We start from the raw sequence: 60,948 nt of genomic DNA, 5'->3' as shown, positions 1-60,948 counted from the left end.
TCCTCATTTGTCTGGCTCATAAGAGTGTTGTGATGATGCTCATGTATGTGTGTGTGAGGGGGAAGCAAAAGAAAAACCTTTATAATTCAGATCGTTTCAGAAACGCTTGCTTAAGGGAAGTGAGAAATCACCTGTCAAAACCCTGCAAGCATTTCCGCGGTGAGAGGAAGTTTGGCACTCTGAGGCTCCCATAGCTCGCTTTCCAAGTCAATGTGGTGCCTCCTATTGAGCTTTCCCCGGCCGTTTCCGGTTGTGCTTGGAAGCACGAGTTCAGGCCGCCGCTGCGATTGACTGGCTGCTGGCGGCTGCTTGAGCCTTCTTAGAACGGCGGCGGGGGAAGCCAGTCTACAGCAAACATGTCCAGCAGAAATAACAACAAGCTGCCCAACAATCTGCCGCAGTTACAGAATCTGATCAAGCGGGACCCGCCAGCCTACATCGAGGAGGTGAGAGTGGGGCAGGGTTAAACACGTTCCCACCCTGTCGGTTCCGCCAGACCGGCCTCCCGGAATGCAGGCGCGGCGGACACTAGAGGCCTGGGCACGCTCGGTGGACAGACCAGCGCGGGGGGCGTGGAGGAGCCGGGGTCCCGGCTCCGCGGGTGTCTTTAGGATCAGGGGTCCCTGCGGAGGAGAGAAGGGTTTGGGGAAGGAACTTGCATAGAGCTCGTTTTCCACCTGTTGGGCTCTTTGGATCTTCTACCTGATTTGTAGACCTCGCTACCACGAAAACATTCTTTAAAACTTCATCTTGTCTCCATTTATCTGGCTACCTCACTGAGGTGCAGAGACAAAGGACCTGCCCCTATCCTCCACTTTTCATCAGGTTTCTCAGCTGCTGCTTTTCAGAAACTCTTAACACGAATTAGCGGGTAACCCTTGGTAAATCGTATATTGAAATGCTTTCGAGGGACATCAGCTCTGCGCCCTGAGCTGTGCCTGGAAGAAGGCGAGGTGTTCTCGAATGCTAGGGACAGAATCAGGAGCTTAGTATACCTTGGTAAGCCAGGATTCAAACCCATTGGAAGCAAGTGTGACCTGGATGAATTGTGAATATTAAAGGTGTTTGAACTGAGGAATGACAAAATGGAAGTGGTGATTATAATGTAATATTAACCAACATAATTAATACATAAGCTCTAGATTATGATTTGCAACCTATTAATGCATCTGTCGATTTCATTGCAATATTTGCAGAATTGAAAGCTTAGGACTTAATGGGGGAAAACACTGTACAACAATTGACAAGAGTATTAAGCTGAAAGCCCATATATTTCTGTATTTAAAAGCCTTGATTTTGGTTCTATTGTTGATCAATTGTGTAACCAGGGAAGGTTAATCAGTGAACCTATGTGTATATTTTAATGTGTGAGAAGGCTCTTTTAGTCACTTAAATGCACATACAAATCCACACATGTTGCCCCTGGTGTGTATCAATGTAATTCTAAACCTTAGGGATACAGTGATAAACAAGGCAGATGAGAGCTTTCTTCTCCTGGTCTTATATTCTAGTGAAGGTAGATTTATAATGGTAAGGACTGTGAAGAAAATAAGATTGCATAGGAATATGTTAGAGGCTGTTAATTTTGATTCTGTAAACAGAGAAGGCTTTTCTGCAATAGTGATATTGAGCCAGACAGGTCAAAAGCATAACAGAAAAATTAGGAAGGGCAGAAGCTCTTGGTGAAAAAGAAGTGGAAAGGAAGAAAGTATGGCTAAAATGTAGTGAACACAGAAGAGAGCAGTGGAAAATGATGTGGGAAATACAGGGCTGTTGTGGATTTTACACTTTGTGCTTTGGGTAGCCATTGAAGAGTTTTAAACAGGGAAGTGACATGATCTGATTTATATTTTTATTTTTATTTTATTTTGGTGCCAGGGATTGAACTCAGGGACACTCAACCACTAAGCCACATCCCCAGCCCTATTTTGTATTTTACTTAGAGACAGGGTCTCATCGAGTTGCTTAGGGTTTCACCATTGCTGAGACTAACTTTCAACTCACGATCCTCCTTTATATTTTTAAAAATGTACTCTGAAGTTATGTGTGGAAGGAATTGTAGAGGAGTAAGACTGGAACTAGGTAACTTATAATGGCTATTGGAATAGTGCCAATGAAATTATCAATAGAATTAGAACAGATTTGAACTAGTCATGGAGGTAGAGCAAGTAGGACTTCCTTGCTCCCTTGTGGAGGGGATGTAGGAAGAGGGGAAAAGAAAGAACAACAAATGATTTTTGTTTTGTTTTATTTTTTGCACACGGGTAGGTGATAGTGCTGCTTACTGAAGTTCATTCATTTGACAAATATTATTAATTGCCTGTGGTGTGCTAGGCAAGGTGCTGGACCCTGGGACTGTAGTAGTGAACTATACAGAAAAAAATCCCATCCTCATTAGATTGCATTATTATAGGAGGAAACAAAATGGCAAGGAATGTATGGTTTGGTAAATAATGGTAAGTACTGTAAAAAAAGTAAAATAGAAAAGTCCTCAAGTAACTGCTTAAAGTGGATGAGGCAGAGCTGTGTATATATTTAAAGGAGAAGCATTCTAGGCAGAAGGAACAGCAAATATAAAGACCCTGGGATAGGAATGTACTTGGTAGGTTTGAAGAACCTAAAGTAGGCTATTATAGCTCAAATGGGTAATGAGGAAAGGGAGAGTAATCAGAGGTGAGATGGAGCTTAATCTTATAGAGCCTGGCTGTTTTTAAGAACTTTAGATTTTGCTTTGAGTGAGATGGAAGCCTTTTGGGCAGAGGAATTCATGAATAATCTTATGAGATCCGGATCAATGTGGCTAGTTTTGAGGATAGATTGTATTGCAGGAAGGCAAAGGTGGAAGCAGACATAGTTAAGAACCCATTGAAATTATCTACAGAAAAAAAATGGTGCCAACTTTGACCAGGATGGTAATAGTAGAGTAAGTGAGAAATGATCTGATAAGTGGACAATGCCCCAGGGATTCCCAACATTTAGAGGCTAATAAGTTGCTGAGTAACTATCAAAAAGGACTGAAAAAATTTGCCCATGAAGTAGGAAAGCCAGGTAGTATGCTAGAAGCCAAGTACCAAAGGTGTTCCCACGATGAGGGGGAGACCAAGAATGTGAGGTGCTGATGAATCAAATAAGATAAAGACTTTCAATAAATCTAGCAATATTAATGTCATTAGCTACCCTGATATGAGCAGTTTGGGTGGAATAATGAGTGCAGAAATCTGATTACAGTAGGCTTAAAGGCAAATGAAGTATGATCCCATCTATATGAAATGTCCAGAATAAGTGAATCCATACAGACAAAAGTAGATCAGTGGTTGCCAGGGTCTGAGGGTAAGGGGAATAGGAAATAACTTCTGACACATAGGACTTTTATGGTGAAACGTTTTCTAGAATTAGATAGTGGTAATTAGATAGTTGTTTGACCTTTTGAATATATTAAAAACCACTGAATGGTGTACTCCTAAAGGCTAAATCTTATGTATATGAATTATATCACTTTTTTTTTTTAAAAAAAGGAAAGCAATTAGATTAACTATGCACAATTCAGTTTATTTTGAGACAGAGTCTTGCTGATTTGCTTAGGGCCTCACTAAGTTGCTGGGGCTGGTTTTGAACTTGTGATCCTCCCACCTTAGTCTCCCAAGCCCCTGGGATTACAGGTGTGTGCCACCATGCCCAGCCTGGGCAATTTAGGAGTTTTTCTGAAAAGAAGAGCATAACCAGATATGTGGTGGCATTTACCTGTAATCCCAGCTACTGGGGAGGATGAGGCGGGAGGATTTCAAGTTTAAGACCAGCTTGGGCAACTTAGCAAGACTTTGTCTTGAAATAAAAATAAAAAGGGTTGGGAGTGTAACTCAGTACTGGGTTCAATTCCCAGTACTGCAGGAGGGAAAAAAAGAGAGAGGGTGGAGAGAGAAATGGAGTGAAAGCTAGAGAGTGAAGTGGAACCCAAAAAGTTTCTCATTAGATGATAGAAATAAAAGCATGTCTATATTCTACTGATGGGGTGAAACTTGATTGAAAGCTGGGAGTGGGGACAGTGAAGAAAAAAATAATCAATCTGGATGGATGCCAGTGCTCTTGAAGTAGGGTTGAGGAGCAAAGAGGACACATACTGACTCAGCTATGTTGGAAGAAAATAATGTGCTCTCCACGAAGTATCAGGATAACTTGTCTCTTTAAAAGATATAAATGCCCGATGCCACCCCAAGAGTTTTGGGATACTACTAATATGAACATGCCCTGTTTTGAGTAGTGGGTTGAGGGATGGCCTGGGAGACCTGTGTTTTTGTAGGACATATTAAAGACTGCCTTTTGACTCCCACACTTGGTAAAAGCTGATAAGTGGACACCTAGGATTTTTTTTTTTTTTTTTTTTTAGGGAAACAAAAGTTATGTTGTTTCCCTAAAAAAACTTAAGTTTAAGACATCTTTTAGACATCTAAACAGATGTCAGATAGGCAAATGAATATGAGAATTTGGAATTCACCGGACCATTTAGGGCTGAGCTGATGATAAATAAATATGCATTTTCTGTATATATGTGTCTGTTTCTCACACATATACACAATTTAAAAATACCAACTATGGGAAGCTGGGAGTGTAGTTCAGTGGTAGAACACTTGGCTAACATGTGTGAGCCCCTTAGTTCAAACTGTTACTCCACAGAGAAACAAAACAAAATTAAAAAACAAAAGAGAAAGAAATTGGACTATGGAAGGAGAGTAGCTATAGGACATGGAATTGAGGCCTGGCTCACCAGTTTTAACATTAGACTATTGGGTTGTTAGGACTAATTGCAATGAAATAAATGATGTACATAATGAAGTTGGCACGTAGTAAGTGCTGAAAAAGTGAAGCTATGTAATTTTTATGTGTCTCTTGCCCTTGACTCTTAACATATCCTATTTAGAACTTAGTGTATATTTAAAAGAGGGTAATTTTTGATAGGAGAATTTCAAGTATTTGAAACACACTATGTTTTCTGTCGTGGTATTTTTCTGCTGGTTTGAGTGCTCTCCAAACAGACAATTTATAGGGGTCATCTAGCTAGTAAATGACAGCACAGGGCCAGAATCTGAGTCTTTGACTCTTGCGTATTGTTCTTTATACTACACTACCTAACTTTCTAATGATAATTCTAAGGAAAGAGTTTTTAGATTATCTTTGATGGCTTTAGGTTTTTCAAAACTCATTTAGAAGAATGCAGATAAGGAAAAAGAAGTATTTTTTAATAAGAGATGCATGTTTTTCTCCATGCCACTGTCAAAGACTTTACTAAATAGTTTTTCATTCTGTACTGAGATACTCTTATAATTGAACATGACAAACTTAAATTTTATTTTTCTACAGTTTCTTCAGCAGTATAATCACTACAAATCCAATGTGGAGATTTTCAAGTTACAACCAAATAAACCCAGCAAAGAATTGGCAGAGCTGGTGATGTTTATGGCACAGGTAAGAAGATAATTTCTGAATAAAACAAAGATCAATGTTACTCACTTTTACAGAATATTATTTTAATAAAAATAATACTCAACCTCATTCCATTCTGGAGTGGAAGTTTAAGTTTTTCTAAAACTTGCCCTTTCTCACAGATTTTATTTTCTTCTACGATGAGTGGAGGATTTGTTAGGTCTTTTCATAGAAACAATCAGAACCAAACTGTCAAACTATTTTTTTCAAATTCATTGAGCAGGTTCTCAATGATATCATTGATATTTTACAAAGACTATAGGAACTATGAGAATAGCAGGAGAAATAGCACATAGGAAAAAAGTAATTTGGGACCATCTGCCTTTGTGAAATACTTTCCTTTTGCAGAACATCTTAAATCTGTGCATCTCAATTTTAGAAAGAGGAACTTCAGAAAAGCCTTTGCTTTGTTATAGATTGGTCACTGCTACCCAGAACATCTAAGTAACTTTCCTCAAGAACTGAAAGATCTTCTTTCCTACAATCATAGTGTATTGGATCCAGATCTTCGAATGGTAGGACAAGTTTTTTGATCAATAAACTATACTGTGTTTAGGTGTGCATATGATAATGTATTTAAATGACAAAAGGCTGTCAGCTAAACATCTTTTTAAAATGTCAATCAGAAGGGTCACCTTTTCCTTAAAATTTCTGTGGGTTCTCATTTATATCTATAATATAATTCACACTTATCATTGTGGCCTGTTAAATTCCTACCTGTGCTCTGCTTCCTGCCTGTGTTTGTTCCCTCATCTCCTTTTCTGCTACTCTCCTCTCTGATTGTTCTGTTCTTCCACCATGCCCTGTTTTGAGTAGGTGATTACTTCAAATCTCATATGCATGAAGAACCTTAATTATTATAATATGTAGTTTTTATATAATACTTAATTCAGTAAAGTTATCCATTAAATGGCCAGTTTGAGCATTTAAACATTGTCACTCTAGTGGTTGATCTTGGGTCCTGGTTAAGATCCCTTATACCAACTGTTGTACCCATTTCCCCTATCTGCTGAGAATGTCAACTGCTGATCCCCTCCAACCCCCCAACTTCCGCCACCACCTTACTCTGAAGCATAGTCCCCAGCTAAATGAAAGTCCTAGATCTGGGAGGTTACACTCCCAGCTGATTATCATGAACTGCAAAACCCAACTCATGTTGGGTCTAACTGTATTGTAAATTGTACTCCAGGGCTTCCCTGTGATTGCACAAAAGCTAGTCTCCAGCCAAGTAAGTGTCTTTGCTTGGTTTTTCTTTTCTCTGTACTTATTCTGCATTCTTCACTTCTCTTTTGAGAGCATGTATTCACAAGTGACTTACAATGAATCAGACTCTGCTTTTAGGGAACCCAACATAGGCATATCTACCTTTCAAATATCTTTACAGCAGGTACTTACAAAAAATAATTATGATCACAAAGCATACTAATATCCTATGCCAAAACTTGTAAAAATATTTAACTAAGTTTATAGATTTAACATACTACTTATTCTTTTTACTTTTTATTTGTTCTTTTAAAATATGTATGACAATTGAGTATATTCTGACATAGTATACATACATGGAGTATAACTTATTCTAATTAGATCCCATTCTTGTGGTTGTACATGATGTGGACTTTTAACTTTGTTCTTAAAGTTTTCCCAGACTTTGTGTAATTCTACCATTTTTACACTGTTTTGGGGTTTTCTTTTTTGTTTGTATGTTCCCTCCTTGCTATGTTGCTCAGGCCTTGAATTACTAGGCGCAAGTAATCCTTCTGCCTCAGCTTCCTGAGAAGCTGGGACTATAGGCAAGCACCACCACACCCAGCAGTATGTTTCTTTATGTTTTATAAAGATTAGTAAGATTCTTTTGTTTTTGTTTTTTAAATAGAGGTTTCCTTTGCTAGAACATGAAGGATTGAGTCTGAATAGTTAGCATTGCTCTTTAGAGGAATAATTTAGTATATACAGAAGAACTTTTTGTGTTCTAATGTGTGTGTGTGTGTGTGTGTGTGTGTGTTGGCACGTGTGGATGCATGTGCTATGGGGAGTGAACCCAGGACCTTGCACATGCGAGGCAAATGCTCTTGCACTGAGCTGTATCTGTAGCCCGGCTTAAAAAAACTGGCAACACAGGTATTTGATACTATGCCCCGCCTATTTTATTGGTTATTGTGATAACCACCAATTCTGATTAACCACTGGACTTTCCATCTAGTTTATTTTGCTGTTATTTTTGTACTTTGGAATCCCCAAGTATTTGTTTACTCTTTCCTGCTTACATAGATGGAAACAGATTGTATTTCTTTGTAGAAGAAACTAAATATCCACAACTTACCTATTTAACGAAAAGCAAGAAAAATTAAACAGATTTTTTTCTTTGACATTATAACTACCTTTTAAAATACTTTTATTAAGTTCTTTTGGGGCCTTATTATTTTGTGTTCACATTGTCACCACTTGGCCAAGGGGGAGCTTCTTAGTTGTTTTAGAAGTATCCCTGATTTTTTTTTTTTTTTAAGACCTTTCTTCTATATATTTTTATGTGGTGCTGAGGATTGAACCCAGTGCCTTATATATTCTAGGCTAGTGCTCTACCGCTGAGCCCAGTCCCGCCCCTGATATTTTTAAAAGCATCCTTATTATATTCTAGAAGAAATAGTCCCAAGCCCATTCTTATTGTTTTCCCTGTACAAAACAGTAAGCAACCAACTATTCTCCAAATATTTCTTATTAGATCTAATGGAAAGTAGTATTAGAGGTCATAATTCGGATAAGACTGCATATGAAAATTGGTGGTAAGCAAGAATGCTACAAGTCTTGTAAGGTAACAGACTTATATTGATTATTCCAATTTCGTGTATCATTTCATTGTTGCCTGACCTATGTTATCCTCATGGAGTCATTGATCACTAGGATTTCTCAAATGAAGACAGTCTTCCAGAGAGGCCTTCCTTGACCTCTCTTTGTAAAATTGCCTTCTTCAGTCAGAAAGAGACTGTCTGTTCCGATGCCTAGAATAGTGCCTTGTTAGGAAAAGACCTAAACCTCTTTGGGATATATATAAATGCTCCATTTTCTTATTTGATTTTTTCCCTTTGTCCATAAGACATATACTATAACTATGTTTTCTTTTCCTTTCAAAGACATTTTGCAAAGCTCTGATCTTGCTGAGAAATAAGAATCTCATCAATCCATCAAATTTACTAGAGCTCTTCTTCGAACTTCTGCGTTGCCATGATAAGCTTCTGCGAAAGGTAAAGACCAAAAAAGTTTTTCCCTACATCTCATTCTTCCTTCAAGTTATATAAAATGTGGAGAGTTTGGAATCCCTTGAATTCTTTATGCTTTATGTCCTTGAATATGGCAAAGAATAATATTTTTATATTATTTTAGTTGTTGATGGGCCTTTATTTTATTTATATGCAGTGCTGAGAATTGAATCCAGTGCCTCACACATGCTAGGCAAGTGCTCTACCACTGAACTGCAATCCCAGCCCAAGAATAATTTTAACAGGAAAAAAAATAAACCTTTGTGTACATGCAGTATGGTATTAATAGCTAACATTTAATAGCTAACATTTACTTTGTGCATACTTTGTGCCAGGCACATTCTGTGAGCTTTTGTGTATTTGTTTACTCACAAAGCTCAATGAGATAGGAATTTTCATTATAATTTTTATTAGCACTTTACAGATAAAAAGACTGTGGCACAGAGAAAAAGAGTAACTTGCCTAGGATCACACAGTTTCTGAGTGGTGAGACTGGAATATAAAACCAGGTAATCTGGCTCCAAAATCCAATTCCTTTACCACTGCTCTGTTCTGACTAACTGAATCAGGGCATGGACATTCATAACTGTAACCATCCTAAAAAAACTAACTTTTATTATTGTTGTTGATATTTTCATGTGACCTTGTCTTTGCTATATAAAACTAGAAGCTGAAGGTTTATGAAACAAATTTAAGAAAGAAAAATTAAAAGTTTATATTCATTAACCTAAACATTTTTTTTTTTCAGAGTATTGAAAGACTACTACATTTGATTTTGAATAATCAGCCCCCATCTTTTCCTGCCCTAGACAAGTTACTAGTCTACTTTTTGTTCTCTATAGATTAGCCTATTCTGGATATTTCACATAAGTGCAGGCATATAATATACGTCTTTTCTGGCTGTCTTCTTTTATTGAGCATAATGTTTTCAAGATTTATCCATGGACACTGCATTCTTTTTGTTTCCAAATAATATTCTGTTATATGGCTATACTCCATTGTGTTTATCCATTCATCAGTCAATGGACATTTGGGTTGTTTCTGCTTTTTGGTTATTATGAATAATGCTGCTATGAATATTTGTGTGAACACTGATATGGAAATGGGTTTTTCATTTCTTTTGGATATATACCAAGGAGTGGAATTGTTGGGTCCTGCAGTAACTTGATGTTTAGCTTTTTAGGATAACTTTACTTTGGTTTTTAGCTGCTTTTTAAATTATTATTATAGGTTTGCTTGCTTTTATTTTTTGTATCTTTATGATATAATGAAAATAGGTAAAATTAAGTTATTCTTATTTGTATTTTTATCCAAATTTAATAGGTTAGAAATGTTGGTTAGGTTTAATGTATATGTTTTTGTTTCTTTTCCTCAGACTTTATACACACATATTGTAACTGATATCAAGAATATAAATGCAAAACACAAGAACAATAAAGTGAATGTAGTAAGTACCTTTTTATTGTCCGTGTTTGTAGCATTGTACCATCAATGTATTAAGACTTCTTTCTCTTTCTCTTCAGGTTTTGCAGAATTTTATGTATACCATGTTAAGAGATAGCAATGCAACTGCAGCCAAGATATCTTTGGATGTGATGATAGAACTCTACAGAAGGAACATCTGGTAATAGATATATGACTTTGTCTTTTAAGAAGTAGATTCTTTTTTTCATTCATAATTAGTACAGAGCACATAGACAAATACTTTTGATCATGTGCTCTTCAATATACATCTATCATAAGTTAAATTAGAAGTAAGAATATGGAGGCAATCCAAATGACTAGATAACATTGACTACTGTTTCTTGATTACCTCATTTACCCTTAAGAACATCCTAAGAACAAAGGCAGCCTGTATGGAACTAGCTCCATTTTATAGGTAATGAAATGGAAGGTAATAGAGTAAGAGTTTAGGTATTAAGAGGAAGAGTTGAAATTGAAACCCAGGTCTTCTGACCTCAAAATCTGCCCTACTTCCTTTGCCATTCTAAAGATTTCCAAGTCAGTTACTACTGCACATGTGAAATACTGTATTTCATATACTTTGTTTTGTTGATATAGTGCCCCAACTCATGTCTTCTGCTTTTGTTATTGATGAACTTTATTTATTTATTTTTCTTCCTTTTTTGGAACATTTGGAGAAACTAGAAAAGTTTTGTTTTTTTTTTTTTTTTTTTTTTTTTAAGTTGTAGTTGGACACAGCACCTTTATTTCACTTGTTTATTTTTGTATATGGTGCTGAGGATTGAACCCAGGGTCTTGCACGTGTGAGGCGAGCGCTCTACTGCTGAGCCACAACCCCAGCCCTGTTGTTGTTTTTTAATTTCATAAAATCCCACCACCCAAACATGATTAACTGTTAATATTTTATATTTCTTTTGGGTATTTATGTAACATGCATATTTAACTATGGTTGGATTTTTGCTGTATTACAGGTTTTTTCTTCTGGGTTGTTGGGGTTTTTTCCCCACTTACTTTAAGTAGATTCTGTGTCATTAAAGTACTTCAAATACTTCACCTTACTTGTTGCAAATTTTCTGTCTTAAGAGTGGGCAAAATTAAATGTTTTACTTGTGGTTGACTAATTTAGGAATCCATGACATTTTTTGGCACTGGGGATTGAAGCCAGGGCCTTGCACATGCTCAGTAAATTCTCTACCACTGAACTATACCCTCAGCCTATTTAAAAATTTTGTTTTGAGACATGGTGTCCTTTGAGTTGCCCAGGCTATCCTTGAACTTTTTTTTTTTTTTTAATATATTTAGTTGAAGATGGATACAGTACCTTTATTTATTTATTTAAGTGGTGCTGAGAATGGAACCCAGTGCCTCACACATGTTAGGCAAGTACTCTACCACTGAGCCACAATCCCAGCCCCTATCCATGAACTTTTGATCCTCTTGCCTCATTCTCCCAAGTACCTGGGATTTATGGGTGTGCACTACCACCTGGATACAAAAACCATGATTTAAAAATTTTAGAGTTGAAAATTCGAATGTCAGAAGTATTTTTTATGTTGTTTCTTTTGTGCCATTGTCTGTACTGTGAAATACAATACAATGAAAATCTACTTCAAAACATTCATTGTCTCCCCCCAGGAATGATGCCAAAACTGTTAATGTTATCACAACTGCATGTTTCTCTAAGGTTACCAAGGTGAGCATTTGTAGGGCTATGTGGAAACACTGTCTTTGTGGTCTGTTTCTATGGATAGAAGGTAAAGGAGCTGGATATGTAAAGAAGTGGTGGATGGAACGTGGGATTTATGTTTAATGAGGCTTTCTTTGTACTTAGACTACTTCCTTAGGTTGTCTGTGCTGTAGAAGAGTCAAGCAATTATGAGATTATAAAGCATTGTAATGAGTGATAGCTGTTTACATTGTTTTCCCCTCTAATTCTTCTCTTCTGTTAGGCTCTGGTACAATTGAAAGAATTTCAAGAACTGTATTTGACTTTCTGTTAGAAGGGCCATGACATTACTTTTCTTGTGTGGAATGTAGAAATTCTTGGTAGTCTACCTGAAAGACAAAGATAACAGAGCCTGGCAGTTTTTATCCTAAGTTTATTTAATTTTTATGATGCTAGAGATTGAACCCAGGAACTCATGCATGCTAAACATGTGTTCTACCACTGTACTACACTCCCACCTGTAGGTAAGGATTTTTAAAATTACATATTTATGGGACAGATGACATGTTGAAAACATTTTTAAATTAAACAAAAGGAGCAAAAATCCCACTACACTTTGCATATTTTTCTTTAGATCCTAGTTCATATGTATATGTAAAATGTAAAAAAAAAAAAAAAATGTTTTTTTGTTGTTGTTGTCATTGTAAGCTGGGTTAGATAACTGACTTTTTTTCTGATTGGTCTTTAGATACTAGTTGCTGCTTTGACATTCTTCCTTGGGAAAGATGAAGATGAGAAACAGGACAGTGACTCAGAATCTGAGGTTAGTTTAATGATAGATGCTTCTGAATTTTATAATTTCTCAGATTTCATTTTTTTTCTCTGAGAACAACTTGTAAAATTTTGGACTACTAGAGTTAGAAAAACTGTTGTATTTCACCTTTGTCCTTCATTGAGATTTTATTCCACTTTGAATTTATCACTTGTATTCAGTAAGATTGATGAAGTAAAAGGCAGATTTATTCCACCTTATTTATTCTTAACTCTAAAGCTATATCTTTATCTTACTATACAAATTTAGAATAAAAATTGCTGCCAGTATATTTTGAGATAATGTCAACATCATAGAAATTTACAGTGGGAGGAGGGGAGAAGATTATGGCATCTTTAAAAGGAAAAATAATCAAGATTTATGACATAATAAAATTTTCTTAGAAGTATTAAAAAGAAATTCTAAAAAGTCTCCCTTTTCCATTTAAAGCATTTTGATAGCTAGATCTGAAATATGTGATAGCCATCTTTTAAACAATGTGTGATTGATACATTTTTGCTGTAAAACTTTTTAGATACTATGGATAAAATTTGTTTTACTTTAATGTTATTTCTACATTGCTGTTCCTTCTTCAGAGGTAACCATCTCATTTTTCATCCATTTAAATATGGATATGCCTGCATAAAGTCTTATGTGTATAGTAGGTTTTTAAGAACTGTATGAATAACATGTATTCTGCAACTTGCTTTCTTTATATCAATACATATAGATCTACCAGTACAATTAAATCTTAAAAAATAACCTCCACATATTCAGAGTATATTATATATATATGACTTTATTTTAAGCGTTCCCCTTTTGATCAAAATTTGTTTCTAGTTTCTTTCAAATAAATACAAAGTTGTACTCTGTATATCAGTCTTTAGTAAAAAGCAAAATCAAAATATAAACACAGTAATTTTTGTGTGTGTCTTTTTTTTTACAGATGGGTGCATATTTTTTTTAAGAGAGAGAAGAAAGAGAGAATTTTTTAATATTTATTTTTTAGTTTTCAGTGGACACAACATCTTTATTTTATTTTTATGTGGTGCTGAGGATCGAACCCAGCGCCCCGTGCATGCCAGGCGAGCGTGTTACCGCTTGAGCCACATCCCCAGCCCAGGGTGCATATTTTTTAATTTAATTTTAAAAATTTATTCATTTTTAATAGGTGTATGCAGAGCAGATAAGAACCGAAAAGTTGTTGAAAGGATTATATATTGCTTCTATGCAGATCTATGCCTTGTTTCCAATTTTTTTTAACTTTTATTTTTTAGTTGTGGATGGACACAGTGCCTTTATTTTATTTTTATGTGGTGCTGAGGATTGAACCCAGTGCTTCATGCATGCTAGGCAAGCACTCTACCTCTGAGCCACAACCCTAGCTCCCCTTGTTTCCAATTTTACAAAGTAGTATCTCTTTCAGGATGACGGCCCCACAGCAAGAGACCTGCTAGTGCAGTATGCCACAGGGAAGAAGAGCTCCAAAAACAAGAAAAAGTTGGAAAAGGCAATGAAAGTACTCAAGGTGAGATTGATACCTGGGAAATGAGGTAGGAATCTTAAAATACTGAATATATGGTTTTTAGCTAGAGCTTTATAAGATTTAAAAATCAAGAAATAGCATTTTTTCAAAATTTAGAAATGTGTGATGAATTTTTCAATACTAATTTTTAATAAGATATTCAGCTCTAGCAAAATCTGTGACTTAAATAAATTAATTTGATTAAATTCACTTTCAATTGTTCTGATAGAATGTGCCTGTATTAGGATATCTTTGCTAGACATGTCTGTTTAGAAAAGTATAGAAATTAATTGCATTTACTATTTTATAATGATTATTCTGAGAATCATTAGTTTGGTCCCTCTGAGTGTTTTTTTTTTTTGTGTGTGTGTGTGTGTGTGTGTGTGTGTGTATGTGTATGTATGTCTTGGGTAGTACTGGAGTTTGAACATAGGACCTTGTAAATGCTAGACAAGCCAGCTACCCCTGAGCTATATCTCAGCACCTCCTCACCTCTTTTTTTTTAATATTTATTTTTTAGTTGTAGTTGGACAGAATACCTTTAGTTTATTTTTATGTGGTGCTGAGGATCGAACCCAGGGCCTCACATTTGCTAGGTGAGTGCTCTACCACTGAGCCACAACTCCAGCCCCCTCTTCACCGCCCCCCCCCCTTTTTTTTTTTGCTTTCTATCAAGGTAGAGTCTTGCTAAGTTGCTGAGGCTAGCCTTAAACGTTTGGTTTCCCTGCCTTACTCTCCCATGTAGCTGGGATTATAGCGTGTACCACTATGCCCAGCTCTTCTATTTTTAATTGTTTGTATTTCCAGATTCCTTTAAGTTTCACAGATTCTAATGCCTAGAAGATTCCTAGGGTTTAATCTTAAATGGCAAAAACCATCTTTAGTTCTTTCAGTCGAAAGAAAGGTTTTTAGATCAAGGGTTTTTTTTTTTTTTCTTTTTACATAGTCTACTAGACATGTTAACAGCCTTTAGCACCATAGCACATTGAATTCCAAGGGCAATATCATTATAATTCAGATTGAAAAGGTGTTTCGCTCTGTCTCTTTTAGAAACAAAAGAAGAAAAAAAAGCCAGAGGTGTTTAACTTTTCAGCCATTCACTTGATTCATGATCCCCAAGGTACTGTAGTTATAATTTCCTAAGTTCCTTATTGGCTTTTTCTCTGCCTGTTTTGTTTCCTGCTTTCAGGATTGTCAGGAAATATATGATCCCTGGCACTTAATAGACATAAGTGCTTAATTTTTTCTATTTGGTTATAGCCTAGAGAATTGTATTGTTAAGGAATGATTTCCAGTCTGGCAAGATAACAAAACTGGATGAACAAGTTTTTCAGAGATTCATATTTTTAACAACACAAAAGTAGTAGAATATTGTACTTAAACGAAAACTGATTGTCTGTTTCCTTTTTTTCTAAACTGATCTTCAGAAACCAAAAGTCTGGGAAACTGTATTCTAAAACACTAGTTCTCAAATTAGGTCGCACATTATAATCACCTGGAGAATTTATTATAGATGTATTCTGATGCCCGGAGATTGTGACTTAGTTTGTATGGAGTGTGGCTCTCTGTACTCTACTGTATAGCAATATTTGCTAACCCCTGTTCTAGGTCAGTACTTTTCAAATTTTATGATTTATACAAATCACCTGGAGAACTGGTTGAAGTGCAGATTCTGGTTCAGCAAGGCACAAGTAGGACCTGAGATTCTACATTTCTAAGAAGGTTCCAGGACTGACTGCTGCTGGTCTGTAGACTATATTTTGAGAAACAAAGCTCTAAAGAACTATTAAGTGAAGCCCCATATTAAACAGTTACTCTAGATATGGATGCTTAAAACTTTGAGGCTCTTAAAGATGTGACTTTGGGCACCATAAAGTGTATTCATCTGTGTTTGATCTTTTCACTGATCTAATTATGTACAAACCATAGACCCACACTGTACTTCTTTGATCCTCTCCTTTCCAGATTTTGCAGAAAAATTACTAAAGCAGCTGGAGAGCTCTAAGGAAAGGTTTGAAGTGAAGATGATGCTCATGAATCTCATCTCCAGATTGGTGGGAATTCACGAGGTTTGAAATACCTTATGTTTCTCTTCTAAAATCTTAGAACTAGAAATATTCTCAGTAAAAGGAAAGCCATTAGGTAAAGCAGTGTCTTAATTTTTTTTAAATTTTTTTATGTGTTCTTTTTAGTTATACATGACAGTAGAATACATTTTGACATACATACATGGAGTATAACTTACCATTTTTGTGGATGTACATGATGTGGAGTTACACTGCTTATGTATTCATATAAGAACATAGGAAAGTTATGTCTGATTCTTTCTACTGTCTTTCTTATTTCCATCCCCCATCCCTTCCCTTCATCCACTTTGTCTAATCTAGTAAACATCTATTCGACCCCATCCCCACTAGCTTATTGTGAGTTAATATTTGCATATCAGAGAGAACATTCAGCCTTTGTTTTTTTTGGATTGGCTTATTAATATTAGCATGGCAGTCTCCAGTTGCTCCATTAACTGGCAAATGCCATCATTTCATTCTTCTTTATGGCTGAGTAATATTCCATTGTGTATATGTACCACATTTTTTTAATCCATTCATCTGTTAAAGGGCACCTAGGTTGGTTCCATCCCTTAATAATGTGAATTGAGCTTCTATAAACATTGATGTGACTGTGTCACTATAGTATGTTGATTTTAAGTCCTTTGGGGATATGCCAAGGAGAGGGATAACTGGGTCAAATGGAGGAATCTTCATACTACTTCCAGAGTGGTTGAACCAATTTGCAGGCTCACCAGCAATGTATGAGTGTACCTCTTTCCCCATATCTTTACCACTGTTATTGTTCCTTGTATTCTTGATAGTAGCCATTCTGACTGCAGTGAGATGGAATCCCAATGTAGTTTTAATTTGCATTTCTCTAATTGCTAGTGATATTGAACATTTTTTCATATATTTGTTGTTTGATTGTATTTCTTTGTGAGGTGTCTGTTCACTTCCTTTGTCCATTTATTGATTAGATTATTTAATGATTTTTTTTTTGGGGGGGGGGTGTCAAATTTTTTGAGTTCTTTATATATCCTGGAGATTAATCCTCTATCTAAGGTGCCATGTAGCAAAGATTTTCTCCTATTCTGTGGACTCCCTCTTCATATTCTTGATTGTTTCTTTTGCTCAGAAGAAGCTTTTTGACTTGATATTATCTCATTTATTCATTCTTGGTTTTACTTCTTGCACTACAGGAGTCTTGTTGAGGAATTCTGTTCCTAACCCAGTTTCCAACAATGATGGAAATTTGGCCCTGCTTCTTCTTTTAGTAGGTACAGGATCTCTGGTAGAATGCCTAGGTCCTTGATCCTTTGAGTTTTGTGCAAAGTGAGAGATTGGGTTAAATTTCATTTTGCTACATGTAGATTTCCAGTTTTCCCACACCATTTGTTGAAAAGGCTGTCTTTTCTTTACTGTATGTTTATGGAGTCTTTGTCTAGTATGAGATAACTCCATTTATATAGGTTTGTCTCTGCGTCTTCCATTCTGTCCCATTGGTCTTCATGTCTGTTTTGGTGACGATATCTTGCTGTTTTTGTTGCTGTACTCTGTAGTATAATTTAAGGTCTGGTGTTATGATGCCTCCTGCTTCACTTTTCTTGCTAAGGATTGCTTTGACTATTCTGGGCCTCTTAATATTCCACTGATTTCATGACTGCTTTTTCTATTTCTATGAAGAACATCACTGGAATTTTAGTAGGAATTGTCTTAAATCTGCATAGCACTTTTGGTAGTATGGCTATTTTGTCAATATTTATTCTGCTTATCCAAGAGCATGGGAGATCTTTCCATCTTCTAAGATCTTCAGTTTCTTTCTTCAGTGTTCTGTAGTTTTCATTGAAGAGGTCTTTCACCTCTTTTGTTAGATTGAGTCCCAAATATTTTCTTTTCTTTGAGGCTATTGTGAATGGGATAGTTTACCTAATTTATCTTTCAGTTGATTCATAAATGATGTCTAGGAATGCAGTTGACTTATGGGTGTTAATTTTATATCCTGCTGCTTTGCTGAATTTATGAATTTTAGAAGTTTTCTAGTGGAGTTTTTTGGGTCTTCTATATATAGAATCATTCATTGACAAATAGGGATAGTTTGAGCTCTTCTTTTCCTATTCATATCCCTTTATTTATTTATTTATTTTTCCCTGTCTCATTGCTCTGGCTAGAGTTTACAGAACTAGGTTGAATAGAAGTTGTGTAGGAGGGCATCCCTGTCTTGTTCCAGTTTTTAGAGGGAATGCTTCCAATTTTTCTCCATTTAGAATGATATTGGCCTGGGGTTTAGCATATATAGCTTTTTTGATCTTAAGATATGTTCCTATTATCCCTAGTTTTTCTAGTGTTTTGAACCTGAATGGATGCTGTATTTTGTCACATGCTTTTTCTGCATCTACTGAGATAATTCTGGGATTCTTGTCTTTAAGTCCATTGATGTGATGAATTACATTTATGGATTTCTGTATGTTGAACCAACCTTGTAGCCCTGGGATGAACCCTACTTGATCATAGTGCACTATCTTTTTAATATGTTTTTGGATGCAATTTGCCAGGATTTTATTAAGAATTTTTGCATCTATGTCATTCAGGGATATTGGTCTGAAGTTTTCTTTCCTTAATGTGTCTTTGTCTGGTTTTGGTATCAGGTTGATACAAATCTCATAGAATGATTTTGTAAGCATTCCCTCCTTTTCTATTTCATGGAATAATTTGAGGATTAGTGTTAATTCTTTGAAGATTTGCTAGAAGAACTCAGCTGAAAATCTGACTGGTTCTGGGCTTTTCCTTGTTGGTAGGCTTTTATGCTGCTTTCAATTTCATTGCTTGAAATTGATCTGTTTAAATTTTCAATGTCCTCTTGATTTAAGTTATGTACGTCATATATCTCTAGAAGTTTGTCAATGTCTTCAAGATTTTCTGTTTTATTAGAGTATAAATTTTCAAAATAGTTTCTGGTTGTTGTCTGTATTTCAGTAGTTTTTTTTTTTGTTGTTGTTGTTGTTGTTGTTTAATTTCATTGATTTCTGCTCTGATTTTAATTATTTCCTATGTTCTGCTGCTTTTGGCATTGATTTGTTCTTCTTTATAGGGCTTTGAGATGTAATGTTATGTTATTTTTTTGGTAACTTTCTCTTCTTTTAATGGATAAGCTCATTGCAATAAACTTTCCTCTTAGCACTGCCTTCCTACTGTTCCAGAGATTTTGATATGTTGTATTGCTATTCTCATTTACCTGTTAGTATTTTTTTATTTCATCCTGATTTCTTCTGTTATGCATTGGTCATTCCAGGTATAACGTGGATTTCTTCTGTTATGCATTGGTCATTTGCAGGGTATAGTATTCTTGGCTAGCATCCATTTTCTTTCAGAGCTTGGTATGTATCATTTCAAGACCTGCTCTCTTTGAGGGTCTGGGTTGAGAAATCAGATGAGATCCGGATTATTTTCCTTATAAATGTTACCCATTGTTTTTCTCTGGCAGCTTTTAAAATTCTATCCTTATTCTGTATGTTAGGCATTTACATAATAGTGTACCTTGGTATAGATCTATTGTAATTTTGTATATTTGGGATCCTGTAAGCCTCCTGTATTTGATTTTTCATTACATTCTTTAGGTTTGGGAAATTTCCTGATATTATTTCATTGAAAATATTGTGCATTTCTTTGTTTTGTATCTCTAAGCCTTCATCTACCCATTAAATCTTAAAATTTGTTCTTTTCAGGTTATCCCATTATTTCTTGGAAATTCATCTTTTCTCCATGATCAACTTTATTTTCTAGATTATATATTTTGTCTTCATTGACTAAAACTCTGTCTTCCAAGTGATCTAGTCTGTTAGTGATGTCTTCCATTGAATTTTTAATTTGGTGTATTGATTTCTTCATTTTTAGGATTTCTGTTTGATTTCTTTTTCAGAATCTCTATCTCTGTATTGAAGTGATCTTTCACATCCTGAATTTTCTCTCTGATTTCACTCCTTACATCATCTTTTACCTCACAGATGAGTTTAACTCTGTACATTCTAAACTTCGTCTCTGATATTTCCACTGTGGCGTTGATGGATTCTGTTATTGGAGTATCTTGGTTTGTTTGGGGTGATTTGTTCCCTTGCTTTTTCATGCTGTTTGTGTATCTATCCATCTAACAATATGGGTCTGAGGCAGTAGAGTTTCTCCAGTACCTCACTATTTTGGGTAGACAAGTAATAACATCAACTAATACAAACAACATACAGCATTAAATCAAATAGTTCCTACTATGATGTCTACAATATTAATTGTCATAGTAAACAGAAATTATATGACAATTATTGTCTACAATAAAAAAAGTGAGTTTGCAAAAGCGTTTACAATTTCAAATGGTAGACAGTGATAGAACAGAAGTGATGTAGGATGTAATGATTATGAAGGAGCAGAAGAGGAGATAGAAGTGAAAAATTGATAGAAGTAAAAATTTAAAAATTACAAAACAAAATAAAAATAGATTAATCAAACATCCTAGTCCTCAAAAACTGACCCATGAAAAATAACTGGCTTCAAAAATGATAGAAATGAGAAAAAACATCAATATGAATATGTATAAATGTCCATGAACCATTAAGGTCACAAACAGAAAACAAACAAACAAAGAAGACACAAAAAAACATGAAAAGTTAAAGAATTGTTTCTGTTGGAGTTCAAAAGATTCTCAGTTTCTCCTCTCAGCAGTGTTAGGTGGGGTTATCTGGAGTGTGATACTGCACCCTGTGGGTGGATTGCTAGAGTAAGAGAGATAATCCCACAGGCACAATTCCTGGAGGTGGGGTTTAGGTTTAGGTGGGCTCCAGGCTCTTTGCTGAATACCAGTTGGTCTGGAGATTTTATATCAGTGTACCTCCAGGCCCAGCAATTCCTGGTCCACACTAGAAGACTGTTATCTCAGGGATCTCCTTGGGTTTCACTGTTGTGGTGGAGCCAATTCTTAGCCATTATGTCACCTGTGGACCACACTTTTCCTGGCCTCGGGTTTAGTCATCAAATCCAATCTCTCCCTCCCATGCCCTTTTAAATTCCTGGTCAGGTGCATTTCTCCCAAGCCAATCCTGCAAGCAGCCTGATTAGAGGGATAGAGGGAGAGCCAAGTAGGTTTCCACAACCAGTATTCCCCTGTGTAAACCTCTCTCCATGCTTGATTTTCTCCTGATCACTTAGGCACAGTCTGTGTCATGCAGTGTGCGTTTTCCAGGTCTGAATTTCAGGCCAAACTCGGGTTTCCCAGGAAGCGACTTCCCCACTTGCCTGGCCCCACACTGCACCGTGGCTGCAAAATGGTTCCTTTCTCTGTCTTCTGCACCAGGAGAGAGTTGGCTTCTTTCCTGCACAAGGATATTGTGCACTACTCCATTCAGTTTAGTCTAGCTGTGTCTTTCATTTCTAAACTCCCCATACCTCCAGGCCTCCCAGAAAATGTGGTTCCTTAATTCCCTTATTCTCCCACTTTGCTCACAGAGGGAGTGCTCTTGCTGGTGCCTCCGGCCACGGTAGTAGCTTTGGCACTGGGGATTTTTTTCTTTATTTTATTGTATCCAACCTCCTGAGTCCCTAATCTGCTTAGTATTAAATTCCAGGAAAGCCCTTTCCCTTCTTTTTTATTTTTTTGCTGAGAAGCTGCCTAACTGCTTTCTTGGTTTCATGCCACACAGCAGCTGGGAAAGCAACCTTTTCTATTCTACCATCTTGAAACCTCTCTTGAAGTATCTAAATTTTAATTCCTAAGCCATTTATACCTATATTATTAAGAGAACTATATAGTCTTTCAGTCTGAAATAGTTATTTTGATTACTTTATTTTCTTTCTAGTTAAGTATTTATATTAATTTGTACATATGTCCATTTTATTGGTAACTATTTTGTGTTCTATTTTAATATTTCTTATTAACTTTATTTCACATATGCATTTTTCCCAAGCCATTATAACCCACATATTTTTATTGACTCTTAACTACATTTTACAATTTGTTTAGCCCTCTAAGGCCTTCTTGACTTTCTGATCTCTCTGGTAGGAAATTGTCATGTTTGTAAAGATGAACTCCATGGTTATTTATTTTGTATTAAATTAGATTGTTAAAGTTCCTTAGTGGTGTATGTGTTTAGATGTGGTATACATATATGGGAACTTCACACATATTCTTAGTATCATTATAGAAAAAGAAAGATGCCTAAAAATTCAAGCCTTAAAGAAATGACTGTTGAGGTTGTTTCCTGTCAATTGTACCCAGTGACTGGTATCTACATTTTAGTGAATATATTGCTTTTTCTCCCGGGGTTATATTCCCAGTGGGATCACCAGGTCAGTTCTTTTTACATTTGTGTAGCAATTTTATGTCTGACCTGAATTTGAGTGTGATAGGAAAGCAAAAGTGGTTTGTGATTTAAACAGGAATTGTTGGAAGTAATACTGGAATTTCACACTGACTGTAGTTAAATATTCATCTTTATAGGGGATCGAAGTCTTCCCTATTCCTTCCCAATAACATATCTTCATTTTGCTTTGTGGCTAAAATAGAAAAGATTGATTTATTCCCAAATGATGAACCTTGAAAAATCCCAATCCATCTCTAAAGTTTCACTTCTTGAAGGTAAACTTTATCGTGTCTGTAATAACTGGACCCTTGTCAATTTTGTTTATGTAGTGTTTAGTGTTAAAATGCAGAGCACAGAGTAATTCATATAGCTAGGCCGGGAGATAATAACAAATCAGGACTATAGGAGTTTTGGTGTTCAAATTATACTAGGTCTGTTCATATTTGAATTTCTATTTTGTCTCTTGCTTTGAAGCTTTAATATCAGTGTTATTCCTTCCTATAATCCCTTCTCTTTGAACACAGAAATATTAGTTCTGTAGCCACACCAATTTTAAATGTGGATGAATATTGTGTTTTGGTTGCCTTTCTCTCCTTTATTCTGCATGCACTTTCTTCCTCCATTACATAATAAAAATAGTAGCATAGTGTCAGTTCAAAGAGATCCTTTTCTTAGTTACTCCAGCATATTGAATTGGGCTGGGGCATGATTTCTTACTGAGACAAAGCAAAAGTAACAAATGATTCCCAGTGAGTTGTCTTGATGATATAGTTGCATTATAGAAAACTGAACCTCCATGCTTCAGGTTACATAAATACTAAAATCAGTGTTTCTTCTCTCCACAGCTTTTTCTCTTCAACTTTTATCCCTTCCTGCAAAGGTTTCTGCAGCCCCACCAGAGAGGTAACCTGCCCACTTGCTACCACTTGCCATGTCCCCTTGGTGATCTTAGTGTTAGAATAGCTATCCAGAGCCTTTTGTTTTGGAATCATTAAAGACCGTGTTAGGCTGGGTGTGGTTGCAGTCTTCTGTAACCCTAGTGAGTTGGAAGGCTGAGGCAGGAGGATTGCAAATTTGAGACCAGCCTCAACAATTTAGACCCTGTATCAAAAAAAAAAAAAAGGACTGGGGGGTGTAGAGCAGAGGTATAATGCGCCTAGATTCATTCCCCAGTACCACAGTCAATCAATTAATCAATCAATAAGATAGTGTTAGGAGTAGAAATGTGTTCTATAACAGACAAGGAGAGAGAAGCTCTTACATTTTCTTGGTATAGTCGGCCATGGGTTAGTTGTTCTAATTAAAATTAATTCTAATTAATTTTAAAATTAAAATTAATTCTAATTAATTTTAAAATTAAAATTAATTCTCATCAATTTTAAGAAACAATTATTTTTTAAAAAGAAATTAGACCTTTTACCATAACTTTAGAATAGGTAGCAGAATTTTATTTTAACTGTTCTCATTAGGTTTTTGTGCATTTTCATTTAAAAACAACATAAAAGCAGGAAACAAGATGTTTTGTCTTTGAATTTGAACCAAGATAGGAAGGAAACATTTATTGTGAGGCTCTAACATGCGCCAAAGCATGTGTTAAGTGCTTTCCTTCCATCATCTCATCTAGCCTTCATATGAATACTGCAAGGTGCAGAAAGAAGCAAAATGAAAAGAGTCAGTCAGCAAATAAATGGCAAGTCAGGATTTGCTTCACTTCCTTTCACCAAAGGCCTTGTTCTTTACATATACTGTACTGCCCCTTTGAAGAGAGAATATGTGTATTTGCTTATGTTTGTATTTATTTATTCATTCAACAAGTATTTAGTGATTTCTATGGCAGGCATTGTATTAGACACTAAGAATTTCACAATGACCAAGAAGTCCTTACCCTCATAGAGCTTACATTCTAGATAGAGAGAAAGATAATACAGTACATATGTCAATGTAAAAGATAAGTGTTTTGAAGAGAAAGGAAGCAGAGTAGGGACAATAGGGAGTGCTGGGGCAGGTTCTATTTTATTTTTTTTAAAGAGAGAGAGAGATAATTTTTTTTTTTAATATTTATTTATTTATTTTAGTTTTCGGTGGACACAACATCTTTGTATGTGGTGCTGAGGATCGAACCCGGGCCGCACGCATGCCAGGCGAGCGCGCTACCTCTTGAGCCACATCCCCAGTCCCAGGTTCTATTTTAGATTGTGTGGTCAGGAAAGACCTTTCAGCAAGGCAGCAACTGAGCAGGTAGCTGAAGGGAGCAAAGGGGTGAGCCATGCAGATAGCTGGGGTTGGGTGTTCTAGGTAGAATAAACAGCTGTTGCATAAGGCAGGAATATGCTTGCCATGTTGCTATATATTCTGAGAGGCAGAGTGATAACTGTGACCTTTCTCATCTCTTGTGTTTTTAGAAGTAACAAAGATCCTTCTGTTTGCTGCACAAGCTTCTCATCACCTAGTACCCCCAGAGGTGAGAACTCTTTTTTTTTAATTATTATTTTTAATTCTAATTTGTTATATATGACAGCAGAATGCATTATAATTCATATTACACATATAGAGTGCAATTTTTCATATCTCTGGTTGTATATAAAGTATATTCACACCATTCATGTCTTTATAAGTGTACTTAAGGTAATGATATTCATCTCATTCCACCATCTTTTTTACCCCCATGCCCCGTTCCATTCCCTCCCATCCCTTGGCCCTACCTAGAGTTTGTCTAATCCTCCCATGCACCCCCTCCCAACCCCAATATGAATCAGCCTCCTCATATCAGAGAAAACATTTGGCATTTGGTTTGTTGGGATTGGCTAACTTCACTTAACATTATATTCTCCAACTCCATCCATTTACCTGCAAATGCCATGATTTTATTCTCTTTTAATGCTGAGTATTATTCCATTGTGTATATATACATGTTTTCTTTATCCATTCATCTACTGAAGGGCATCTAGGATGGTTCCACAGTTTAGCTATTGTGAATTGTGCTGCTATAAACATTGATGTGGCTGTGTCTCTGTAGTATGGTGTCCTTTGGTATAGATCAAGGAATGGGATATCTGGGTCAAATGGTGGTTCCATTCCCACCTTTCCAAGGAATCCCCATACTGCTTTCCATATTGGCTGCAACAATTTGCAGTCCCACCAACAATGTAGGAGTGTGCCTTTTTCCTCACCAACACTTATTGTTGTTTGTGTTCTTAATAGCCACCATTCTAACTGGAGTGAGATGAAATCTCAAAGTAGTTTTGATTTGCATTTCTCTAATTGCTAGAGATGTTGAACATTTTTTCATATATTTGTTGATTGTATAACATCTTTTGAGAGGTGTCTGTTCAGTTCCTTGGCCCATTTGTTGATTGGGCTGTTTGTTTTTTTGGTGTTTAGCTTTTTGAGTTCTATATACCGTAGATTAGTGCTGTATCTGATGTGCCAGCACTAAATTTGCTCCCAAGATGTAGGTTCTCTATTCACTTCACTGATTGTTTCTTTTGCCAAGAAGAATCTTTTTTAGTTTGAATCCATCCCATTTATTGATTTTAATTCTTCTGTTATAGGAGTCTTATTAAGGAAGTTGAGGCCTAATCGACATGATGGAGATTTGGGTCTACTTTTTCTTCTAAAAAGCACAGTGTCTCTGGTTTAATTCCTAGGTCCTTGATCCACTTTGAGTTGAGTTTTGTGCATGGTGAGAGATTGGGGTTTAATTTCATTTTGTTGCATTTGGATTTCCAATTTTCCCAGCACCATCTATTGAAGAAGCTATCTTTTCTCCAATGTATGTTTTTGGCACCTTTGTCTAATATAAGATAACTGTAATTATGTGGGTTAGTCTCTTTGTCCTCTATTCTATATCATAGGTCTACCAGTCCATTTTGGTGCCAATACCATGCTGTTTTTGTTACTATTTCTCTGTAGTGTAGTTTAAGGTCCGGTATAATGATGCCACCTGCTTCATCTTCTTGCTAAGGATTGCTTTAGCTATTCTGGGTCTCTTATTTTTCCAGATGAATTTCACGACTGCTTTTTCTATTTCTTTGAAGAATGTCATTGGGATTTTGATTGGGATTGCATTCAATCTATAGATTGTTTTTGGTAGTATGGTCATTTTGACAATATTAATTCTTCATATCCAAGAAGAAGGGAATTCTTTCTATCTTCTAAGGTCTTCTTTAATTTCTTTCTTTAGTGTTCTGTAGTTTTCATTGTAGAGGTCTTTTACCTCTTTTGTTAGACTGATTCCCAAGTATTTTATTTTTTTGAGGCTGTTGCAAATGGGTTAGTTTTCCTCGTTTCCCTTTCAGAGGATTTGTCACTGATATAGAGGAAATGCCTTTGATTTATGGGTATTGATTTTGTATCCTGCTACTTTGCTGAATTCATTTACTAGTTCTAGAAGTTTTCTGGTGGAATTTTTTGGGTCTTCTAGGTATAGAATCATATCGTCAGCAAATAGTGCTAATTTGAGTTCTTCCTTTCCTATCCGTATCCCTTTAATTTCTTTCATCTGTCTAATTGCTCTGGCCAGTGTTTCAAGAACTATGTTAAATAGAAGTGGTGAAAGAGGACATCCCTGCCTTGTTCCAATTTTTAGATGGAATGCTTTCAATTTTTCTCCATTTAGAATGATGTTGGCCTGGGGTTTAGAATAAACAGCTTTTTTGATCTTGAGATATGTTCCTGTTATCCCTAGTTTTTCTAGTGCTTCGAACATGTATGGGTGCTGTATTTTGTCAAATGCTTTTTCTGCATCAATTGAGATGATCATATGGTTCTTATCTTTAAGTCTATTGATGTGATGAATTACATTTATTGATTTCCATATGTTGAACCAACCTTGCATCCCTATGATGAACCCCACTTGATCATGGTGCACTATCTTTTTGATATGTCTTTGTATTCGATTTGCCAGAATTTTATTGAGAATTTTTGCATCTATGTTGACTAGTGATATTGGTCTGAAGTTTTCTTTCTTTGTTGTGTCTTTGCCTGATTTTGGAATCAGGGTGATATTGGCCTCATAGAATGAGATTGGAAATGCTCCCTCTTTTTCAACTTCATGAAATGATTTGTAGAGTATATGTATTAATTCTTCTTTAGAGGTCTTGTAGAACTTAGCTGTGTATCCATCTGGTCCTGGACTTTTCTTGATTGGTAGACTTCTGATGGCGTTTTCTATTTCCTTGCTTGAAATTGATCTGTTTAAATTGTGTATGTCATCCTTATTCAATTCATGCCTGTAGAAATTTGTCAATGCCTTCAGTATTCTCTATTTTACTAGAGTACAAGTTTTCAAAATAATTTCTAATTATTTTCTATATTTCTGTAGTGTCATGATATTTCCTTTTTCATCATATATGTTAGTGATTTTTCTCTCTCCTTCTCTTTAAGGGTCTTTCAATTTTATTTATTTTTTCAAAGAACCAACTTTCTATTTTGTCCATTTTTTCAGTTGTTTCTTTTGTTTCGATTTTATTGATTTCAGCTCTGATTTTAATTATTTCCTATGTTCTGCTTTTGGTGTTGATTCATTCTTTTTCTAGCGCTTTGAGATGTAATGTTAGGTCATTTATTAAGACTTTTTCTTCTTTTAAGGAATGAACTCCATGCAATGAACTTTCCTATTAGTACTGCCTTCATAGTGTCTCAGAGATTTTGATATGTTGTGTCAGTATTCTCATTTACCTCTAAGAATTTTTTAATCTCCTCCTTGATATCTTTTGCAACCCATTGTTCATTCAGTAGCATATTATTTAGTCTCCACGCATTGGAGTAGTTTTGTTTTGTTTTGTTTTTTATCACTGATTTCGAATTTCATTCCATTGTGATCTGATAGAATGCAGGGTAGTATCGCTGCTTTTTTGTATTTGTTACGAGTTGCTTTGTGGCATAATATAAGGTCTATTTTAGACAAGGATCCATGTGCTGCTGAGAAGAAAGTATATTTGCTTGTTGAAGGATGAAATATTCTATATTTGTCACTTAAGTCTAAGTTATTGATTGTATTATTGAGTTCTATAGTTTCTTTGTTCAGCTTTTTGGAAGATCTGTCCGGTGGTGAAAGACGTGTGTTAAAGTCACCCAGTGTTGTTGTATTGTGGTCTATTTAACTCTTGAACTTGAGAAGAGTTTGTTTGATGAACATAGATACTCCATTGTTTGGGGCATATATATTTATAATTGTTAAGTCTTGTTGGTGTATGGTTCCCTTGAGCTGTATAAATGTCCTTCTTTGTCCCTTTTGATTAATTTTAAAGTCTACTTTATTTGATACAAGGATGGAAACCCCTGCTTGCTTCCACAGTTCCATGTGAGCGATATGAGTTTTCCCAACCTCTAACCTTCAGTCTGTCTTTTCCTCTGAGGTGAGTCTCTTGGAGGCAGCATATTCTGTATGTTAGACATTTTCATTATAATGTGCCTTGGTGTGAATCTGTTGTGATTTTGTACATTTGGTGTCCTGTAAGCCTCTTGAATTTGGTTTTCCAATTTGTTTTTCATGTTATTATTTCATTGAATAGATTGTCATTCCTTTGGTTTGGAACTCTATGCCTTCCTCTATCCCAATAACTCTTAAATATGGTCTTTTTATGCTATCCCATATTTCTTGAATATTTTGCTCATAGCTTCTTACTATTTTCACTGTGTGGTCTACATTCTTCTCAAGATTATATATTTTGTCTTCGTTATCTGAGGTCCTGTCTTCCAAGTGGTCTAATCTGTTGGTGATGCTTTCAGTTGAACTTTTAATTTGGTTTATTTTTTCTTTTATTTCAAGGATTTCTGTTTGGTTTTTCTTTAGAATATCTATCTCCCTATTAAAGTATCTTTTACTTCCTATATTTGCTTACGTAGCTCTTTGTTGAAATGATCTTTTGCTGCCTGTATTTGCTCTCTTATATCACCCTTAAATTCACAGAAACTTTTAATCATGTACATCCTGAACTCCTTATCTGTCATTTCCTCTGCTGTGCTGGCCATGGATTCTAATGATGTGGTATCTTGATTTGTTTGGGGCACTTTCTTCCCTTGTGTTTTCATGTTGCTCGTGTCTTTTCCTTTCTATCTCTATAGATCTGAGGCGTTACTGTTTTTACCCTATAGGTTTATAGTTCCCCTATAGGGTTCCAATACCTCATCTTTGAGGGGAAGGACAATATTAACAGATCCCAATATAAACAAAATACCACCTAAAAACAAATAGTTGTTATTAAGACGTTTATAGTTTGGTCACAGTGTACAGAAATGGTGAATTCAATTATTATCTACAATATGATCAGTAGGTTTGTAAAAGGGTTTACAGTTTCTGATGGTGTACACAGAACCAGGGGTGAGGTGTAAGGTGATATGCTGAGGAGGTAGGAGGTGAAGCTATGGAGTTATTATATCTCAGGAAGTGTGAAACAGAAATCTAAAGAAGAAGGTTAGTAGCAGGAGAATAGAGAGGCAGTAATTTGGGGTAGACAAATAAGAGGGAAGACGGTAGAGTACATAAGACAAACCCATGTATTAGAAAAATAAAAAATGTTAAAATAGTAAAAATTGGAGAGAAAAAACAAGAAAAAGAATATACAACACAACTGTATTATACTATTCAGTCATCTCAGTCCTCAGTAGCCTAATTCATGCAAAGTACTTGGTTTCACATATGTTGGGGATGTGAGGGCGGGAGAATAAAGAGGGAGAAGGAAGGAAAACAAATCTCAAAGGGAGAAACAAGGATTGTTTTGGTTGGAGATCAGTATATTTCTTACTTCCCTTCTCATCCAGTAGGTGGGGTTGTCAGTTCTTAGTTGGCATCTCCGCCCTCAGGATGGTGTGGGTTACCAGGGTGTGAGGGTTGGTCTTGGTGCAGGGCACCTAGAAGTGGGGTATGGCACCTGCCTGTCCTGTTGGGAGACTGCACCTCAAGAATCTCCTTTGGGGTCTGCTTCTGTGATATGGGCGCCTGGTCTTATTTCCTCATCTTGCCTATAGACCTCACAGTTTCTGCCCTCTAAATCAGTCTCTAAAGTTATCTCCCTCACCCTCTCCCTTTCTACTTCCTAACCAGGAATCTTTCTCTCTGGGAGTCTTGTGTGTTGTACTCTGATGGCTGCACGCCTGTAGCAGAGGGTTGTTTTGTAATAGGCACTCACTCTGCTGAGTTAGCAGCTGCTGGGGATTGGGGGGGCAATTAGAAAACTATGGGTACCTCGCTATCTGGTGTTTCAAACTTGCAGTTGCCCAGACTAAAGGTGGTGATGGAGATGACCCGAGATGGAGGCTGCTGCTTTCAGGGATGGAATGTCAGGTCAGGTTGGAGGAGCCGGGCGATGGCGTTGTACCATCAGTTCAGAGATGAGCTCTGAGGCATGCAGTGTGTTGCTTACAGCTTTCTTCAGAGCTTGTGATATCCCCAGGTACAGGCAGTTTATCTCCAATAGGGGACTATGGCAGTAGCTGCAAGTCCCAAGATGGAGGCGACCGGGGGGTCCACATGGGAGTTGCACCCGGAGTTCTTGCATGTAGGTAGCAGCTTAATGTTCTTCGTGGGAGCAGCATCTGGGAATTCTGTGCCGGTGCTGATGCTGGTGGTTGCGCTAAGGCACCCAGAGACCTGCGTGGGCGGGTAGTCGGGAGTCAGGAGTCTTTTTGTAACGCTTGAGGTCTGGGTCCCTGCGCAGCAGGGTGGCCATGATTCCTATGCGGGATCAGCTGTAGAGGGGTCCTCCATTACTTTCACCAAAGCAATATTCCCAGAAATTGAAACCCGGGTCACAGGGTGACACAGAATGCTGCCTCCTCTGGCCCATCATCTTGGATCTCCCAAGGTGAGAACTCTTAACCTGAACTTTGGATCTAGTGCACACAGAGCAGTGCCTGCCCCTATTAGATATTCCTTTTTAAGTGAGCAGAGGAGATAACTAACCCTTAAGAAGATATAATACAGAAGTTCAGTTATACAGTTTTTAGAAAGTGAAATTTGGGGGTTTTTTTGTTTTGTTTTGTTTTTGACAAGTTGAGAATACTACTTAGTTTGCTAACCAAATAATTTTATGATTGGGAGAGATCAACAATATCAATTTATAGTCAAAGGTGGTAATTTCTTTGATTAAAACAGCTTTGGATTATCCTGTGTCAAAGCAGGGTTTTTGGTTTTTTTTTCATTTATACTAAAAAATGATATTAAAGAGGAATAAAATTTATTTTAAAGGTTAAAAAAGGTTCAACTCCAAAGTGGCATATTTTAATCTCTCTTTCTTAGTCATGATTCCTCCAACTCCCAACTGAAGGTGGAAGGCTATTTTTCCACTATGAATAATCTGTTGTCCTTTCATCTTCAGGTGTTTGTGAGGGTACAGACATTTCACTTATATTCATCTCTTCTTTTGTTCCCAACTCAGATCATTCAATCAGTGCTCATGACCGTGGCCAACAATTTTGTTACTGACAAGAACTCTGGGGAAGTCATGACAGTAGGGTATGTAGAACATGGTTGGGGGCAGTAGATATGTTTTCAATGTACTAGATTTGCTTTAAGTTACCAAGTTGTGTAATTTCAGCTGATAGTATGGCCTCTAGAACAGCAGTTTAAAATACGCTTGAGGCTTGAGTCTTTGAGGAGGCTTGATGTTTTTATTTTATTGGTCATAATTTTGAGAAGGGAACCAGAGATAATCTGCTTATTCTTCTAATCAGAATTTTTTTTTTTTTTTTTACTAGTTTTACACTTTGAATTGAATGATTATTTGGCTACCTCAGTATTTTTTTGTTTTTGTTTTTTTATCTTCCACCATGAATTTGTGTCTTACCCTGGAATAAGTGATATATTATTGAATCAATCTTCAATTTTAGGGCAAGTCAGTGGCCCTTTTGATTAATTAAAAATTATTAATGACTAAATCATCTTGGTAAGTAAGTGATATACTAAACAGTAAGTAAGTGATATACTTTGTATTTCCCTTGAGAAATGTTACTGGGAGAATAGCCCAAAGATTTTCCGTCTTTCTTGTTTAGCCTAGTCCCTTCTTTCCTTAGGGTTGGCAAATAAATACTGCCATGATTTAGTTTCCTGACATTGCTCTTCATGCCACTAGCAGCAAAAATTGCTGTAATAAAAGCCCTCTACCCACTTAACATTCTCTACTATACTGCAGTTTTAGAAACTTAGGCCACATAAAACGCAACTTGTATTCCTTTTGATTCTTTTTTTGAAAAATTTCTTAGATTTAACCACCACTTTTTCTTTTCTAGAATTAATGCTATAAAAGAGATAACAGCTCGATGTCCTCTTGCCATGACTGAAGAACTTCTCCAAGACCTGGCTCAATATAAGACACATAAAGATAAGAGTAAGTTGCATGTTATTCTCTGTAAGCCAAAGAGTATAATGTTTTTACCTCTTTGCTTCTTTACCTCTTTACCTTCTTTGCTCCAGAATTTGTAATTAAAGGTATTATTTTTGTAGATGTGATGATGTCTGCTAGAACTCTGATTCAGCTCTTCCGGACACTGAACCCTCAGATGTTACAGAAGAAATTCCGGGTAGGTGAACCCTGTTTATGTTGGTCTAAAGGTTATGGTCTTTTGAATTTTATTACAATTTGGATTTAGGTATTTGTGATAGTTTTGAGTACTGGTGATGCACATGGTTTTATTTAAAGTTTGAATACAATTGATTAAATACCATTACCTTAAATATTTTGTGGTTGGCTTGTGTTCTTTGATGATGACTGTTTTTTATAAACCTGTCAAGCTGATTAAACTTGATGATGCCAGTATTAAACAAGACTATTTCCCAGCCAGGTACTACCTCTTTCAAGGGCAGAAGGATGCTTGTATATAAAGAAAGAGATGGTACTTTGGACACCTAAAATATTTGAACAGTTATTCTTTAATAGCTGCCAATTTCTTGATTTGAGAAAATTGTGGACAGCATTCTGACTCAGTATTTACTTTGACCTGAGATATAAACAGAATATTTTGTCATTTGATTATTTCCATTTTCTGTAGTGCTCCCATCTCAATTCATAATCTTAGAGAATACCTTTCATCATTGATGTTTTACAATATGAGTACTTTATTATAAACAATTTCTTTTCCTTTAGGGTAAACCTACAGAAGCATCTGTTGAAGCAAGAGTACAAGAATATGGTGAATTGGATGCTAAAGATTACATTCCAGGAGCAGAGGTTCTGGAAATTGAGAAGGAAGAGAAAACAGAAAATGATGAAGGTTCATTTTTCTTTCTTTCTTTGATGGTACTGGGGAAATTGAACCCAAAACCTTTTTTGTTGTTGTTGTTTTTTGTTTTGAATTTTTAACATTTTATCATTGTAAATATATTTACTGCAACTTTACAGTTTAGTTAACAATTATATACAAATAGACTTTTAGCTATAAAATCCCAACTGGTTACATCTAAATCACTGTTCTGAAGAAAACAAATTAGAAGTCTTCCAGTCCTTTAACTTTACCTTTCTTAAATTATATAGGAAAAATAACATCTGATAGTTTTGATTTCAAGTTACAGAAGAGGAGGTATTATCACATTTTATCACTTAGGAACCTAGGGCCTTATGCATGCAAATCAAGTGCTCTGTCCCTAGGCTATATCTCCAAGCTATGAAGGTTCATTTTATTTCACCATTATTTAGGGAGAAAACCACATGGCAAGATAGGAGACTTGAAAGAGAACTGGAAACATTATTATGTGGGTGGTTTTATATATACCAGACCAAAAAGATGGGACACTGTCTTACAGATCCCAGGGAGCCACTTTATTGAAATGTCTACAAGGTTATTTTATGCCCAGAATCTTTTATTTAATTCTCTGAATAACTGCAGCTAGTTTCTCATACATGCATAAATATATTTAGATGAGTTAGTCAGATACTTGCTATATGCCCAAGTTAAATGTATAAGCGCCATTTTTTTTTTAATGTGCTTTATTGTCTGTCATCTTTACTAGATCATGAGCTTTATTAGGGCAGGGACCAAATCTCTTGTTTACCATTGAATCACTAACCAATCACAGCATAATAATATCTGCACAATTCCCCAAGATCTGCTTAGTGAATGGTTAATGAACTTCCATCAAATCATGTTTTTCATAGATAAACAGTTATATAATATGAGATCTATGTTGTTCTAATTAGTTATACATGGCAGTAGAATGCACTTTGACACATCATACATAAATGGAGTATAACTTCTCGTTCTTCTGATTATGTATGATGTAGAATCACATTGGTCATATAGTCATATATGCACATAGGGTAATAATGCCGAATTCATTCTACTATCCTTCCTACCTTCTCCCCTTCATTCCCCTTTACCTAATCCAAAGTAACTCTATTACAAGTGCCATTTTGATGGGCACAGTTGGCTCCGTGAACATGGACTCTGAAGTCAGTCATGGTTTTTGTGATTTCCGTGTAGGCTACATTTTTTGGCTGTGATATTTAACTCTGGGGAATGATCCTTTTCTGCCAAGTTGTGATGACAGTTTATTTATTTTTATGTGGTGCTGAAGATTGAGCCCAGGGCCTCGCATGTGCTAGGCGATTGCTCTACCACTGAGCCATGACCCCAACCCCAGTGTATAGTTCTTATTCCTTAAATTAACTAAGTTGAGAGGGCTTATTTAACAACAAACATTGCTCAAGTTTTTGTCAGTGGAATATGTATTTAAGTTTCACTACCTTACTTTTCCATTGTATGATTTATTTCAAGTTGTTGTAAATATTCAACATAAAGTGGTAGTTACATCATTAAGCTCTTTTTCACACAGATGAATGGGAAAGTACCAGTCTCAGTGAGGAGGAAGATGCCGATGGTGAATGGGTTGATGTGCACCACTCTTCAGATGAAGAGCAGCAAGAAATTGTAAGTCATAAAATCTCCTCTTACAAGTGCATCACTCTGATGGTTATTAAGATATAATTTTTGCTGGACCTTGTGGGGAGACTAACATTTGAATGGCTGAGCTCTCACTTGAGCTGGTAGCCATTTAAGCCTTTGTTTGTGTACTCTTAAGTCTAAGAAACTAAACAGCATGCCCATTGAGGAGCGGAAAGCCAAAGCTGCAGCCATCAGCACTAGTAGAGTTTTAACTCAGGAAGACTTCCAGAAAATCCGCATGGCCCAAATGAGGAAAGAACTTGATGCTGCCCCTGGGAAAGCCCAAAAAAGAAAATACATTGAAATAGACAGTGATGAGGAGCACAGGTAAAATGCATTTTCACCAGGTCTTCAGTCAGCTTGTGTGCAAATGAAAGCCTCGGGGAAAGGAATTGCACCCTTATTTCTTATTTTATTTTTCCCTCATCCCAGGGGTGAATTACTTTCTCTTCGGGACATTGAACGCCTTCATAAAAAGCCAAAGTCTGACAAGGAGACAAGACTAGCAACTGCTATGGTGAGTGATACATTAACATTAAAATGAAATATAATCTGGATTTTGTATAGCCATAGAATGGCAATTTTTTAAATGTCTTAAATTAACAAAATAAAATGTACAGATATTAGATGTTGTATTAGATGAGTTTTGATTGCTGTACATACCATGTGACTATGTTCATGGTATTAGGAGATTCACCCCACCATGAATGCTTTTATCTGTTTAAAAAAAATTAGCTTACTTAATTCCCTTTCTGGGAATCTCTCTTACCTCACCAGGCTGAATTATGACTTTTCCTTCCACTGAGCTTCCTCATTCCATTGCAGTACTTCAGCCATTGCTCACTGGGACTGAGCCCTACGGAGCAAGGACTGTGTTCTGTCTGTGCTGTGTCCTTGGTGTCGGATAGAGTGCCTGGCAGAGAGGAGACATTGACTTAGATTAGATATCTTCTGAAGTGTGTTATTTCACAAATATCAATCTTTTTGTGCTGATAGGCTGGAAAGACAGATCGAAAGGAATTTGTGAAGAAGAAAACCAAAGTGAATCCATTTTCTAGTTCTACAAATAAAGAGAAGAAAAAACAGAAGAACTTTATGATGATGCGGTATAGCCAGAATGTCCGGTCAAAAAACAAGCGTTCCTTCCGAGAAAAACAGGTGAGTTCCACTTAAAGCTGGGTGGCTGGAATGGTACTATAATTTGAGCCCACTTATATCTGAGATGAGTTGTGCTTTCTGAAGACTACCACAGTGTGTACCTTGGTGCTAATGGGCACTGTTGGAAAACATCAAGAGGTGGGAGGCAGTCACGCCACGTAAATCCTGGACCTGACTTAGTTGGGACTCAACTGTGTGACACGTGGGTTAGGGGTTGTGTGTCCATTTTTCTTCTTTGTCAGTAAAGGGGTATAGCCAGCTGTAGTGATGCACACTTGTAATCCCAGAGATTTAGAGGGCTGAGGCAGGAGGACCACAAGTCAAGGCCAGCCTTGGCAAGTTAGGGAGCTTTTGTCTCAAAATAAAAAAGGGCTGGGGCTGTGGCTCAATGGTAGAGGGCCTTGGGGCTCAGTTCCCAGTACCACATGCTAAAATAATCTGTCATTTGATCTGTGAAATATACTATTGAAATTCATTGATATTAGCAATTGTATGCCTGGGAGTTTTAGAAAGGAGTGATTTTGTATGGTAATACATCAGAAACCCTTTCAGGAAAACAGTCCAAAACAAACTTCTATTTTGGTATAACCCTTCCTATATATTTATACCCTTTTGCAAAAACCTTTCTGTTTACAGGCCTTTGGGTTTTCATTTTATTTGTTTGTAGCCTTTGAATGGTAATCCTGTTCTGCTCAGATGGCTTGCTTATTTTAGTAATTCATTATAGTAAAATAAATTTATGCTTTTTTGTATCTTCCCCTCCTGGGAAGAACATATCAGAGTATATCTAAACATCATTTTGAAGAATCTCCAGGAAATCAGGTCCAGGCTAAAATAGTCCCTCATTCTGAACCAGTGTTCCTAAGTAGATGACAAGCCTGCCAAGTCTGAATGTTACAGCCTGTCCTCTAGGGCAGCACTATGTCTGTGTGGGAGCCAAGTCAGGGTGACCTGAATTAGGTACTGTTTAAACTCTCCCCATCTGTTTTTTTAAATCTTCCACGCTGTGGGTCAATACATCATGTAAGCAATAAAGTGATGGCATATTTAATAAAGGCTGAAGTACTTTAAATTTTGCCACAAATTGACTTAAGCCCATCATTCTAACTTTCATTGGCCCTTAATAACTATTTTAGGTGGCCTTGCTCTATTACGTAGTTTATGTGACCTGCCTACATTTTAGCTAAGTGTGTCATCCATCCCCTACTTCTTTTTTGTTTTGTTTTTATTTTTTGGTACCTGGGATTGACCCAGAGGCACTTAACCACTGAGCCAAATCCTCAGCCCTTTTTAAAAAACAAAAATTTATTTAGAGACAGTCACACTAAGTTGCTTAAGACCTCGCAAAGTTGCTGAAGGTGGCTTTGAATTTGTGATCCTCCTGCCTCAGCCTCCCAAGTTGCTGGTATTACAGGCGTGTGCCAACTGGCTCCTACTTCCAGGTTTTTAACATGCCATTTTCAGCATATAAAAAAGCCCTGCCTTGTTCCTTGTCAATACCTCATAAAATCTCCCTCTCAAAGAGTAAAGTTTAAGAATAAATTTAGAGTTCGTTGGACATAAACCTTGACTCAGAAATGTTATTTCCAGGCTGGAGTTGTGGCTCAGTGGTAGAGCACTTGAATAGCACATGTGAGGCACCACAATCCTAAGCACCACATAAAAAATAAAAAAGAAGCCTGGCAAGGTTGCATATACCTGTAATCCCAGTGGCTCAGGAGACTGAGGCAGGAGGATCACCAGTTCAAAGCCAACCTCAGTCAGCAAAAGCAAGGCGTGAAGCAACTCAGTGAGACCCTATCTCTAAATAAAATACAAAATAGGGCTGGAGATATGGCTCAGTGGTCAACTGCCCCTGAGTTCAATCCCCAGTACCAATAAATAAATAAATAGATGATAGATAGATAAATAAATAGATTAAGAAAAAAATAAAATAAAGATATTCTGTCTGTCTATAACTAAAAATATTTTTTAAAATGTTATTTCCTGTTCTCTAGTTTTCTTACTGAAATTAATCAATTTCTGTGTATATTTCCTTGCCTTATGTTTTCTTTAAAGTCTCTTTTATTATAAAAGTTTGGATTTCATATTTTCTCTTTCTTTAGAACATTTTGTTCAATTGAAATATACAAATCATATGTGATTTTTAAAGAAAAAAGAAATGAAGTTAATTTTAATAATATATCTTATTTGGGGCTGGGGTTGTGACTCAGTGGTAGAGCACTTGCCTTGCACATGTGAGGCACTGGGTTCGATCCTCAGTATCAAATAAAAATAAAGACTAATAAAGATATTGTACCCATGTATAACTAAAAAATTTTTTTAATTATATATCTTATTTAACCTAGTATATCAAAATAGTATTCTAATGTAACCAATATAAAAATTATTAATAAGATAGTTTACATTCTTATATTTGAACTAATTGAAATCCAGCATCTCTTTTATATTATAGCACATCTCAATTTGAGATGCTCATCTTCTCTGTATTGTTCCAGTTTTAGTATGTGTACTGCCTAAGTAAGCACAAGCCGTGTTTCAAATGCTCAATAGCCACATGTAGTTCATGGCTGCCATAATGATCAGCTCTACTATACAGCAACCTCAAACTGTCCCATGACCCATGCACTCTGTGGGGATGCAGCATCACATCACATTTTCCTTTGCCCCTCAGTGGTATTTCACTGTCTGAAATAAAAGATCTTTTGTGACTAGAATATGTACATGAAGTCTTACTATAAATTTTTAGAATAAATAAAATGATCTGGGGTTGAGACTAGAAGAGGAAAGTAAAGCATATGAGAGAGAAAGAGAGAAAGATCTTATAGGGATTTTTAAATGAAAAGAGGAGGCTGTACCTGTTCCTTGTGTTCACTTGGTGGCATTGAAGGGGAAAAGGACCTCTGAGAGTCACCTGTGCTATTATAGTTTAATGAGCAAAATTAAATCTATGCAACCAATATTAGCTTAAACATACAGTTTTTGCAATATGGCTTTAACTATACCAGAGCTTTCCATTAATTTGTTTAATCATTATACAACATGAGCAGACACAGTAAATGAAGTATGCAGATAGAAAATAAGACACAAATAAATCTTGAGAAATTCCTCCTTAGCTAGGCATTGTGGTGCACACCTATAATCCCAGTGGCTTTGGAGGCTAAGGCAGGAGGATCTCAAGTTTGAGGCCAGCCTAGGCAACAAATGAGTCTGTCTCAAAAAATAAAAAGGTCTGGGCTTGTAGCTCAGTGGTAGAGCACCCTTGGGTTTAATCTCCAGTATCAAAAAGAAAAAGAAAGAAAGAAAAGAAATACCTCTTTTTGGCCAAATTAGATTAAAATGAACTTGCCAATTTTTTTTCTCTTAAAGATACTATTTTTCCTGTCTACAAAGATACAAAGACATACAAAGCCCATGTACAAGCTAAAGACAAGGAATCAATAACTTAAATCATAGAATCCAAAAGGGTTGAACATTTAGATATAATTCATGCAGTTTTGATCCAAAAAATGTTTTTTAACAAAGCAATCATATCAATCATTCCTTGTTAAAATTCATAATCTAGAGACTTTTATAAGTTTGAAGGACAAAGAGTAGTGCTGAGGAATTAATGGAATAGTTTTCATCACACACTTAAAATGTGTCTTGGCCTTAGTTATGTTTTGTAAAAATTGGATTTATTCTTGATAATCTATAATATTCTGGGGGTTTTGTTTTGTTTTTGTTTGTTTTATTGTTTGTTTTTGAGGAAAATGGTAATCTTTAAATGGCCCATATGTTTAGTTTATCTTGGAAAGGTGACCTTTATTCCTGGCACTCAGGAAATTGAGGTAGGAGGAGAGCTTGAGTCTAGGAGTTTTTCAAATTTTTTCACAGCAAGACCCTTAGTGAAAAAATTTAAAAAAGAAAAAAATGTGTAAGTGGTGCTCATGTTCAGTAGGATATAAATGATTTATAAAAGATGATTGTGAATAAAGATCTGCTTTTCTATGTTAATTTAGACAGTATGTCCTATCCACAGCTCGCAAAAATTAAGAGCTGTGTAGGTCAGAGTAGTACTGAGCAGTATCCCTGGAGACAGGTGATATGCAAGTCGCAACATTCAATACACCTGCTCTAGTTGTGAGCCTTGTTTCCATGAGTTGGGAATAGTATTTAAGAGCATTGAATGTTTCCTAGCAGTGTAGAGGCCCCCACCCTGAATACAGATTGGATCTGTTAGGGAATATTTCATTATTTGTAGTTTTTCAGGATGATTTATGATTTAGTGATTCCTTTTTTGTACATTCCTTATAACCAAATTAACATAATGGGATACTCAAGACTTATCACTTTTTTTCTTACCTTCCAGCTGGCATTACGAGATGCGCTGTTGAAAAAGAGGAAAAGGATGAAGTAACTTCCAAGCAAGTTTTTCATTTCAAGGAGAATGCCAAGTTTGTGTCACTACTATGAAAATTAGTAAATCAAGAATGTTTCTTACATTAAAAAGTCCAGAAGCACTATATGGTAACAACCACAGTAAACTTGGTAGCAATTTGGTGTTTTTAACTTGGAGATGGGTAGTAGTGGGAATGTTTAAAATGTAAATAGTAGTGATATTATAAAAACATTTTCATTTAAACATTCATGCAAAGAAAAACATTGAATGCCTAATAAGTGTCATTCTAGATATAAAATTAAATGAGCCACAGCCAGTTCTCTCAAAGCATTCACAACTAGTGTGGGAAGGGAGGCAGGTATTATATGTGTGTTTACAGTTCATTGTAAATAGTTCTCTTGCAGAGATCGGTTTATATTTCTGTGGGGTCACTGAGGCCTGATGGACTAAATCTGCAAGGGTGGTAGTTATGTATTCTCTTAAAACAAAACAGGACGATGTTACAAGAGTAAGAGGTTCTTACTTGTAAATAGGCTTACCTGCTAAAAACAGGTCCCTGCTGTACAGACTTTGGGTAGACAATTTAGCTCTTTTAGTCTATCCAAAAGATTTCAGTATTTTTTTTAATGCTATGTAAAGGATTTTTTTCTTCAGACCTCATTTTTTTTAAATAGCCTTAAGGATAAATTATAATTTTGAAATGTCTTTGTTTCATCCTTTGATCTGTGCTCTTCCTGTTAGTTTCCTCAGCTTCCTTGGACTCTTATCATATTTTCAACTCATTGTTTGCCTTGTCCTCAATAAAGGGTTTCTAATATCAAATAGGTACTCTTTTGTATGTGCAATAGTGTATGTTGTTTACCAGTCACACTTAAGTCAATTTCAGGAGACAGTTTGTTTGCATTCAATTGATTGCACTTAGAAATAGTTTGGTCCTTCTACCTTAGGTTTTTTAGCTGATCTTGAGGTAAATGAGAAATTTGTTATATGTTACTTCAAATTTGAGTAAAGGGCAATTTTCTGCCAGAGTTAGAACAACTTCTAAAATCACTTCCCCTGTTCCCTTTGCAGTTTTTTTGTTCATCTTTTGAATTCAGTTTCAGTTTTATTTGAATGAAACTTTGTGACTTTTGCCCAAGATGTTTCAGATCACTGTTAGGCAGTTAGTTGAATATAAGAGTCAACTCCCAGCAACTTGATTGTTTCATGGGATTGCCCAATACAAATGTGTTTATTTCAGACCCTTTTCTTTTTCTTTTTTTTTTTCCTTTGTGGTAATGGGAATTGAGCACTTGCTAAGGCAGGCACTCAACCACTGAGCTATATTCTCAGCCCTCCCCCCTTTTTAACATATATTTTTTAGTTGTTGATGGAATTTTATTTTATTTATTTATTTATATGAGGTTCTGAAAATTGAACCCAGTGCCTCATTCATGCTAGGCAAGCACTCTACCACTGAGCCACAACCCCAGCCCTTCTTCAGCCCTTTTTAAATTTTATTTTGAGATAGGGTCTCACCTTCCCAGTCTGGCCTCGAACCTGTGATCCTCATGCCTGAGCCTCCCAAGTTGCTGGGATTGCAGGTGTATACCCAGCTTCAGACCCTCTTCTTTGTGTATTTTCAAATGGGGTATCTCATGTGTCTGAAGTCAGGAAGTGAATAAAATCCAAAATAGCATAGTTGATAGTGTCCACAGCTTTGCTATGTGTTTTCTGATGGTGCCTGGAAGTTTCATCTTTCCCTTGTATTTCCCCACCCTACTTAGATACCAAGATGCCAAAGTTTTTTCTGTGCTCTAACTCCAATTCTGCTGTGGCCTCACCCTGCTCTTAACTAGCCTGAGGCTTATATGCAAGATAAAGGTACCTGGCTTTAAAAGATAAATTCTTCTTAACTGTTTGCTTTAATCCCACAGTCTCTTATTTATGGTTACTTTTAATAATGTATCAGTTTTCTCTTGAGAATTTTTCTTTTTACTGCTAATTTGAAGATCAAATTCTCACAAATTGGATGCAGCCAGCAAAGGTCAAGTAACTTTGCGGGGTGACTTTAATCTTGAAGAAGTCATCAATGTTTAAAACTTTTTAGTCTCGAACTTTCCTCGGCACTGAGAATGTGTCCATGTCATGATGCACTCGCATTGTCCAAGCTCATAATATATAAAAGCGGTATGTAAATCTGGAATGCTGACCTGTCATCTCTGTGATCTTACTAAGTTCCACTAGTAAATTAGCTCCACGTGAGGCAGAGATTTTGGTCTGTTCTCTGCTATATTCCCTGTGGTAGTTCAGTGTCTAATATGGTATAGAGGGACTAGGAAAATGTTTGAACATATGATTTAATCTCTGTCAGTTTTCTGTCTGTAAATATACCAGCTCCCTCACTGACTATTTTGAGAATTTTGAAAACTAATGTTTATAGGCATTTACCATGTTATCTGACACAAAGAAAAGTTTCAGCAAATTTCTCATCAAAAATTAGCTACCTGTTACATTGGTTTTTGCTTAATTTATTTAAAATAAAACAGCAATTACATTTGCTACAAATATTTTGTCCCTCAAATCCAATTTTTTGGATTACTAGTTTGAAGTATAAAAATGTATGTTGAATACCCACTGTATACAAAGTACTCTGCTAGGTGCTGTGTGGTTTGTAGACAGCATTTGTCCCTTATTGAAACTTTCAGTGCATTGAAGGCAATAGATTCACAAAATGACTTCATAATACAAAGCAGCTTACAAAAAGTTGTCAGAAAGGTACAGTTATACAAAAAAGTATGGAGGTTCATTTCAGTCATTTCTTAATACATGTCAATGTTAAAACATCACATGGTCTATCATAAATAGATCTAATTTTGTCAATTAAAAAGCGCAGCGCAGGGTGTGGTTGTAGCTCAGTGGTAGAGTGTTTGCATAGCACTTGTGAGGCACTGGGTTTTGTCCTCAGCACCAAATAAAATAAGGTATTGTGTCCATCTACAATTAAAAGTATTTAAAAAAAAAAAAAAAAAAAAGTACAGTATTAGGGGATCATAAGGAAGGGACAGATCAGCTGGCAGGAAGGTCAAATGCTGGTTTGCTAACAAACTGATGCTTATAATGGTCAAGGTAACCAGTAGGAAGACATTCCCAAACTGTACAAGAAAAGTGTGGTTTAAAAGTTGAAATAATTTTAGTATGATTTTTAAAAGGTTATTGTTATATAAATTTTAATTTTTTATATTCTAATTCCTTGAAAATTTTTATATAGGGTATTACATTGCAATTGTTTTAACTAAAATGTTCAGTCATTTTGAGTATTAATACTATTTTAAATAAGATGTTTAAAATATATGTAGATAACATAGTTCTGTACTTTCAGAAATTTAAGAAATATCTTGAATATGATTAAGAAGAGGGATAGGGTTATAGCTCAGAGGTAGAATGCTTGCTTAGCACTTGTGAGACACTGGGTTTGATCCTTAGCACCACATAAAAAAAAATAAAGAAAGGTATTGTGTCCATCTACAACTGAAAAAAGAAGATAGGGCAATGACCTAGAGCTTTTTCTTTTACAAGATCAAAATTGGAAACAACTTTCACAAGTGTAGTATTTGGTCTGCACTCGAATTAAAATGCAAGCAAAAGTAGCACAGCTAATGCTATATTATTGAAAAAGAATAAACTCGTATAGGACGCTTTTTGTGTGGTAGTCTTATTTCCTTTTGCTGATTCTACTTTTGTGTTTTGTCAGTCTGATCTCAATACAGAAATGTTTAAGTAAACTATGATTTATCTAAATGATGGGATATATAATTATATAGTCATTAAAATGTTTTTAATAGGAAATATATATTATAACTTAACAAAAAACAAAGCTTTTTACATGTAAGAAAATGGAAAATAATAAAAGCCCTAGAGAAAATATACCAAATATTAAATATAGTTTTCTTTAGTGTTTGGAGCATTTTTGTTATTATGTAAGAGGCAAAATAAACTAAATAAACTTCTTAATTACTCTCTTCCCTCATTTAGTCATTGGGGCTAGAGTCATCTTTTTTTGGGACCCTCTGGTTCTAGCCAACGATGCCTGATATTAGCAAAAGTACTATTAGTACAATTCTTTGGGGAAACTATGCACCAAGAACTTAAAAATAGTCATAACCTTTGGCTGAAATCCACTTCGGAAAGTCTAATCTGAGAAAATGATCCAAAATATAGCTGTGTCTGTGACTGTTTTGCTGCAAAAAACAGTATGCGTTTTAAAATATCCTAACCAAAGTGGAGTTTGTCTCACTGAGTGTAGAGATGAACTGTTGATTCTCTGGGTTCAGCTTCTCTATAATGACACCAGGACCTTGGGCTCCTCTTTGGCTTTGTCATTCTTAGTGTGTTGAAGTAGGACCATGTTGAATGCTGGCTCTGACAGCTGTATGACCATGTGGAACTCACTCATTTCTGCATCTCAGTTTGGTCTGTAAAATGGAGATAATGCTGACACCTTGCCTTCTGTGTTTAAGGCAGCAAGAAGGGACCGAAGTGACCTTGCCGTATCTATCCCTTTTCTAAGAAAACAAAAGCTTTCATAGAATTCCTTCAACAGCCTTCCTTTATATTTCATTAGCCAGAAATGGATTAACTAGCCAAAGAAAGCAGGAAATGGGATTGTTGACCCCTCAGGTGGACCATAATCATCTCAACAGAACTGAACTTATGTTAGCAAAAAAGGAAGTGAGAAGGAATTTGGATAGACTATTTGCAATCTGTAAACTATCTGTAGGTAAATATTCACTATAATTTTCAATGGCAAGAATAAGTACAGAAAAAAGGTCTAAAATATGGGATATAGTTAGTTGGTGGAATATTCAACTGTTAAACAATACCACTTTGATAAGTTAAAGATATAACAATGTAGTAATATAAAATATGTACCCTATTTTTTTAAAACTGTAAGCTGATATAACGTGATTTTAAGACATTTTTTTATTTGTTTCTTTTTATGTGGTGCTAAGGATCAAACTCAGTGCCTCACACACTCTAGGCAAGCACTCTGCCACTGAGCTACAGCCCCAACCCTTTTTAAAAAAATCTTTGAAATTAGAATTTTTAAAAATTTTTGCAGCCAGTTGATAGTCTTAACAGTTGTCATTGCCTTCACTCTCACAAACTTGGTCTAAAATCTTCAGTTGACATCAGTTAAAATCAAAAACCTACATCAGAAATATACAAGTATTATTAAGCACACAAGCTCAGTGGATTTTCATAAGCTGAATACATCCCAGTATTCAGCACCTGATCAAGAAACATAACATGACCAACACCTTACAAGACCCTTTTTGAGTGGAGAACTCAGAAATACTGTAGATCACCAAGATTCATAATGATACAGAGGAGTGGTGTGTTGTGGAAAATGGGCATCTATGATGCCAAATCAAATGGCAACTCAAGTCTAACTCTGAATCTAAAGACACTTAAGCAATGCCTTAGTTGATTTCATTTCTTAAAAAACATGCAAGAATAAATGTATGATATTTGTATCTGTGACAAGACTTATTGAATGCATACACGTTTTAAAATTCTGGTAAGAGCATTTGTCATAGTTTAAATGGAGTTTTTCTTTGAGGTATATAAAATAATGGTGCTTCTTACAAGTTTAAAATATGCCTATGAAAATAGTTGCTAGATTTGAATGGTGGAATATAACTGATTAGATTTTCTTTTTTTACCTACATTTTACACATTTCATATTATTTATAAAATATTTGTACTAAGCATTTAGAAAAATCTAAAAAGCTTCTAGTTCTATCTTAATAACATGCAATTTGGCTATACCTGCTGTTACTAGTATCTAAGTTAACCTCAGAGGTTTTTTAAAAGGAAATTAGGTCAAGGAGGCAAAGAAAATTAAGGACAAAATGGAAACCATGATTTGTATCTGGGAAATAAAAAAAGGGAATTTTAAAATAATTACATAGAGGTAACTGATGATATTTGATGCAACTTCTTATTTTAAGGATATGTGAATCTTCCTCTTGTTAAAAATTTTAAACTATAATTTGAGCTGTAATTTTTTTTAAATACACAGAATAGAAAATAATGAAAACCATCCCTGAATTTTATTCAATGTTTTATGTATATATCACACATATACACATATATACATATATATTAATCTATTAATATATACCTTAGTATAAAGAACATATGTATGTATATGAATGTATATATATTCAGAATGGAAATATTTAAGCATAAAAACTATAGCTTCACTCAGCCATATCGTCTCCTTTTTCAGGACCATGATTATCTTGAAGTTGATGCTATCATTCCAGTAGCTTTTTTTTTCTTTTACTGCATGCATATAGTATACAGTATTATTTAGTATCTTAAAATTTTATATAAACAATATCATTGGATATATTATTTTGCTGACCATGTAACAGATTGTTGGTGAATAAAGATACTTTTCATTTTAATTATGTCAGTTTCCATTGCTTATTCATAAATCCACAATTTATGATTTCCTAACCCAACGCATTAAGATTGTTTCTATTTTTCCTGCTCTTTAAAAACCTTGCTGCAATAAACATCTTTGAACATGTTCTCCAGGGTTCATAGTTTTAGAGGGTTTTTGTTTTCTCTTTTTTAACCAAAGATGAGATAGAAACAAAGAAATGTACTTTGCCATGCTGTAGATTTATTCATATTTTATCATTGGTGTTTAGAATATCCTGCATTTATTTTAATTTTTTACTTGTTCTTTTTAGTCACACATGACAGTAGAATGTATCTTGACATATCACACATAGAATATAGCTTCCCATTCTTGTGGTTGTATATGATGTAGAGTTAAACCGATAACGTATGCATATAGGAACATAGGAAAGTTTTGTTTGATTGATTCTATTGTCTTTCCTATTCCCATCCCCCCACCCTTCACTTTATTCTCCTTTGTCTAATCCAGTGAACTTCTGTTCTTCCCTCCCCACTGCTTATTGTGAGGTAGTATCCACATATCAGAAAAAATATTTAGCCTTTGGTTTTTTGAGATTGATTTATTTCATTTAGTATGATAGTCTCCAGTTTCCAACTGGAAAATGCCATTATTTTATTCTTCTTTATGCTGAGTATTATTCTATCGTGTATATGTACCACATTTTCTTTATCCATTCATCTGTTAAAGGCACCTAGGTTGGTTCCATAGCTTAGCTATTGTGAATTGCACTGCTATAAACGTTGATGTGACCATGTCACTACAGTATGCTGACAGTAAGTCCTTTGGGAATATGCTGAGGAGTGGGATAATTGGGTCAAATGGTGGTTCCATTCCAAGTTTTCTGAAGAATCTCCATACTGCTTTCCAGAGTGGTTGCATAAATTTGCAGTCCCACCAGCAAGGTATGAGTGTGCCTCTTTCCCCACACCCTTGCCAACATTTATTGTTCTTTGTATTCTTCATAATTGGCATTCTGACTAGAGTGAGAGAGATCTTCAATATAGTTTTAATTTGCATTTATCTAATTGCTAGTGATATTGAACATTTTTTATATATTTATTGACTGATAGTATTTCTTCTTCTGTGAACTGTCCAGTTCCTTTGCCCATTTATTGATTGGGTTTTTTGTTTGGATGGTTTTTGGTGATAAATTTTTTGAGTACATATCCTGGAGATTAATCCTCTAATGTGAAGGTGAAGGTGGCCAAAATTTTTTCCCATTCTGTAGGCCCTCTCTTCACGTTCTTGATTGTTTCCTTTACTGTGAAGAAGGCTTTTATTTTGATACCAACCAACCCATTTATTGATTCTTGATTTTACTTCTTGAGCTTTAGAAGTCATGTTGAGGAAATTGGTTCCTAAGTTGACATGATAGAGATTTGGTCCTATTTTTTCACCTAGTAGGCAGGGGTCTCTGGTATAGGTACTTTCCAGGTACTTGATCCACTTTGAGTTGAGTTTTGTGCACAGTGAGAGATAGGAGTTTAATTTCATTTTGCTACATATGGATTTCCAGTTTTCCCACCACCATTTGTTGAAGAGACTGTCTTTTCTCCAATGTATGTTTATGGCACCTTTCTCTAATATGAGAAACTGTATTTATGTGGGCTTTTCTCTGTGTCTTCTATTCTGTTCATTGGTCTTCATATCTGTTTTGGTGCCAATACCATGCTGTTTTTGTTACTATAGCTCTGTAGTATAATTTAAGATCTGGTGTGTTGATGCCTCCTGTTTCACTTTTCTTGCTAAGGATTGCTTTGATTATTCTGGGCCTCATATTTTCACAGTTATATTTTATGACTGCTTTTTCTATGTCTATGAAGAATGGAATTTTAAGAGGAATTGCATTAAATGTATATAGTGCTTTTGGTACTGTGGCCATTTGGACACTTTATTCTGTGTATACAAGAACATGGGAGAACTTCCCGTATTCTGAGGTCTTTTTCAATTTCTTTCTTTAGTGTTCTGTAGTTTTCATTGTAGAGGTCTTTCACCTCTTTTGTTAGATTGATTCCCAGATATTTTCTGTTCTTTGAGCTATTGTGAATGGGATAGTTTTCCTAATTTCTCTTTCAGTTGATTCATAAATGATGTCTAGGAATGCAGTTGATTTATGGGTGTTAATTTTATATCCTGCTACTTTGCTGAATTCATTTGTGAGTTCTAGAAATTTTCTGGTGAAATTTTTTGGATCTTCTAAATATAGAATCATGTCCTTGGCAAAGAGGGATAGTTTTGTTCTTCTTTTCCTATTCATATCCCTTTAATTTCTTTCTTCTGCCTGATTGCTCTGGGTAGAGCTTCAAGGACTAGGTATAATAAAAATGGTGAAAGATTCTTGGGGATACTTGTCTTGTTCCAGCTTTTAGAGGAAATGCTTTTAATTTTTCTCCATTTAGAATGATGTTGGCCTTGGTTTTAACCTATAGCTTTTACAATATTGAGATATGTTCCTACTGTTCCAGTTTTTCTAGCGTTTTAAACATGCATGGATGTTGTATTTCATCACATGCTTTTTCTGCATCTTATTGAGATAATCCTGTGATTCTTGTCTTCAAGTCTATTAATGTGATGGGTTACACTTATTGATTTCCATATGTTGAACCAACCTTGCATCCTTGGGATAAACCCACTTGATCATGATGCACTATCTTTTTAATATGTTTTTGGATGTGATTTGTCAGAATTTTATTAAGAATTTTTACATCTATATTTATCAGGGATATTGGTCTGAAGTGTTTTCTTTCCTTGATATGTCTTTTGTCTGGTTTTGGTATTAGGGTGATACTGATCTCATAGAATGATTTTGTAAGCATTCCTTCCTTTTGTATTTCATGTGAGGAGATTGGTGTTAGTTCTTTTTTGAAGGTCAGTAGAATTTGGCTGAAAGTTCATCTGGTCCTGGGCCTTTTTTTTGTTGGCATGCAATGAAATTGATCTGTTTAAATTTTCTATATCCTCCCGTTTAATTTGGGTAGGTCATATGTCTCTAGAAATTTGTCAATGTCTTCAACATTTTATATTTTATTAGAGTATAAATTTTCAAAATTGTTTTTGATTATTGTCTATATTTCAGTAGTGTCTGTCATGATATTTCTTATTTCAGCACAGATTTTAGTAATTTGAGTTTTTTTCTCTCTTCATTAGCTGGCTGAGGGTTTATCATTTTTTTCATTTTTTCAAAGAACCAACTTTTTGTCTTGCCCATTTTTTTTTAAATAGTTTTTGTTTGTTTCAATTTCATTGATTTCAGCTCTGATTTTAATATTTCCTGTCTTCTGCTTTGGGCATTGATTAGTTCTTCTCTTCTAGGGCTTTGAGATGTAATGTTATGTTATTTATTTGTTGACTTTCTATTCTTTTAATGCATGTGCTCAATGTAATGAACTTTCCTCTTTTTTTTGCCTTCATAATTGTCCAGAGATTTTGATATGTTGTGTCACTATTCTCATTTGCCTCCAAGTAATTTTTTATTTTATCCCTGATTTCTTCTGCTATCCATTGGCCATTCAATAGTGTATTATTTAATCTCCAGGTGTTAGGGTAGCTTTCATTTTGTATTTTATTGCTGATTTCTAATTTCAGGCAATTATTATCTGAATTATTATAGACTGCAAGGTATTATATCCATTTTTTTTGTATTTGTGAAAAAAGTGTATTCTCTTGTTGAAGTTGAAATATTCTATAAATGTCAGTTAAGTCTAAATTATTAATTGTATTTTTTAGTTCTACAGCTTCTTTATTTAGTTTTTGTTTGGAGGATCTATCCAAGTGGTGAGAGAGGTGTGTTAAAGTCACCCAGTATTAATGTGTTGTGGTCTGATTGTTGAAATTGAGAAGAGTTTGTTTGATGTACATAGATACTTCATTGTTTGGGGGATAAATATTTGTGATTGTTAGGTCTTGTTGATGTATAATTCTCTTAAGCAGTATGAAATGTCCTTTTTTGTCCTTTCTGATTAACTTTGGCTTGAAGTTCACTTTATCTGATATGAGGATAGAAACCCTGCTTGTTTATGAGATCTATGTGAATAATATATTTTTTCCCATCCTTTTACATTCAGTCTGTGAATGTCTTTGCCTATGAGGCGAGCCTGTTGGAGACAGCATATTGTTGAGTCTTGTTTTTCAATCCAATCTGCTAGTTGGTGTCTTTTGATTGAGTTGAGGCCATTTTCATTCAATGTTATTATTGAGAAATGGTTTTTATTCCCTGTCATTTTGATTTATTTTCTGGTTTTTAATTTGAATTAGTTTCTCCTTTGATTGACTATTCTTGTAGTGTAGTTCCTCCCTTTGCTGGTTTTCACTTTTCTTCTTCATGTAATAATTCATTGAGTATGTTTTGTAGTGCAGGCTTTCTAGGTGTAAATTCTTTCAACTTTTGTTTATCGTGGAAGGTTTTTATTTCATCATCAATTCTGAAGCTTAATTTTGCTGGGTATAGATTTCTTGGCTGGCTTCCACTTTCTTTCAGATTTGGGTATATATTATTCCAAGACCTCCTTTGAGGGTCTGGGTTGAGAAATCAGCTGAGATCCAGATTGGTTTTCCTCTAAATATGACTTGTCGTTTTTCTCTCAGAACCTTTAAAATTCTATCCTCATTCTCTGTGTTAGGTATTTTCATAGTGATATGACTTGGTATGGGTCTGTTGCAATTTTATTTATTTAGGGTCCTATGAGCCTCCTGTGCTTGATTTTCCATTTCATTCTTTAGATTTGGGGAATTTTCTGATATTGGTTTGTATCTTTAAGGCTTCATCTCTCCTGATAGATCTTAAATTTTGTCTTTTCATGTTATCCCATATATCTTGGAAGTTCTGTTCACGGTCTCTTAACAACTTGTTTCCATGGTCAACGTTATTTTCAAGATTATATATTTTTGTTTTCATTGCCTGAAACTGTTTTCCAAGTGATCTAGTCTGCTGGTGATGTCTTCCATTGAATTTTTAATTTTGTTTATTGATTCCTTTATTTTGAGGATTTCTCTTGATCTTTTTTCAGAATCTCTCTTTATTAAAGTGATCTTTCTTTTCCTGTATTTTCTGTCTGATTTCACTCGTTACATTGTCCTTTACCTCACATATGAGTTTAACTATGTATATTCTAAATCATTCTCTGACATTTCTTCCACTGTGGTGTCTTGGATTCTGTTATTGGAGTACCTTAGTTTATTTGGCACAATTTTTAACAACAGTCAATGCAAACAACATACAACGTTAAACCAAATAGTTCCAGCTATGATGTCTACAATATTAATTGACACAGTAAACAGAAATGATATGACCAGTTATTGTCTACAATAAAAACAGTAAGTTTACAAAAGGGTTTACAATTTCAAATGGTGGACAGGAAGAGAACAAAGTTATATAGGATATGATGATTATGAGAGAGGAGAAGATAGAAGTAAAAAAATAAAGGAAGGGTAAAAAATAGAGATTGACTGTCAGTGAAAGAAAAAAGAATCAAGGGAAACAGCTGAGACAAAAAATATATATAAAGTAAAAATTTAAAAATTAAAAGAACACAAAACTAAATTGTAATAGACCTCAAAAAATTGATCCATGAAAAATAACTGGCTTCAAAAATGATAGAAGTGAAAAAAATACTAATATGAATATGTACAAATGTCCATGAACCATTAAGGTCACAATTAAACAGAAAAGAAATAAAAATTTTTTTGATGAAAAGTTAAAGAATTGTTTCCATTGGAATTCAAAAGATTCTCAGTTTCTCTTCTCAGCAGTGTTAGGTGCGATCATCTGGACCAATGTGATACCTCACCTTGTGGGTGGATTGCTAGAGTGAATGAGGTAATCCCGTAGGTGGAACTTTTGTAGGTGGAGTTTAGGCTTAGGTAGACTCCAGCCTCTTCACTGAATGCCAATTGGTCTGACACACCTCCAGGGCCCAGCATTTGACAGTTCACACTGGAAGACTGTAACCAGGGATCTCCCCAGTTCCACTCTTACGGTAGAGAAGCCAATTTTTAGTCCACTTTGTCACCTTGCTAAAAAGCTGCCTAATTGCTTTCTTGGTTTCATTCCATGTGTCAGGCAGGAAAGCAACCTTCTCTATACCACCATCTTGAAACCCTTCATAAATCCCGTTTTTTTTTTTTTTTTTATCTTTGAGACAACAACTTACTGTGTTGGTTAGGCTGGTCTGGATCTCCTGGGCTCAAGTGAATCTTCTGCCTTAGTTTCCCAAGTAGATGGGAATACAAGTGCGCATCAAAATAAAGATAAAATTTTTAAAAAATACAGAAGCTGGGCATAATTCTGTATTTAAAAAAAAATTTTTATCTTTTTTTTTTTTTTCCTTTTGCAGTGCTGGAGATTGAACCCTGGGCTTTTTGTGTGCTAGACAAGCACTCTCCCACTGAGCTGCATCCCCAATCCCTAATTTTTATCTTTTTATTTATTTATATGCAGTGCTGAGAATCAAACCCAGTGCCTCACACGATAGACAAATGCTGTACCACTGAGCTGCATCCCCAGTCCCTGATTTTTATCTTTTTAATATCAGTCTTGGAGTGACTGGAAATCACTTTTTTAAAAAATGCAAGCCTACCTCTATGAACTCATAATTTGTTCACTCTATTGGTGAATCTTTTAATGCACTTTGATTAAGCAGACAACTGCTGTTACTAAAGCTTTACAAAAGAGCAAATTAAGACCAGAGATAGGGCTGGGGGTGATGTTCAGTGGTAGAGCACTTACCTAGCTAGCAAGCATAAGGCCCTGTGTCTAATCCCCAACACTAGGGTTGATAAAAAAAAGACTGGAAAAAAAAAAAGGAAGAAGCTGGAACTGAGGGTTGAAACTTTAGCCTATGGAAACCAAGAGAATTTTGTAGAATACTTAACTGTTAGTGACCACTGATCTTCAAAATTTTCCAGTGGTCTTTATCCTGGCCAATTGTCTGTGGACAATTCAGAAAGACTGTAGAAAGGAGATTGCTTGGTGATCATGTTCAACCGTTCTTATCTCAGTTGGCTATATTGATTACTGAGGGAGAATCATTACATCACTGTGAATCTACAGTCCAGGCAGCTCCATTCATCTGGGTTTCAGAGGACAAGAACCTGTATTTTGTTTTAAGTATTTAATTATTATTATTTATATAATAATAATAATAATAATAATGTCTCCTGTTTGCACTTAAGCACCATCTCCTCTTTTGCACAGTGGAATATCTGCGATTATGTTCTATGTTGGGCATTGTGTTGCAAAACAGGACTCAAAAGAAACTTCAACCCAGTGAAATAAAGGCCATAAAAAAGGAAAAAGTAGAGGTTATAATGGGGGTTGTGGTAGACAGGAGGATAGGGGATTTGGGGATCCCTGAAAATTTTTTTCCAAGTTTCTAGTATACATTTACTCTATTTTACCCATAGATGATTGTGCTAACCATTAAGAATGTACCAGTCTTAGACGATTTTCCTGACCTTAAAGTTTCCCATTTCCCAAATATTGAGAATGCAAGTTGGTGAGGAAGCTTTAGGTTAGGCATTGGAGAGGTGGGTTTTGAATGCAGACAGCCTAGCTTGAAGCAAGACAGAGCTCACCAGTGGTGTGACCTGGGGCAAAGACTTCCCTCTAAGAGCCTCATTCCTCATCTGTAAAACCAGGATGATTTAGCAGAACCTATATTTTGGCTTGTTTTTTTTTTTTTTTTTTTTTTTTGTTGTTGTTGTTAGCAAAAATACTGGACACATGAATGTTAACCTTTTTTTTTTTTTTAACCTGAGAAGTAGGAGTGTTGAAAAGAAAAATTCCTTTGCCCTTTACAAAACCCAAGCAAGGGGCTGGTTGTAGCTCAGTGGTTGCGCGCTTGCCTAGCATGAGTGAGGCCTTGGGTTGATCCTCAGCACCACATAAAAATAAATAAATAAAATAAAGGTATAGTGCCCATCTACAACTTAAAGGTATATTTAAAAAATTTTTTTTAATTCAAGCAATTCAAACAATTTAAAATTTAAAATGCTGTGAAGCCTGTTGCAGTGGCGCACGTCTGGAATCCCAGGGTTCAGGAGATTGAGGCAGCAGGATGGCGAGTTCAAAGGCAGCTTCAGCAAAAGCAAGGTGCTAAGTAACTCAGTGAGACTCGGTCTCTAAATAAAATACAAAATAGGGCTGGAGGTGTGGATCAGTGGTCGAGTGCCCCTGAGTTCAATCCCCAGTACCAAAAAAATAAAAAATAATAATAAGCAAATGAGGCGGGGAGAACAGATTCTTTTCTACCATAGTAGGACTTTCCCTATACACATTCGCTACTGAAAATCTTAACCTCCCTAGCAGGCTGCAGCTTACACTCCCTCAGTTCACATAGTTGGGATGGGGCGGGCTGCAGCGATAAGAAGCCTGTAGCCGGCTGCATTCAGCGTCCCGTTGAAGAGGGAGTCAGGACTGGACTGACAGCCAGGGCGGGTGGTGGTGGAGATGAGTAGCAGGGATGGCGGCGGGTGTCACAGCTGGGTGTCTGGGCCTGTCCCCAGCAGGCGGGCAGCTTGCAGTACCCGCCTCTGGCGTTGGGCACCGCCCCAGCTCCTCCTCCTTCGCCAGCTACTCCTTGGCTTCCCCAGACGCCAGTAGCCACTGCAGCGGGACGAGTTACTGCAGGCAGATCCTGAACCATGACAGCGGCGGGCCGTGGGGCGCAACCCGCGCAGGCATTGCTGCTGCTGCTGCTGGTGCCACTAGCCGGGGTCTGGTCATGGGCCTCCGCCTCGTGCCCAGCGCCGCCGCTCTTCAACGTGAGCCTGGACGCGGCCCCAGAGCTGCGCTGGCTGCCGGTGCTGCGGCACTATGACCCGGACTTGGTGCGCGCGGCGGTGGTGCAAATCATAGGGTGAGCCGCGGGCTCAGGACCTTGTCTGCGGGAACACGGGCGGCTGGGGTCCGAGTGCGGAAAAGCCCAGAGGCTCGCTGCCTTTGAGCTTTCAACCCAGATTATACTCCTCCCCTCCGTCTCCAACGTCTTCCTCTCCTCCTCCTCTAGGACTAGGCTTTGCTCTGGCGCTGAGCAGCATGGGGCGGGCGGGACTATCCGGCGCGGCTGGTTTGACTTTGAAGTTACCAGTGGCACCCCATTCCGGGTCAGGGTGGAGCGCTGTCACTCGGTTACTGAGTAGGGGACGCAATCCCGCCTTCTTTTCAGGCCTTGGGGCTCCCCACGCCTGCCCCATCGGGGATCTTTTTCCCTCTAGGGCGCTGCTGATAGAGCTCTGTGGCTCCAGAGCTGTCAGCTCTGTGGGGAAACAGAGGCACTTAACACCCGCCTCCCAGCACCCATCTGTCTTCTAAGCAGGTCTGACGCTGGTTTTTCGTTTCTAGAGACAGAGTCCCCAAGTGGGCCCTCACGTTGATTGGAAAGGTGATCACGGAGCTGGAGAGCTTCCTTCCCCAACCCTTCACCGACGAGATCCGTGGCATCAGCGACTTCCTGAACCTCAGCCTGGCGGACGGTCTCCTGGTCAACCTGGCCTACGAGTACTCCGCGTGAGTGTCCAATTCTTGGGCGGATTAACTTGAGCTTGCCAGAGACTCCTGCCACAGAGAGGTGTGGTGTCAGTGAGATAAAAAGGGAATGGTGACCGACTACCCCAAACCTGCCGCATTTCCTCTTTGCCTCTGGGGATATCTGAGCAGCAGATTATGAGCTTCTAGAATGAAAGCAACTTTTCTGACTCAACTTTCCCTGTCCCCGAATCCCCTTTTTTTCTCCCCATTTTCAAAACTGTTCAAAATATACTTTTCCAGAAAGTTTTTGAAACACATCCCATTCTCCTCTGGACCCTCTAGATGCCTCTGTAACTGTCCAGCTGTACCCAGGTAGTGGGTCATCCTGCACTCACTTGTCCGGCTGCATTTATTCTTTTCATGGCCGGTGATCCAGAGTACTGTTTCAGAGTCTGTTTCCTCCAACGCTGGGGTCACAAGGAACTTTGCTCTATCTAATAAGGCCAAACTTTGATCTGAGCACTGGACATAATAAAGTGTGGAATCAACACTGAAAGCAATATGGAGTGTGTGCTTGATTCCAGGCAAAGTGCAGAGGGACTCCTGTTAGTGGACTCAGTAACAGGTCCTGAAACTGAGAGGTTTGGCTTGGGTTCTGCCTTTAAGACATTGTTTTGTCACCTCATGTAGTAACATTTGGTAGCTCCTTACAGCTTCTGGCTGCCTAAGATGAAAGGGAAAAAAAGTTCTTGGGATAATAAAACTTTACTGCACTTGGTATCTTCCCAGAGCAAGTAGAAAGGGTAAGTTAAGAAGTAGGGGGACTACCTTCCTTCCTCTTCTGGAAAGTGCTTTCAGACACACATAAGACAGGTCTGCTAAATTAAAGTGCTTTTAAGTTAAACTAAGTTAATCTTACCATCTCCCTCTCCTACCTCCAACTTTGTTCTCTTCTGGCATATGGCATTCTCAATGAAAAATCACTGACAATTTCCACCCTCTTTTGGAGTTATTGTAGGCAGATTAAGCCAAAAGTTCTAGTAAAAACTTTCTAACTTTTGGTTCTCAGATTAAAGTATTTATTAAATTATCTACAAAAAAAGACACTATTATGCTATATTCCACTAGCATTAAAAAAAGGTTTTTTTGTTCTCATTTCCGAAGTCAGGCTGTTTGTATCAAAATATTAGCTGCATCTTATGGAGTCTACTGGGTTCCAGACACTTCATGAATACAGCTCCACTGGGAAGATGGTATTTTCTGTTTTGTGATGTAGAAACCAAGTCTCAGAGGGGACAATTTGCTGGAAGTCTGGTGGCTGGTATGTTCCAAAGATGCTGCTAAAAAGCACACCAGTCTCCAGGGCCCTGCAGTGCCTCTTCCAAAGCAGAACTATCTCCTCGCTTGTCCCGTGTGCTCGTGTAGTGCATCATGTAGAGTATTTGGAATGAGATGGAATAATGGTTAGTTTGACAATTTTGAAGATCACTTTTGAAAAGATTCTGAAACCTTTATTTTAGTTACTTCCCTATTTTATCAGTCCCGTTCCTCTTATAAACCCTTTGCAGATAAGATTGGAAGCCCTGGAAGGAATTAAAACCTCACCAAGTTTCCTTTCTAAATACACCAAAAAAAAAAAGAAGAAGAAGAAAAGAAAAAAAAATTTAGTAACATTTGTTTTTTTCCTACTTATAAGAGTAATGTATAATCATTATAGGAAATCAGCAATACAGAAAAGTACTAGCTATTATCAGAGAATATGGATAGTGAGATGTTTTAACAAATCTCCTTCTCTTTTACTCAAAATAATTCTCTCCAACCAAGAGTTTTTTAGGATCTTTTTCTCTTGGTAGCTCTGTGCAACAAGCTCTGAGTGGAACAGGAACAGTACCAAGCCCCTAAAAAGCTGACCATTTTCCCAAGGGGACAAAATAAAACATTCATAGAACCAAATGGTTTAGTGCCATTGTACTTGCTCTGAGGAATTCATGGAAAGGAGATGTGAGCTTGGATTAGCTTGCAATAAAGGGTTCAATAGGGGCTGGGGCTGGGGCTTAGCAGTAGAGTGCTCACCTAGCACGTGTGAGGCCCTGGGTTCGATCCTCAGCACCACATAAAAATAAATAAATGAAATCAAGGTATTGTGTCCAACTATAACTAAAAAATAAATATTTTTTAAAAAGTGTTAAATAGACTATATACTGCCAAGCAGAGGAAGAGTCAGCATTCAGAGGGCTAGATGAGCCCAAGATGGTTCGTTTCTGCATGTTTGCAACACCATCCTTGTGTACCAATAGGACAGGTCTAGTAACACTGAATGAACACAGATGACTTATGTCTGGTTGTGTTCTTCAGCTTGAATTGTGAATCCATATTCTTATACAAGGATTATGGCATGTATGTTAGCTATAAGGAAGAAAAACTCTTACTTTGAGGATTTTTTAGTTGTAGATGGACACAATATCTTTATTTTATTCATTTATTTTTATGTGATGCTAGGGATCCAACCCACTGCCTCACACACACTAGGCAAGCGCTTTACCACTGAGCTACAACCCCAGCCCCAAGGATTTGTTTAAAAAAAAAGCAACTCCTTTTCCTTGTTCTTATTTGTCTCACTTATTCATGTTGGACTTTTCCCTTTTCTCAGATTCTGCACCAGCATTGTGGCTCAAGACTCCAGGGGGCACATTTACCACGGTCGGAATCTGGACTATGCTTTTGGAAATATCTTACGCAAGTTGACGGTGAATGTGCAATTCTTAAAGAATGGGCAGGTATGGTCCATACCGTATGATATAGAATTCCAAAACACTTTCTAACTCATGTTAACAGTCATTTGGAGAGCCTGGTATACTAAGTGTATTCTCACTATAAGAAACAAATCAAACCCTTTGGAGAAGCAAAACCAGGAGAAAGATGTACATTAATTGTGCATATAGGAACAAGAGTCATTTATTGTTATTGAGCTTGGATTTGAGGAGGTCAATCATTTTCCCTTAGGGAAGTCTCTTTTGGGGTATGATAAGTTGTCCATCTATTAGGCTAAATCAGCTCTTTCCTCTGCTTTCTCAGGCTGCTTCTGGAATAGGTAAGGGGCCGAGTATTGTAATGGCTAGGAACACCCAGCTTGGGGTCTGATAATCCTGGGTTTGAATCCTGCTTGGGTCATTTCCTCTATGATTTACTCATACCTGTTTTGCAGACTCAGAGACCCAGAGAGGTTAATAACTGCTTTATTGAAATAGTTCTTAAGATTAAATCATGTGGAAGGTGCTTGATAAATAGTGGCCAAATAATGAATAGACTTTCACCTTTCAAGTATAATTTGCCCACATCACTCTTGTATATAATCATTAAAAAAATTATACTTATTTTATTTTCAGCATGGTTTCTTTAAAAACATAATCTAATAGATACTATTGTCACATGACTGTAAAAATTTAGCATTTATCAATGTTAATTGAATATACAAAGGATATCATTCCTATGAAATAATACAACATACAAAAGACAGATTTTTGTCTTTTGGGACAAGGACTGCGTTCTCTTTGTGCTTAGGGATGGATTCAGAAATACTAAAAGCTTGTTTACTAAAAACTCATTTAGTCATCTGCTTTTACAAAGGTAAACTTTTTCTCAGAAAAATTTAAGGTGAAATTTTCTCCTTTCCCAATTTTATTCCTTCACTTTGCTACAATTAACAATTTCAAGTCTAGCTGAAGATGTACTTCAAAAACAATTTTGCACAGGAGCAAGTTCTAACATAAATGCAGGAAATTAAAAATATTAAGTTATCATTAAATGAAGGGATAACTGTAATTGACAACTTTATGTTTTCTCCATTATTCTACAATGAGCAAACATTTGTGTGCGTGTTTTGCATGGGGATGGAGCCCATGGCCTCATGCATGTGAGGCGAGCACTTTACCATGAGTTTCCCAGATCTTTCTTTATTTTTTCCCCCACATTTTTTATTGATACATTATAGTTGACATACTG

The 60,948-nt window shown here is 36.3% G+C and overlaps 2 protein-coding genes across 3 annotated transcripts in view; both read left to right on the top strand.

The window, feature by feature from the left end:
* Nucleotides 1-253: 253 nt before the first annotated feature.
* Sdad1 (SDA1 domain containing 1) lies at nt 254-44,687 on the top strand. 2 transcript variants are annotated; one of them, XM_027939773.3, is made up of 22 exons: nt 254-446; nt 5,356-5,460; nt 5,895-5,993; nt 8,607-8,717; nt 10,108-10,179; nt 10,256-10,356; nt 11,832-11,889; nt 12,611-12,685; nt 14,100-14,201; nt 15,249-15,318; nt 16,164-16,267; nt 23,433-23,490; nt 24,990-25,048; nt 31,968-32,044; nt 32,818-32,915; nt 33,032-33,108; nt 33,672-33,798; nt 35,357-35,451; nt 35,603-35,793; nt 35,899-35,983; nt 36,463-36,624; nt 40,976-44,687. In XM_027939773.3, the coding sequence occupies exons 1-22, from the start codon at nt 357-359 to the stop codon at nt 41,021-41,023; spliced, it is 2,064 nt and encodes a 687-aa protein (XP_027795574.3). In that variant the 5' UTR covers nt 254-356; the 3' UTR covers nt 41,024-44,687. The 2 variants fall into 2 exon arrangements, with proteins under 2 accessions (XP_027795574.3, XP_071470449.1); XM_071614348.1 differs by lacking the exon at nt 254-446 and adding an exon at nt 923-999.
* An 11,363-nt stretch (nt 44,688-56,050) lies between these two features.
* The window catches only part of Naaa (N-acylethanolamine acid amidase), a 21,048-nt gene continuing 16,150 nt past the window's right edge, over nt 56,051-60,948 (top strand). The window contains exons 1-3 of the mRNA XM_027939808.3: nt 56,051-56,335; nt 56,821-56,985; nt 59,597-59,723. Coding sequence (XP_027795609.1) covers nt 56,121-56,335; nt 56,821-56,985; nt 59,597-59,723 — 507 coding nt within the window. The 5' untranslated portion in view covers nt 56,051-56,120. The remainder of the gene's footprint in view (nt 56,336-56,820; nt 56,986-59,596; nt 59,724-60,948) is intronic.

The sequence above is a fragment of the Marmota flaviventris genome, chromosome 7 (assembly GCF_047511675.1).
Source record: "Marmota flaviventris isolate mMarFla1 chromosome 7, mMarFla1.hap1, whole genome shotgun sequence".
Taxonomy (NCBI): Eukaryota; Metazoa; Chordata; class Mammalia; order Rodentia; family Sciuridae; genus Marmota; species Marmota flaviventris.
This window is presented reverse-complemented; position numbering and strand designations above follow the sequence as displayed.

Coding starts and splice junctions, on each gene's coding strand:
- Sdad1 (XM_027939773.3), top strand. CDS start 357: ATGTCCAGCAGAAATAACAACAAGCTGCCCAACAATCTGCCGCAGTTA. Junction 32,045..32,817: donor GGGGAAGTCATGACAGTAGG/GTATGTAGAACA, acceptor TTTCTTTTCTAG/AATTAATGCTATAAAAGAGA. Junction 35,794..35,898: donor GACAGTGATGAGGAGCACAG/GTAAAATGCATT, acceptor CCCTCATCCCAG/GGGTGAATTACTTTCTCTTC.